General features: G+C 58.0%; 1 protein-coding gene across 1 annotated transcript; it reads left to right on the forward strand.

Moving 5' to 3' along the window:
• Nucleotides 1-4,364: 4,364 nt before the first annotated feature.
• On the forward strand, nucleotides 4,365-45,233 carry LOC100594835 (lipase maturation factor 1; the record flags this gene model as incomplete). The annotated part of the gene is made up of 7 exons (XM_030808974.1): nucleotides 4,365-4,448; nucleotides 16,581-16,748; nucleotides 25,761-25,941; nucleotides 26,216-26,369; nucleotides 27,025-27,208; nucleotides 28,031-28,143; nucleotides 45,010-45,233. Coding segments are annotated over 7 exons (1,059 nt in total), but the record flags the coding sequence as incomplete, so codon positions are not given.
• Between the last annotated feature and the right edge of the window lie 26,409 nt (nucleotides 45,234-71,642).

The following is a 71,642-nucleotide window of genomic DNA, read 5'->3' on the forward strand; positions in this document are numbered from 1 at the left end:
GCCCACCGCACTTTGATGCTCAGCCCACTGTTCTGAGGCATGAAGTGACCCAGAGGCGAGGCCCCTCCTCCAGAGGACACCTGCCACGCAGAGGACGCCTGCCATGCACACAGCTCCTGGTGCAGCTGTGCCACAAGGAAGTCTGCGTGCTGAGCTGAAGCACTCGGGGGCGGAGCCCACCTCCCATGCCAGTTTTCTCTTGCATGAGGGCAAGAAAGTGTGGACACCGTCCCAGGAAGACAGGAGAGCCATGGAGCCAGGTGGGACCCCAGGCGCCACCCCTGCTGCGACTGGGCCCCCCTCAGATATGGAGACGAGGGGGTCTTGATAGACCCCGCAGTGCCTCTGCCCACGGAGCCTGCCAGCGGTCCCCTCACCCTGAGACACGGTTTCCACCCACCCCCAGCTCTCAGAGCACTCGGGGAGAAGCAGTGGCTGCTGCAACAAGCCTGCAGCTGCTCACAGGGGCACCGGGCTGTGACCTGGCTCCAGGGCAAAGCTCTCCCCTTTGAGTCTCTCCTGCGGAGGCAGGACCTGTCGCAAGTAATTCCCTGTGTTTACAGGTGGGGAGGAAGGGCCACTGATACGGGTAAGGGGACCCTAATGCCAGAAGGGTGGAGGAGGTTGTGGCTCGGAGGGAGGCCTGGCGGCCCTCCTCAAACACCACTGTAGCCGGTGCTTTCAGGGACTAGGGGCTGGGGGTCTGTCCTGAGCCATTGTGCAAGGGTACACAGGGGGCTATCACTGCAGGGTGGACTGCAGGCCTCTGGGGGCCAAGTGAGAGAAACCGGGTCTCCACAGAGCGTCTCCTTCTCCGCATACGGCTATCAGATGCTTCGAGTTTCCAGATGGCAGATTTGGGGAAGTGTCCCAGGACACACGGGCATCAGGAGAGGAGCTGCTGCAGCCACACGCTGCGAGGTGGGAACATCGTCGATGGGCCTGGGAAGTTCCGGCATTCCGAGCAGAGCGGGAGGGTGGCACGGGCAGCGTGGGTCCCCGGCTCCCTTTGGGTCTGGTGCGTTTATTGGCCTGTCTGTGCCATTTTTTTTTTAGAATTAATTTTGGGCTGAAAAGCCTCAAAGAAGGCTTTGTTCCTGTGACACTTGCTCTGGAAGAAAAAAAAATCCGTGGAAAATCTGACATCTGCAATGTAGAGAGAAATCAATAGATGGGAGGAATATAATTATCTTCCACTCCTGAAAGAATTTTTCAGATTTTTAAGTGTCTCATATCAGCTTAGAATTTGAATGACATTTTAATTATTTTGTTTTTTTCTTCTTTTCCTGGTTTGAATCTCCATAGAGTTCCACTCTCGGATTCTGCAGGGAGCAGAGCTGGTGCTCATGCGGGGGGAGCGGTGGCGGTGGCTATGCCCCTCCCCGGTGGAGCCGTGCATTTCATCAGAAGCAGCAGCTCCCCTGGGTGTGGGCAGTGCCTCGAGGAGTGGGGCCTGCTCCACCCGGTCAGCTGGACACCCTCGGCTGTTTTCATGCATGTTTGCAGAACAGGAGCCCAAGCAGGAAACAGTCTCCAGTGCTTTTGTGATCTGAGCAAACCCAGCTTCCAGAAGACCTGACTCTCGGTTTTTAAAGCAGTTCACCCTTCAGGTCTTCAAACAGTAACACTCCTGGGTGTTCGGCGCCCTCCCTGCCATTGGGGGCACAGGGCGTGTGAGAGCAGGGGCGTGCAGCAAGACCCTAGAGACGGCGATGCTGGACCCAGACGTGGCCCCGCCAGACGCAGCCTTCACAGCGTGCTGGGTGGCTGAGCCTCTGAGGCCCGTCTGTGGACCACGCAGCCTACGTGTGGGTGGCGTCCCGTCTGGCTCACACGAGGAGCAGGTGCCTGTTGCTTGGTGTTCTTGTAGGGCCGGGCTGGGCTCTTGGTCCCACTCCCCTGCCGTTTCTCATTCGTGTCCCTCTCGGCGTCGGTCACTTCAGCCACGTGCCATCCTTCAGGGCGCGGCGCACCCTCTCCTGGCTCTCCCACTCCCCCGCCAGTCTCGCGGGCCCCATGTTCCAAACACGTCGGAATTGGACACGCCCCTCCTCTGCCCTGGTCGTCCTGCACAGACAGCAGCAGAGCCTTCTGCCTTCTCGGTCACATGTAGCCAGAGAACCCAGTGGCTCCCGTGCTGCCTGGCCCCGGCTAGGGGCCCGCAGCCGCCCCGAAGGCCCTGCCGTGTGTGGTTGGTTTTGTGTCGGCCTGGCTGGCCTGGGGTCCCTGGTCCATCACCAAACACTGGCCTCCGTGCTGCTGGGAGGTATTAATGTTGCAGATGTGGCTCCAGCCCGTGATGGGCTGACCTGGGGAGGAGGATTCTACTGGGAGCCTGAGGCTGACCCGACCAGGCAGGAGACCGAGGCTGGAGCTGGGGCTCCCTGGAGAGGAGGAAATTCCATCCCAACAGCAGCTCTGGCCCCTGCTCTGGAGGTCCTGATGGCCCCCACTGGCCTCAGGCTGCACCCCCCACCGTCTGGAGGCCAGTCTCCCACAATGGGACCGCAACTGGCGCCGTGGCGGATGGGACCCGGCATTCCAGGGGCTCCTGGGCCTCCCCCTGCGGCCTCCTCAGCCCTGCTGTACCCCCCGCTTCTGCCTGAGGAGGGCGCCCTTACCCTCCTCTTCATCCCTCATGGCCATCCCCACCCCGCCCCCGGGCTCCCTGCCCAGGCCAGCCCTGTCAGCTCTGTCCAAGCCCAGGCTGGCCTCCGCTGTGAACAGATCATGTTCCCCAAATTCCATTTCACGTGGAAACCCTGAGCCCAGTGTCATGGTGCCAGGAGCCAGGCCCGACACCCCAGCACGCCCACGGAGGGGAGCATTCGCTGATGGGAGGCAGCCGTTATGAAAGTATCCCCAGAGAGACCCTCACCCCCTTCCCACCGTGTGGGCAACAGCGAGACGGTGCCACCTGCAGCCCGATGCAGCTGCCCCAAAGCCCACCATGCTACACCCACCACAGCCGTCGGCTCCGAACCTGCGGCATGGATTCCTGTCCTTTATGTGACACTGCGTCTGCCACGCCTGGTGGCTGTCCTGCCTCTCTGCACCTTGCCGCACCTGCGCCTGCACCATGCGGCCTCTATGGGGTGGAGCGGGGCCCAGCACCTCAAGGGCACTCAGTGCTTATGTGCCAGGTGGAAGTCGGGTGGACAGGGGGACGGGTGGGCGGACGGCCAAGTGGACAGGGGGACGGGTGGGCGGACAGTCTGGTGGACAGGGGATGGGTGGATGGATGGCCGGGTGGACAGGGGACAGGTGGACGACGGTCCAGTGGACAGGGGATGGGTGGCGGATGGCCGGGTGGACGGGACGGGTGGGCGGACGGCCGGGTGGACAGGGGACAGGTGGACGGACGGTCCGGTGGACAGAGGATGGGTGGGCGGATGGCCGGGTGGACGGGATGGGTGGGCGGACGGTCCGGTGGACAGGGGACGGGTGGGCAGACGGTCAGGTAGACAGGTGGATGGAGCCCAGGGGATTTGGCAGGGAGTGGTTGTGCAGGAGAAACCCTGTCATGGAGGAGCTGGGACTCACTTCCATGTCTGTGCAGTTTCACCTCCCACGCGCCAGTGTGTGAGAGACACTGGATGTGAATGTGTGTCTCAGCGGTGATTTTAGGGTGAGCAGGAAGAGGGGACAATTTGTTTCTGACATGTGAAAGAATCATCTGAAGCTGTGAGTGCCCCAGGGAAAGCGGACGGGTGTGGGAGCCGACCCCTCTCTGGATGCTTCACTGTGGCCCTGGCACTGCAGAACCCCCAGCCTCCCTGCCCAAGTCCCACCTTCCCCAGTGCTGACGGCTCCCTCTGCAGGCGCCTGGAAGCCTCTCCCATGCCCCAGGTGTCCTCACAGCGGGCGAGCTGCAGTGTGTGGGAGACACACGGGACCTGCGCCTGGGCTCCCTTTGTGCCGCAGGGGGCGGGGCTGAGACGCGTGTGCACTGGGCGCTCGCTCTGACTTTGGGCTCATCCTGGAGGCACTGAGAAGCTTCCCTCTGACACTGTCCATGGGGTCTGTGCAGGGCATGGTGCATTTGTCCTCTTTAAAGACACGAAACTTCTGTAGCGTGATGATGCGTGGAGCTCTGAGAATGAGTGTTGGGGAAGGCGCGCCAGGTGCTGACTATAAAAAGGAACCCGCTGTTGTTGACGCCCGCGGTGTGCACTTAACTCCTGTTGATCAAAGCAGCGCTGAATCTGCCCTTCTCAAATTCTGCCTTCCTGTTTCATACATAAGGTCCCCTCCCTCACGGCGCCTGCAGCCCAGATCCACGGCTTTCGTGGACGGTTCGTCTTCCTGGGAAGCTGTTTCTGTCGGGGCTGCCGCGTCCCCAGCCCCCGTGACTGACTCTCCCTCTGCTCTCCTCCTTGCAGGGCCTGATCAAGATCCGGGGGGACCAGTGCTGGCGGGACCTCACCTGCATGGACTTCCACTATGAGGTGAGCGTGCCGCGCAGCGTGCAGGGTGAAGGCAGGGCACCCGGCCTCACGCCGCCCTGCTCCCACTCTTGATGGGGCTCGGTCCTGCACACCCTGGTGAGCTGTCGCATCACAGGGTCACCCCCATTGATTCAGGACATTCTCTCCCACCTTTCTCCGGGTGGGTGGTCACATGGGGGCTTGCAGGCGCCCCCCACTTGCTGGGGCTGCGGGGACGGGGTCTGTGGCCCTCCATGGTTTTGAGTGCAGCTGGTTTGCTCTGGTTCCTGCACCGGCACCCTCTGCTGCTGTCCTTGGTCCTGCCCAGGCCTCCGGGCCGGCCTCTCCTTCCTGGAGTCCACAGCTCCCCACCGTCCCCTTACAGATACCTGGCTGCATGCCCAGCCCCTGCCACATGGAGCTGTGGCTCCATCATTACCTGGACACGGGGAGGTATGTCCCACAGGGCAGGTGTGAACCACAGCACAGTTCCACTGTGCTTGGCCCCCAGGCCCAGGCTGAGTCCCTTCAGACACTCCGGTTCCTGCCAACTGCTCACGTGTTCATATGGGGGCTGGGAGTGGTCTGGGGCCTGGAGCTTGGATAGTCATTTGCTCTCAGTCCATGTAGGAGCCTCCTGGTAGCACCGTCCCCACCCTGGGCCTGTCTGGTCGTGGCCACGGTGCACCTAGAGCATCTCAGGCCTGGACACCCCTTCCTGCATTCGGCCTGTCGCTCACACCTGCACGTGGAAGCCATCATTGTCTGTGTGCCGCCAACAGCCAGTGACAGCTGTCTCATTGCCTTTGCGTTTTCTGCCAGGGTTGCTCTGGCACTCACCGCCTCCAAGCGTGGAGCTGGCGCCATCCTCACGTGGCGCCTCTGCTGCGATTCCGGGTCTTGGTCCACTTGCCGGCCTGGGACAGGCATTTGTGCCTGCATTTAGTGGCTGTGTCCTGACTTTATTCTTCAGGCTCTTGAGATGTTTCCATACCCCATCAAATGCCCCGCCTTGCTGAGGACCCGTGAGCTCCTCTCTTTGTCCGAGAGCAGGTTCAGCTGATGGTCTGTGAAATACCAGAAGGTGAATATTCTCAGCTCTGTGGCTGGATGGTCCCAACACAGCCGTGATGGGGAGCAGCGGCACAGCACGCGTACATGAGAGGCTTTTGCCAACACAGCTGTGCACACCGCAGCCCACGCCAGCCACCCTGCCCCCCCCAAGGTCCAGCGCCCTCAGCCCAGGTCAGGAAAGCTGAGGGGACCCGTGTCTCCAGACACCCTCAGGATAGGTCAGAAAAGTGGGCAGGGGGGCCTGTGTCTCCTCCATCACCCTCAGGACCAGTCAGGAAAGTGGTGGGGGGGTCCCGTGTCTCCAGATGCCTTCAGGACAGGTCAGGAAAGCTGGGTGGACCCCTTGTCTCCAGGCCAGAAGCTCCACAGCGCATCTCACTGAGCCCCCTGGCCCAGCACCGGTGGTGACGGCAGTGGTGCAGTGGGCTCAGGTCCACGAAGGCTGCGTGCTGGTGAGGACCATGCCACGCAGGTTTCCATTGGCAAGAGATGCTGAGGCGCCCACCGTGTCCCCACAGACAAACACTCTGATGTCTTCTCTACGGAGTGGCTGCATTTCAAAGCCGGCGTCAGGCATCCTGGGCTGCGTCTTTTCAGTGAATGTGGCTGCTCTGGGCCCAGGAGTGTCTCAGGATCCCTAGGACTCGCCTGGCCAGGACCACCAGGGTGCGGTGTTTCTGGGGGACAGGTCATGCCACAGCTGCGCTCTGGTGAGGACGCAGGTCGCAACTCTTGGGGAGGCGAGCTGGGGGTGCCCACAGCTACCTGTCAGCACTGCCTTCCCCTGTGTCCACGTGGCCAGCTGGGATGTAGTGGGTCCCGCCCCCATGAGCACCCAGTTCTTCCTGTGCCTCAAAGGCCCAGGAGGGCCCCTCACCAGAGCTCTCTGCTGTGCTGCGTGTGAGGAGTGCTCTGTGTCAGCCATCAACTCCACCAGTTCAGACATGGCCCGAGACGGTGGTCAGGGTGGGCCCGGCCTGGAGCACACAGGCAGGGGCAGCCTGGGCCTGAAGGATGGCCCTGGATGTCTCGAGTCACCCTCGGTGTCACTGCCACCCAGAGGGTTGGCCGCAGCAGTGTCAGGGCCACAGGCAGGGCCCAAACCTACTCTCCCTGGAGCTTGGAGCGTGGCTTTATCTGGGACCTCCTTGTGATTAGTTAAGATGAAGTCAAAGTGGACTGTGCTGAGCCCCAAATCCAGCGACTGTGTTCTTAGAAGAGGCCCAGACATATGGAGGGTCCTGTGCCCACGTGGCTGAGCTTCTGGAAGGTGGAGCCTCCTGGGAGGTTGGATTGTGGCTGGGGCCACTCCCATCTCCAGACACTGAGGCTGCAGTGCAGGGTGTGTGAGGTCAGGGCTGTTTTCATCCACATCTCAGGACAGGCTGAGCCTTAGCTCACAGAGAGCCATGAGCCTGATGTCCTGATGGTCACACAGGGTCCAGGGCCAAGCCGGGCAGCGTGAGGCTCTGGCAGCAGCTGCTATCCCGGCGGGCAGGGCCGGCTCCCTCCAGCTGTGGAGGCTGTCCTCGGGGAATCGCATTTCAAAACCCACTGTGACTCGAAGAGGCATGAGGGAGCCCCGCGGAGTTGGGAGAGGGCCCAGGAGCCCTTTTCTTACTTCCCGGGGGCCCCTTAGGGCTCCAGGAGCGAGTACCTGGAGTAGCCAGTGTTCAGAGCAGTGCGGCGCCATGCCTGCAGTGGGTGGACTGCCGTCACATGGTTCTGGGGTTCACTGTGTCTCCTGGGGCAGGAATGGCCCATGTACCGACCTCAGGGGCCTGGACTCCGCTCGACAGACGGAGCAGTGGCCATGCCCAGTCCAAGGCCAGAAACACTGGGGGGTCCTAGGTACAGGGGGCAGTGTGTGGGGAGAGTGAGGACACCACATCTGGGGTGGGGTTTTAGGGACAGCTACATGGGGACCCCGGGAGAGGGATGCACAGGTGGGCAGCAGGGCCAGCCAGTGTCAGGCAGCAGCCGTGAGGCAGGGGAGTCCTCAGCTGGGACGGGAGCTGCATCCCCCCCTCTCACCTGAGACTTGTCTCTCACACGAGGATGCTCCCTCCCATGTGTCTTGATGACGAGGCCCTGGTGAAGGTTTCAGGAAGTCGGTGTCATCTGCGAGCCCAGGGCCCTCCATGAATCCTCTCTCCGAGGAGGACCTATTCTGGAAGGTGGCAGGCCCCTGCCTGCAGCCCCGGAGCCGTGCCCTCTGCCCCACAGCATTGTGGGCCGGGGCCTCAGGCCCTTTTGCTGTCTTTCCACTTCTTGCTGGTCAGATAAGGAGTCAGAGAGGGGTGCCCCTTTCTCGGAGAGTTGCCCCTATGCTGTGGGGGACGCTGAGCCCCTTCAGGAGCCTGGAAACCTCCGGAAGTTTCAGCAGCACAGAGCAAGAGGCAGCCATGCACCGCGGGGACGCCTCCCTCGGGACTCCTCCCACCAGGCTCAGGAGTTCCGAGTGTGCAGACTTCTCTCCCCAGAAGGAACTGCTCCACCACGGCCATCCACAGCCTCACACCCACACACCCACACTCACCGCTTTTTCATCTGCTGGTAACGAAAGGCAGTTGCCGGCAAATTCAGTCGGTTAAGCCAGGAGCAGCGGGGAAGGTGTCCCCAAGTTCCAAGAGAAGAGGCCAGCCCCCTGGAGGGTGAAAGGCGACCGGGCGGCTCTGCCTCAAACTCCCGACAACAAGCCTGTGGCTTTCCTCGCGTTGTGTTCCCAGATCTCTGTGGACTCCACCGGGTGCCCTGCAGCTAATTCAGTTCTGACGACCTCTACCCAGAGTGAGTGCAGACCCCGCAGGCCAAGGGCTCAGTCCCATGAGACACCGGGGATGCACGGACGGCCGCTTGCTCTCAGCCAGCAGAGGGACCAGAGCCATGTCCTCAGCCCTGTCGTGAGGACCCCCAGGATCCCAGGGCCAGCACAGGACAAGGGTCGGTGACCAGGGACGGGCGCCGTCCGGAATGCAGCAGGCTGTGGGGAGGGTTGCTGCGGTCCCCACGTCGGAGCGGTCGCCTGACGATGCGGATGCAACAGCAGGTTGTGAATGTGGGGGTCATGCAGCTGCTTTTAGCAGCGGGGATGGCACTGGCTGCTGAAGTGGAAAATCTGGGCCTGTCCTCTGTCTCCACTTGGGTTTTAGGAAGTCAGCTGTCGTCAAGAAGGATGGAGTGAGGACTCCCACAGATGGCTTTGATGCAGAGAAAACTCACTGGATCTGGAGTACATGGACCCTGAACGTTGCAAACAATTCTCCGTTGCTTTTTAGGGGAGTTGAATGTAACTCTGTTGCCAGAGTGCTGCGGGAAATCCAACACTGTCATTCAGTCCCACGGCGCTCCTTCCACGCCCCTTCTGGAGCCACTTCCCAGACGCGGCACAGGGCAGCCCCTGCCAGGGCCTGGGCGGACAGGGACCCACGGCCACTTCCCTTGCTGCCTGCAGGAGTACCCCACTGAGCTCCACCCCATGCACCCCAAGGCTTGGCCTGAGGCGGGGTCTGTTTGCTGAAGGATGGTCTCAGGGCTACAGACAGGCCCCGTGACGGGCACAGAGCCCCCCAGCGTTGGCTCACCGCCAGGGACCAAGCCATGCACCACAAACCCTCAAGGAGCTGCCTGGCCAGGGCGGGGATCCCCTGGATCTGCCTGGGGCCACCTACACTCCTGGAGCAAGGGTGTTCCAGCCTGTGGCTGGCAGCCTGCGGCTTGGGGGTGCGTCTCTCGGCTCCCACACATGCAGGGGGAGTTTTAGGCCAGTGGTTAAGTAGAGTGATCCGGAAGCACTGCCCCTGCCTGAGGTCACGGTCTGCACCCTGACTCCGGGCTCAGGCCACGGCCATGCCTTCCAGGGTGCCTGCGACCACCCTGCTCACCCTGAGGTGCTCACGGAGACTAGGGGCCATTCATGCTAGGAGCACACACTCTGCGTGGGGCAGACCACACAGAGCAGCCCTCTCTGGACTGGGCTCACGGAGTTCTGCGGGGCCTCCAGGTGTGGGTGGGTGTGACTGAGGGGGTGCAGAGCTGCTGTGGACGCCCCCGGGGGACATGGCCCTGCTGCCCAGAGCAGCCTTGCTGATGGAAGCCTCGGCTCATGCCCCCCTGCCCGCCGAGCTCCCCCATGGGTACCGAGGCCGCGTGTGCCCCAGCACTCCCAGCAGGCTCTGCAAGAATCCGTGTTGAAGTGCTCAGCCTGGCCCGGTCAGCTTCCACGCAGTGTATCTTGTGGTTGGTGCATCCCCGTGTCAGGCAGGTGCCCCTTTCCAGCCTGCCCCCTCAAGGCTCACACAGAGCACAGCGGCTGGGGCTGCTTCTGGCGGACTCCCAACAGGGAAGCTGAACACAGCCTTTTATCCTCCCGTGTCCCAGGACCCACCCGGCAAGGATTTGGGCCAGGAGATCCTGTAATGCCTTTAACTGCGACCGGGGGCTGTGGGCTGCCAGCCCGCTCAGGCTGTGAGTCACCAAGCGCCCTCAGATATGGGGACCTGCTAATGTGGGAATAATACATACTCAGATTGGCGTCGCCGTGAAGATCGTAAATGTCACCATTAGGGGAACCACGCCTGAATCCCATCCGGCAGGCTGGGAGCCGAGGCTTCTCGCCTTGTCTGCTGGCTGTTTTATTGGTTTTTGTAAGAAGAGAATGTTTTCTCCGTGTGCTGGGGGCTGGGGAGGAGGGGCAGTGCCGGCCCTGGGGAACGTCGGGGTCTCGGGTGGGAGGGCCCTGGGGAACGTTGGGGTCTCGGGTGGGAGGGGCCTGGGGAACGTCGGGGTCTCGGGTGGGAGGGGCCTGGGGAACGTCGGGGTCTCGGGTGGGAGGGGCCTGGGGAACGGCGGGGTCTCGGGTGGGAGGGGCTTGGCCTGGCAGGTGGCCCGCTACAGGGTGGTTTTGGCCGGGCCCGGCTCACAGCCCCAGGCCCGTGCCCTGGCATCACTCAGCAGAGCAGCCCACTGGGCAAGTGCAGGCCTGAGGAGACACCGACCTTCCGTGGGTCTGGATTTTCCGCTTCTCCTGGGGTCCTCTTGCCAGGGACAAGCCGTGGCTGGGGGAGACAGGGGTGGCGCCTCAAGGTCAGCAGTGCTCGTGGCTGTTCTACCCACGCAGCCGAGGACAGCAGCGCCTGCATCTGAGCCCTGTTCTCACGCAGCCCTGTGCTGCCCACCCTCCATGCGCCCCTTACTGGCTTCTGTGAACCTGAGTAAGTTCTGTCTTTCCAGCTTTAAACTGATCACCCACTACCCTAGGGCGGTTGTGAGAATCAAATGTCGTAACGTGCCGTGGAATGAAAGTTCCTTAAAGGCTCCAAAGAGACGGGGATTTTCCAGATATCTGTTACTGGTTTCTAATTTAATTCCTTTATTGTCAGAATATACTTGATATGCCTTGAGTCTTTTAAAATTTAGTCAGATTTGTTCTGTAGTCCAGAATATGGTTTGTCTTAGTGAAAGTTCCGTTTGAGCTAAAAATGAACAGACAGTGTTCTGTCAGGATTCATTAGATCAAATTGGCCAGTAGTGTTTTTCTTTTCTTTTTTTTTTTTTTTTTTGAGACGGAGTCTCGCTCTGTCGCCCAGGCTGGAGTGCAGTGGCGCGATCTCGGCTCACTGCAAGCTCCGCCTCCCGGGTTCACGCCATTCTCCTGCCTCAGCCTCCCAAGTAGCTGGGACTACAGGCGCCCGCCACCACGCCTGGCTAATTTTTTTGTATTTTTAGTAGAGACGGAGTTTCACCGTGGTCTCGATCTCCTGACCTCGTGATCCGCCCGCCTCGGCCTCCCAAAGTGCTAGGATTACAAGCATGAGCCACCACGCCCGGCCGAGTAGTGTTTTTCAACTCTTCTGTACTTCCTCATTTTCTGCCTGTTTTATCAATTATGGAGTTAAGGGAGATTGAGATCTCCAACTATAATTATGTATTTGTCTGTGTCTGCTTACAGTTCTATCCATTTTTGCTTCATGTCTTTTGAAGCTCTATTATCAGGTGCATACGTGTTTGAGAGTCTTCTAACCTCTTGATGAACGTTGTGAAATGGCCTCCTAACTCTTGATCATATTCTCTGCTCTGAATCATGCTTTGTCTGGTGTGAAGGTGGCCAGTCCAGCCTTCTTGTCACTCGTGTTCATGTGGTATGTTTTTCCGTCCTTTACCTTTCGGCCTGTGTGTGTCTTTGTGTTTGAAGCAGATCTCTTAGAGCCGGCGTATGCTTGGGTTTTACGTTTAAATCCAGTCTGACAAGTCCTGCCCTTTATCCGGGTGTTTGGGCCGTTTGCATCCAATGCAGTCTTTCCTGGGGAAGGTTTCAGCCTGTTGTCTTGCGATTTGTTTTCCGTTTCTCCCATGCGTTCTCTGTTCCTTTTTGTTGCTGTTATTTTATACCTTCCTCTGGATTAATTGAATATTTTCGTGACTCCTTTTTATTTTCTATCTTGGCTGTAACTTTTTTGTCTTATTTGTGTGGTGGTTTTAGGGTTTATAGTATATGCCATTAATCCATCACAGCTCACCTTCAAGTTATACTATGCTTATCTCATAAATGCTGAAAGAATTTTACAACAATATTCTCCCAACAGTATTTTCCCCTCCTGGCCTTTTGCTGTTATTGCCAGTTTGATTAAATGGTCCAGTTATCTTTCAGAGACATTTCATTCAATTGGAAGAACAGCCTCATGATGTATCCATATACTTACCATTTCCAGAGCTCTTCACTCCTGCGTGGAGATCCAGGTTTCCATGCGTGATCGTTCTCCCTCCACCTATCAGACTTGACATTTCTTCCAGCATAGGTTTGCTGGTGACAAGTTCTTTGAGCTTGTCAATGTCTGACAAAGTCTTTATTTCACCTTCATTTTTGAAAGAGATTGTTGTTGGGTATAGAATTCTAGGTTGACAGGTTTGGTACTTTAAAGATTGTACTCTACTCTTGTCTCATTTGCATTATTTCCTATGACAACTTCTTATCTACATACTCTGTAACATCTTTATTTGCATGTAAGATTTTTATCACGAGTTTTAAGCAATATGCGATTATGATGTGTAGTTTGTAACACTACTCTAAGAGATCTGCTTCAAATATGAAGACACACACAGGCTGAAAGGTAAAGGATGGAAAAACATACCATACAAACGCGAGTGACAAGAAGGCTGGACTGGCCACCTTCACACCAGACAAAGCAGAATTCAGAGCAAAGAATATGTCAGGAGTAAAGAGGCCATTTCACAGTGTTCATCGGGAGGTCAGAAGACTCTCATACATCTGTGTGCCCAATAATCGAGCTTCAAAAGACATGAAGCAAAAATGGATTGAACTGCAAGCAGACATAGACAAATCCGTGAAGTTGGAGATTTCAATAATAGATAAAGCAGGTAGCTAGAAAATAAGGAAGGATATAGAAGAGTTGAAAAACACTACTAACCAACATGATCTGCTTAACATTTATAGGCAGTTTGTGACAATTTGATTCTTTGTCAATCAAACTACAATCAAAGTGATCAATAGTGTCATATTGTCATGCAGCAAAATGTGACCGTTTGGTTATTTGGTGTTGTTTTCCCCATATTTTTTGTGCTTGGAGTTTGCTGAGTTGCCTGAATCTATAGGTTTATCATTGTCATTACATTCGGAAAATACCTGGCCATTGTTTCTTCAAATATTGTTTCTGTACCTCTCCAGGATGTGAGGAGGCTTACACAGGTGCGAGTGCTGAGCCCTGTCTGGGGTGGAGGGTGTGTGAGTCAGTACTAAGTATCTGTTACCAAAGACTCAGAAAAACTTTTACTTTGGTTTCTCTAAAATGGGGTTTTCCCACTAACATCAGAGTTCAACACTGTTTGGCTTCTGGATTCAGGCTGTTTCAGAGATCTGCTATTGCCCAACACACCCCAAGCCTCAGTGGCTTAGAGAAGCAGCATCTTTCTCCTGGTCCTGTGATGGGATCTGCTGGGCAGCTCCTCTTTCTCCTGGTCCTGCAATGGGCTCCACTGCCGGCTCCTCTTTCTCCTGGTCCTGTGATGGGCTCTGCGGGGTGGCTCCTCTTTCTTTTGGTCCTGTGATGGGCTCTGCTGGGCAGCTCTTCTGCTGAGCAGTAACAGCTTTCTCCTGGTCCTGTGATGGGCTCTGCTGGGTGGCTTCTCTTTCTCCTGGTCCTGTGATGGGCTCTGCTGGGTGGCTTCTCTTTCTCCTGGTCCTGTGATGGGCTCTGCTGGGTGGCTCCTCTTTTTCCTGGTCCTTTTATGGGCTTTGCTGGGTTGCTCTTCTGCTGCACGTGGTGTCAGGTGGGGTCATTCATGAGCTGATAGCCAGGCTGGGAGGTCCAGGAAGGCTTCACTTGTACTGGAACTTAGTGCATCTCCCAGTGGCCTTGCCACTTGGCCACATGGGCTTCCTCACAGCTTGGTGGCCTCACAGTAGAGGGACCTTTAATGGGGCTGGATCTGCCTCTTCAAGGACTGAGCTTGAGAGTTCAGAACATCACTCACACTGCATTCTCTTGGCCAAAGCTGAGTCCCAAGGTCGGCTGGGATTCCAGGGGAGGCGAGCCACGCTCAGGAGGGGCAATGGCCACCACAGCTGAGCCTGATGCTCTTCTCTTTTTAACACAGCATTGGGTCATGTCAGCCCCGTGTCTGTTATATTCGTCACTGTCTTTATCACTCGGTGTCGTTTTTCTCTATCTGCAATTGCCTTGGTGGAAAGGGAGGGTTGCACGTCCACAAAGGCGTTGCACGTACAAAGGCTTTGCACTGTGCCCCTGCTGTGGCCCCTTCCCAGGTGAGGTTCTGAGAGCCGGTGGCAGTTACCACTTTGGGACACAAACATCCAAGGGCCGCTTCCCACAGGGACCCTTGTGATTGGCTTGTTCCTGGAACACATGGGACCTTCTTCTTCATCCCAAGACCCTCACGTAATAAGCATAAGCAGCCTCCCCTCCCCTCCCCGTCGAAGCTCAGCCAACACACGTCAGCAGCGTGCAAGAGGGAAGGAGAGGTTAAAGTCCCCTACCCCAAAAGCCAGACCAAGAGCTGGGACTTTGGGTGTGGGCCTAGCCCTGGAGATGCTTGTTCCCAACACCTGGCCAAGACTGCTGCCTCCTGCGCGGGTCTCGCCGCAACCCCAAACACCCAACGAGCAGCCTCAAAGGGAGGTGGCGGACCAGGTGTTGTGGTTCTTCTCTGGCTTCTCCCTGTGGGCACTGGGGGGTGGGTCCCACACGGGGCGCTCAAGCCCCAACAGACGACGCTCGTTCTCCCCCAAGATGTGCTGCTTTCCAAGTCCCTAAACAGGTGTCATCCCCTTCACTCTTTCCTCATGTTTTTCTTATTTAAAATTGTCTTTTTAGGAGAAGTTTGCAGGCTGTTTCCTGAGGTCTGGGCCAGCAGCCCCGCCATGCCCTGACCCACCATTCCCCTGGCCACGGGCTGAGTGTCCCGGCCACCCGGGAGCTGCTGGCCTTGCCTGCAGCATGCGACACTGCCACACCCACCTCATGGCTCACAGCCCAGTTTCAGGTCGTGATGTTTTCTCCCAGCCTCAGTGTAAACAAAAATAACTCTTTGCCCTCCAAGCAAATGAGCAAAGGCCTCAGGACCCTCCCCAGCCCACAGCTCTTGGGGTGCACTGGGGCCCTGTGCCCGGACGCCCCCTTGGGTGTGCACGTGGCCGCCTCTCCTGCGCTTCCCACACCCCCACCCCGGAGCGAGCGCGGCCCAGCACAGCCCCTACGTGTGCTTTCTGCCACCCGGGGGCCCCGACCTCCACGCAGCCTATCTGGACCCCGGGAGTCCCAGGACCTGGGTGTGGACTCTGAAGCGTCTGGGGGCCGCCTCCCTCCCTGCAGGGCATGTTCATCGTTGTCCCTAGTAGAGTTTCTGCGGCTGTGCCAGGCCCCATGGCTCCCACGGGCTGTGCTAGCAAGGCCTTCAGCCCTGAGTAGCACGCAGGCAGGCCCCTCTGCAAAGCCAGGCAGAGCGCGCAGCATCATCCATCTCGGGCACTCTTCCCACCACCACCCTGGGCTCACCGACTCACACGGCCCTGGCAGTGCCACTCCGGGTCCCATCGCTGGGGGCTTCCAGGAAACAGCGTGTGGGGGCCTGGACCCCGTTTGCCAGTGGGGCGTTCTCACTCCAGACAAGTCTGCACAACTGCTCTGACTTGATTGATGGATCGACTCACTGATACAAGGTCTTGTTCTGTCGCCAAGGCTGAGTGCCGTGCCACAGTCATGGCTCACTGCAGCCTCCACCTCCTGGGTTCAGGCGATCCTCCTGACTCAGCCTCCTGGGTAGCTGGGGCTACAGGCACACGCCACCATGCCCAGCTAAAATTTTTTATTTTTATAGAAATGGGGTCTTGATAAGTTGTCCAGGCTGGCTTCAAACTCCTGGGCTCAAGTGATTTGCCTGCCTTGGCCTCCCAAAGTGCTGGGATCACAGGCATGAGCCACCGTGCCTGACCTTGATAGTTTTGAATTATGGCGCAGGGCAAGTTCCCGCCCTTCCTCCTGGCAGGGCTGCTGAGTGGGACCCTAGGTGTAGGGACTCCTCTGTGCCTTGGCCTGGGAGGCTTCAAGGTCCCCGCAGCCAGGTCCTGCGGGGCCCGGGCCCCATTCCTGCTGGTCCCCAACCGGCACGTCCCCACCCACGTGCCCATCCCTAGGGAGAGGGCATCCTGAGCCTGAGGGGCCGCCTGTGGACCCCGGCTCTTGGGGGTTGCAGCTTGGCTGCCTGTGGGCAGCAGGCGGCACGTTCTCCGACTGCCTGTGTTCTCGAGTTGGGCACAGAGGGTTCACAGTTGTCGTCTCTCCTTCAGCTGGGGTGTCTATTCTTGCCCTTTAGATGGTAAAGATTTTAAGACAAAAATGAACACTTTGCCTTCGCTTCAAAAACTCCCTGAATGTCCCTTGGCCCCTCTCAGCCTGGCAGGTGGGCTCCACGTGTGCAGGCCAGGCGAGCCGGGGGATCCTGTGTGCAGTAGGGGCCGGGGTCAGGGCCAGGGACCCACACGCCTATCCGTAGCCCCACCCCCCGAGATCGGCCAGGCACCTCACGGCCCTCCTGTCCCTGCAGACCCAGCCGGTGCCCAATTCTGTGGCGTACTACCTGCACCACTCCCCCTGGTGGTTCCACCGCGTCGAGACGCTCAGCAACCACTTCATCGAGCTCCTGGTGCCCTTCTTCCTCTTCCTCGGCCGGCGGGCACGCATCCTTCATGGGGTGCTGCAGATCCTGTTCCAGGTGAGCCCACGCCGCCCGCCCTGCCCCGTGTCCACAGAGACGCTGGCCCGTCACCCTATTTCTGGCTGCCCCACTGTCTGGGAGGCCCCTGGGGCATTACAGGCCCCCTTTCTTGGGGACAGCCTGTTCTCCCCAGCCTTCGTTTGTGTCGGGGGCCCCACTGCGGCGCTGTCCGGGGCTGGAGGCTGAGGGTTTCCTTCCCAGGCTCCCTCCAAGGACTGGCTCCTCCCAAGAGTGTGTCCTGCAGCTGCAGGAGGCCCGGCCATGTCCTGGGCTCAGCAGTGGGACAGGGTCTGCACGCCAAGGCCATGTGTGGACACCCCCACATTTCTGGGATCTGCTCCTAAGATTCTTCCATTCTAGAGGTTTCCTTTCACGTGTTTGTCTCAGTCCACCGGGAACCAGAGTCTGAGAGAGGCCAGGGTCATTTGTCTCCATGAGGGTGAGGGGCTGCCTCCCCCAGCCCCCGGAACCCCGGGTACCCCCTAACCCCCATCCTGCCCACGGTCACTGCCATCCCTGCCCCACAAGCCCCCTGCATTGAGGGCGCCTCAAAGGGCAGGACACCCCCACACCGCCTCCAGGGGAGCTGGGCCAGTCTCGGGCCTTTGCTTTTCCCTGTAAACACTACTTTCCGACTGTCGATTCCCAAGGAAAACGTGGTGGGGATTTTAAAGGTGGTTCTCTCTCTCTCGATTGTTTCGATGGAGGTGTAACATACAGCCAGGGCAATGCACAGGTCTTGGGGTGGCGTTCATGTGCTCTGGAAAACAGATATACCTGGGTGCCCCATGCCCCTTCCCCTGCCCCCGCCATGCCCCTTCCCCCACCCCGCCCGCCCCCACCCCCACCTCGCCCACCCCCACCCTGCCCTGCCCACCCCTGCCAGAGCACCGCCACCTTAAGGGGCAAAGCTCCGTCAGCAGGCATGGGTGCCACGCCACGTTGGTGCACGTGGGGGCGCCCACGGTTGTTGGCCGGGTCCTGTTTCACGGTGCACGCCCGTGGTCAGTTCGTCCGCCTGTCTGTGCACTTGTGGTTTCTGGTTTTCACCACAGCCTGCCATGCACACACTCAATCTCGTCATCCTGTGGACGTGTTTTCAAGGGCGCTACTGTATCATGAGCAGGCCTGTGATTCACTTTACTGGAAGCTGCACGTGTCCCAGGGTGGCTGTGCTGTTCTTGACCCCACCCCCTGGCCGCCGGGGCCCTGAGCAGCTCCTGAATGCCTCGGGCTTTTCCGCATTAGCTGCTTGGAGGCTGGCGCCGGTGCCCATCGGGTGATTTCCCTGCGGGCATCGATGTCGCTGTGAATCTAAGTGGGAAGAATGGACTTGCTCACAGATTGTCCCCCATCCAGGACCGCATGTTTCTCTCTGCAGCTGCTCAGGGCTCCTGGAATAGCTTCAGTTGATTCTGTGTAGCCGGATCTTGCGTGTTTGGGGGCTCCTGGAATAGCTTCAGCTGATTCCGTGTCGCCGGACCCCACGCGTGTTTGCAGGGTCCTGGAATAGCTTCAGTTGATTCCATGTAGCCGGACTCCACGTGCGTTTGGAGGCTCCTGGAACAGCTTCAGTTGATTCTGTGTAGCCGGACTCCACGCGTGTTTGCAGGCTCCTGGAATAGCTTCAGTTGATTCTGTGTAGCCGGACCCCACGCGTGTTTGCAGGCTCCTGGAATAGCTTCAGTTGATTCTGTGTAGCTGGACCCCACGCATGTTTGGGGGCTCCTGGAATAGCTTCAGTTGATTCTGTGTAGCTGGACCCCATGCGTGTTTGGGGGCTCCTGGAATAGCTTCAGCTGATTCTGTGTAGCCAGACCCCACACGTGTTTGCAGGGCTCCTGGAATAACTTCAGCTGATTCTGTGTAGCCAGACCCCACGCATGTTTGCAGGGCTCCTGGAATAGCTTCAGCTGATTCTGTGTAGCCAGACCCCACGCGTGTTTGCAGGGCTCCTGGAATAGCTTCAGTTGATTCCGTGTAGCCGGACCCCACGCGTGTTTGCAGGGTCCTGGAATAGCTTCAGTTGATTCCGTGTAGCCGGAGCCCACACGTGTTTGCAGGGTCCTGGAATAGCTTCAGTTGATTCTGTGTAGCCGGACCCCACGCGTGTTTGCAGGGCTCCTGGAATAGCTTCAGTTGATTCTGTGTAGCCGGACCCCACGCGTGTTTGCAGGGCTCCTGGAATAGCTTCAGTTGATTCTGTGTAGCCGGACCGCACGCGTGTTTGCAGGGTCCTGGAATAGCTTCAGTTGATTCCGTGTAGCCGGAGCCCACGCGTGTTTGCAGGCCGCAGCTCCGAGGTGACTTCTTTTTGTTGATGCTGTAAATGGTGCCCTTTTAAGTCACACGTCCTCCTCTTGGTTGCTAAGTGTGGGACTCTGGTGACCTTGACCTTTCTCGGACAACCTCTGCACTGGTACTACCCCGTCTGTCCGCGGGTCCCTCGGAGACGCGTCCTGTGGGTGATCTGGGGATTCTGCCAGTTCTGCGTCCATCCCTTTCTCCCCTGCTGGGCGGGGTCGAGTGCTGTCCTGGGTCTGGGGTCTCACAGCAGGGAGGGCCCCCGCCCCGCGCACTGCCTCTCACGATGCCGGCTGTGGGTTGTTTTCGTGGCTGCTTTTATTCACTTCTCCTTTGTGGGCTTTTAGCCATGAATGGATGTTGAGTTGTGTTTCTCCATCAGTCACGAGATGACTTGTTCTTTCGTCTGTAACGTGGCGAGTTACGTTAATGCTGCGGATGCTGAAGCAAGTTCACATTCCCAGAACATCTGAGCCTCTTCCTCTGCGGGAGTTGGGAAAGCAGAGGCGACTGTCCCTCACACCTGGCAGTGCTCCTGCGTGAAGCCACCTGCACCGCCAGGGTCTCTGTGACTGATCACCCTTGTGGGCCACAGGACACGCAGGGTTTCCATTCTTTCTTGACTTGAGGCAGTTTTTGTGATGAACATTTTCCTGGGAATTTGTTCATCTGTTTTCAAATCTGTTGGCAAAAAAAAAGTCATTGTATTATCTTAGTTTTATAGCCTCTCAAGTAGCCGGGACTACAGGTGCCACCAAGCCCAGCTATTTTTAATTTTTTGTAGAGATGGGGGTCTCACTGTGTTGCCCAGTCTGGTTTTTAACTCCAGGGCTCGAGCACTCCTCCTGCCTGACCTCCTAAAGCGCCGTGACTGCAGGTGTGCGCCCGGCCTCAAGGCCTGTGTCCTCACCGACGCGCGTCTCCTGAGACAGCGGGGAGCAAGGTCACGCTTAGGGTCAGCCTGGCCATCTTTCTCTTTTAAGTAACAGGCTCGTATATCTCAGCTGACATATTTGGACGTATTTCCACATCTTCGTGTTTTTCTCTTTGTTCTTTGTATCTTCCTCTCGCTTTTTTTTTTTTTTTTTTTTTTTTTTTTTTGAGACGGAGTCTCGCTCTGTCGCCCAGGCTGGAGTGCAGTGGCACAATCTCGGCTCACTGCAAGCTCCACCTCCCGGGTTCACGCCATTCTCCTGCCTCAGCCTCTCCGAGTAGCTGGGACTACAGGTGCCTGCCACCACGCCCGGCTAATTTTTTGTATTTTTAGTAGAGACGGGGTTTCACCGTGGTGCATTTTTTTCTGTTATTTATTCTCCCTCCCCTCGTTGATAAGGAAGACCCTCCGTTTCCTCAGTGGTTATCAGCCAGGTTAACTTACCGAAGGCCTCAGTTTGGGCAGCATCTTTGCCACCCTGACTCCCCGAGGTCCTCAGCCCACCCAGCCCGCCTCTGTCCACCAAGCCATCTGCGTCCGTTGCTCCAGCGTTTCAGCTCTGTTTCATTTTATTAATTATTTTAGAACAGTTTTAGGTTTTCAGAAAAACTGCAGAGACTACAGAGGCTCCCTTATCCCCCCTCCCAAACAGTTTTCCTGCGCTCAGCACCTTGCATTGGCCGGGACCTTGTATAGTTGATAGGCAGGACTGATAAATTGTTGCCAACTAGAGTCCTGGGCTGACAGGAGAGCCATTTGCAGTGTTGCTCATTCTGTGAGCTCCAACAAATGCCTGTCCCCATCACAGCTTCATGCAGAGTCGCTTGTGGCTCTGGAAGTCCTCTGTGCCCCGCCAACCCTCTGTCTCAACGGTGCTGCCTCTTCCGGACGTCCTAGAGTGGGAAGCATCATGCGGCCTTTGCGGACTGGCTTCCTTCCCTCCGCAGCAGCACGTGGGCTCCCCGTGCCTCCTGCAGTCTCCACTGCTCGTTTCTTTCGGTGCCGAGACACCCGTGGTCCGCACATGCCCCGGTTTATCTCTCCACTCAGCCTCGGAAGTGCCATAGACGGAGCCCCGGGCACAGGTGTTGCCCACACGGGGCACAAAGAGGGTTGTGCTGAGCACAGGCGTGGGGCCAGGGCCAGCTGTGCCAGCCCCGGGTCCCACTGCCACCCAGGGAGGAGTGTCCAGCCTGAATGGAGGAGTGTGTGCCAGGATTCCTAACCTGGGTGGGGCCACGCACACGGGTGACCCCTGAGCCGTCTTCAGCCATGGGGTCCTGGGGTCCCAGCTGCTGGAGGAGGGCAGGGCTGGAGACTCCGGGAGTCCCCCCGACCCCCCGCACCTCCTGCGTGGGCTGTGCTGCCCCAGGGTCCTGCCTGCCCCTGCCGGTGGAGAACAGAGAGGTGCCCACGCCAGGCTCAGGTCTGGTTCCGAGGCTGGTCCAAGGGCACCCCTGGACGCACGGCCCAAGCAGGGGTGTTGGTCCACTTAGCTCTGTGGTTGCCTGGCAGTCGGGGGTGCTCAGCATCCCACCTCCCACTTCCATGGCCCGTGTACCCTATAGCGTCCCTCCCTCAGGCCGTGGTGGCTGGTTCCACCACTGCCTCTCTCCAAATAAGGTGATGCTGGCTGGGAGAAGCTCTCATGAAAAGCAAGGTGCTGAGTTACTTAAGTAAATGGAGCAAGTGGGAGTCACTTGAGGGCTGAGCTACCGTGACATGGAATGGGGAGGTGACCCTTGAACCAGAGGCTCAAAAACATCCTTGTTTATTCAGAACGCAGGAACCTGGCCAGGGGGTTAGATAAGAATTGGACCAATGGGCCCCAGTGCGGGGAGACAGGGACCCTCCCAGGCATGACGGCCGGGCTGCGGGTTCCCTTAGTGCTGGTGCTGGCCCAGTTTTGGAGTCCGCTGCCTGGTGGGGTGAGTGGCAGTGGACAGTGGGGATTCTGGAAGGGGAGGGGACAGAGCTGGGCCTCACTGCACCTGGGACTCTGAGCACCACCCCCAAAGACCTGGCACAGGCAGCGCCTCCCTTCCAGGCCTCGGAGGTCCGGCCGTGTCATCCTCTCCAGCCCCACCCCGTGTCCAGGGGGAGGTGGAAGCGCCAGGGTTGTGGCTGTGCTCTGCGGCCTGGCCTGGCATCCCCCTTGGAAGAGAGGATGGTCGGCCGGCTGTCCCGGCTGCGATGTATCCTGTCCCCTCACAGGCAGTGTGGGGGCTTGAACTAGGGTTTTGCCCCCACAGGCATACAGGGCAGAGGGTGTTTGGGGGATGATGCGGTGTGGGGCTGAGAGTGACCCGCGTCCTCTAACAAACATTGTAGTGTCCTGGCCAGGGCCACACCCTCACCTGTGCCGCGCTGTGCCAGCCCTGAGACCTCCGAGCGCTGTCCCCCTGGAGCCTGTCCTGGTTCCGTGTGTTCCCATCTGAGCGCCGCCCCCCTGGAGCCCGTCCTGGTTCCCGTGATCCTTCCGTTGGGGAATTGAGGCATGAGCAGCCTCCCTCTTCCCACGCAGTTTCCACAGCTGTTCCAGAGGGTTCCGCAGGGCCCTGGGGCCACTGCCTGCCTGGAGAGGTGCACGTGAGCAGTGACCGCAGAGCCCGGCCTCCCAGCCAGCACCCCATGGGAGCCATCATCCACCACTAGGGCACTGGGGACAGGGAGACGAAGCCCGGGGCCGCCAGGGCAGGAGGAGCAGGGGCGAGCTCAGGTCTGGAGCCTCTGAGGTGCCTGCTCACAGGGGGCTGTCCAGCCCCACCCCACCCCGCGCTGCCCATAGGGCTCCTTGTGCTGTGGTGGCTGCACCCCACGCCCCCTCAAGACAGAGGCCGGGAGGCCCTGCCAGCCCTGCACACTCAGGCCGGCTGTCCTGAGGCTCTGTCCCAGAGCTGGGCTCACGGGCCCTTAGCTATGTTTTGGTTGTGATGAAACAACACAGATAACGCCAAGTTCATGCTTTTGAAGTGAACTCGGGGGTGTCCAGTACATTCACAGCGTGACGCAACCACCACCTCCACCTGGTTCCAGAAGTTCCCATACCCCCCCAACACCCCCCGCCGGGCCTCCACCAGCCACTGGGAGCTTCATCTCTGGATTCCCCTGACCCGGACGTTCCCTGCAACCGGCATCCTACGATGTGCGGCCTCCGTCCAGCCTCCCTCCCTGAGCACCATGACCCTGGGCCCGTCCCTTTCGGGGCACGTGCTGAACTCCGATTCCTTTGCAAGGCTGGATGTGTTTCTGTGGGTCAGGCACAGGGCTCTGGGTCACTGCTGTCGTGGACGCTGATGGACTTATGTTAGACCTCAGCAGATTCTCTACCTCCCACCATGTTCTCCATGTTCTTCCGCCCTCATCTCCTCTCCGTGACACCGGAGAGAGACCTGGGTTCACGCCCACCAGAGTGCCCACCTGGGAACACAACGCATGTCCTTGGTGGAGGGTCCCTGTGAGCAGGCATGCCCTCTGCAGAGGGTCCCCGTGAGCAGGCATGTCCTCGGCGGAGGGTCCCCGTGAGTGCAGGCATGTCCTCGGCAGAGGGTCCCCACAAGCCACCTGTTCTCTGTGGCAGCTGACAGGCAGAAGGCTGCATGCAGAGACCCCGCTCTTCCTTCTTGGGGCCATGCGCCGTTGGCCTCGGAACACCTGTTGCTCCGTCTCTTGGGCCCAGGATTCCATCACCTCCAGCTCCTCTTCCTGTGCCGGCCTTGGGGACCCCCTCTGGCCTCGCCTCCGCTCCCAGCCACAGGCGGGGTCATCTATGGGCTGCACAACGTTGTGAGGACTCCGCCGGTGGGGGCGAGCACAGATGGGCTGTGAGAAGATTGATTTCCCTCTGAGGAGATGGCTCAGTGACGCTAGAAGAAAAACAAGGAAGACGAGGTCCCCCAGGAGCGCTCAAGCTGTGCACTCTACACGGAACTGCGTTTTCGTAACAAAACAGCCGACCAGATGGAGGGCGAGAGATGCACCAGAGCAGCTGAACGGGGCGCAGCTGGGGATGCCTCCACACGGAGCAGGGCCCCGAGCCCTGAAGCTTTCTTAGAAACAGGATCTGACGCCCAGATCTGTGCTCTGTGGAGCCTTAGTTCCCTGAGGCTAGAGTTCCCCACTGAGCCCCACATCAGGATGACCCAAGGGGGCTTTGGAAGTACGCTCAGGCGGGGCCCACCCTCACCAACGCAGGCAGACGCTTAGGGCTGGCTGCTGCTCAGAGCTCCTGATGGTTCTGGCGTGGCCGAGCATCAGAACAGGCGCTGGCTCAGGCTGTGCCCCCAGCTCGCTTTGGTCCCATCTGCCAGTCAGGCTGACCACAGGGAAGGGCCAGAAAGGCCCGAGCTTTTCCCACCAGGAACAGATGGCAGGACATTCCAGTGTTACCTGGGGCATCCCCTCCAGAGCATCCCCAAGAGTGGGCCCAAAGGTCCAACCTCAGTGCCCAGCCCTGCGCCCTCCCTGTCACGGGAGCTCAGGGGCTCCCAGCCACCCCGCCCCAGACCAGCCCTGGTCACACTCAGGACAGAGGGCATGGGGGTCTGGACGGGCTGAGGGGAGCTGGTGGCAGAGGTGTCTAACCCCAGCCAGGGCAAGGCGGGGCTGTTTTTGGCATTGGGGTTTAGTAACCTTGTAGACAATGGAGACTAAGATACAACTATTTTGGGGCTCAGAACCAGGAAAGCTATTTTTCCAAATTCACCCAGGGAGAGCCATGAATGCACAGTTCATAAAATACCATCATTGCCCATAAAACTGATGTGGCTGCTCCCGTGAGACCCTTCATTAGACATCGGTGTCCCTGCCCTCAACCTTCCTCCTGAGTTACGCAGATAAAGGCTGGACTTTGATGCATCAAATCTGGCTGACGGAGCCATCTGAGGAAGCCACGCCTGGGTCATGCCGGCCCAGGGTCCACCGGCTCAGCCACAGACCATCACCCATGCAGGGCGACCGGCCATGTAAGCCGCCCATCTCCCTGACGCCTCCGCGGCAACAGCAGGGGTGAAGTTTGGCAGCGCACCTGTGACCTTGCCCGACAGAGCTGCAGGGACAGCGGCTCAATCTCGTTTCGTCACTTAACGATCACTGGCCTGCGGGGGTGTCCAGAAGCGGGTCCCTCTGAGTCCCTCCTGCCGCAGGGTTGCCTTTCCTGCCACGGGTTTACTCGCTGCTGCTAAGTCTTTCCCTGGAGCTCTCCTGGCCGTGCTGCTCAGCCAGCCCTGCATGCAGCCCCTCCCCTCTCTTGCTGTTCATCTCTGTGGCACGGGGTCCTGTGCCCGTGTCTCGCTTCCTTGCATTTCATATTTTGGAGTGGGGGCATTACTGGTGGCCCCCCCATGGCCCCTGTTGTCCGTGTCACCCATTGGCTGAGGGGCGTCCCCGGTACCCAGTCTCCAAGCACAGCCTCCTCTGTTTGGACGCACCAGCCCTCCCCGGGCATGACCCCGGCAGGCGCCCTCTGCAGGTGAGGAGTTCCAGGAGGGCACAGGGTCTGGTGGTCTAAGCAAGGGACAGAACCTGCACAGAAACGTGCAGTCATGGGAGGAACGTTCTGGAGGCACCTGCCAGAAGGCACCTCTGAGGTGTCTGCTGTCCCCTCCATGAAGGCACAGCTGGGTTTCAGTTGTGATGCTGGGGCTGGGGGACAGCAAGGGCAGAGCTCAGAGCTGGGTGCAGGGCCCCCCCTCCTCCGGGAAGACAGGCGCCAGCCGCCCGGGGGCCCCACCTGAGGCCCTGCACAAGGCTCAGCTGCGGCGTCTCCACAGGCCGTCCTCATCGTCAGCGGGAACCTCAGCTTCCTGAACTGGCTGACCATGGTGCCCAGCCTGGCCTGCTTCGATGACGCCACCCTGGGATTCTTGTTCCCCTCCGGGCCAGGCAGCCTGAAGGACCAAGTTCTGCAGATGCAGACGGAAATCCGAGGTGCCTGGCCCAAGCCCAAATTCGGTAGGTGGCTCAGCCGGGGGGGCCCTGCCCCAGTGCCCACGGGCATGAGAAAGTCGAGTGGTGCCAGCCCCACAGCCTGCCCGTGTGGGTTGGGGATGCCAGGGTAGGCGGAGAGTCAGCACTGTCCACTGTGTAGCATGCCAGGAACAAGGTGTGTGACGTCGGGTGCTGTTCCGTCCCTGGGACCCAGGACAGCTGGCCCTTAGGGAGCAGCAGCGGGACAGGCCAAGGGGCAGCTGGGAGCCCCACCTGGAAGATCTCACTCCCCTGCCAGGCTCCGTGGTGCGGCGTGCAGCCAACGTCTCGCTGGGCATCCTGCTGGCCTGGCTCAGCGTGCCCGTGGTCTTCAACTTGCTGAGCTCCAGGCAGGTCATGAACACCCACTTCAACTCTCTTCACATCGTCAACACTTACGGGGCCTTCGGGAGGTATGGGCCTGGGGCACCCGTCCCCGGAGCTGGGTATGTGGGGAGACTCAGCCCTGACCAGCCACATTCAGACGGGGTTAGAGTGCAGGCCCCATGACCCCAAGTGTCCCCTGCCCACCCCAGCCTGACCCAAGCACAGGCCGTGCTATCCCCATTACCGGGCCTAGACATGCAGGCCTCCTCCATTCTGGTCCCATGAAGCAAAGGGGCAGGGCTCGAGGTCACCAGGCAGGTGGGCTGCGGCCCTGGAATGCCCACTGGGGGCGTAAGGGAGAGGTGACCAGGCGCCGACCCCCTGGGTGGGAATGCCGGGTAGTGCCAGCTGAACGCAGGCGCCCTCCCTGCCCTGGGGCCAGCCCCTTGGCCTCTGCCCCGTTCCTGTCCACCCCGAGCTGCCGAGGGTCATGGGGCACGTGCCGGCTGCGGCTGGGACTTCAGGGGCAGGGAAGGTGCTCTCAAATGAACCCCTAGGGCCACAGTTCCCAAAAGTTCTCCTCAGCCCCACCCAGCCTCGCAGTAGCCCCTGACTGGGAGGCAGGTGCAGGCTGTAGACCCTCCACCTGGGCCAGGATGGACAGTCGGGGAACCCCCCATGCACCCCACTCAGCCCAGCCGGTGTGTGACGTGGGCCTGGCCTGCCTCGGTCTCCCGGCAGCATCACCAAGGAGCGGACGGAGGTGATCCTGCAGGGCACAGCCAGCGCCACCGCCAGCACCCCCGACACCGTGTGGGAGGACTACGAGTTCAAGTGCAAACCGGGCGACCCCAGCAGACGGCCCTGCCTCATCTCCCCGTACCACTACCGCCTGGACTGGCTCATGTGGTTTGCGGCCTTCCAGGTGGGGGACAGTCCCTGGCGGGCACATGGACCTGCCTATACCCCACCCTCTTCTGCCCGCAGATGGCAGGTTTCTAGAACGCCCACCGAAGGGGCTGGTGGGGAGGGAGGCTGGGGGAGATGGGACCCTGCCTGAGCTGAGACCTGAGCCCACACGACATCCAGGCCCAGCCTTAGGAGGGATCCCAGCCCTGCCGTCCCCCAGGGTCTGCCAGGTAGTGTCTCATGCCAGGAATCCCAGCCTGGGTGCCATAGCGAGACCCTGTATCTATGAAAAATACAAAAGTTAGCCAGCAGGTGAGGGTGGCGCCTGTGGTTTCAGCTATGCGGGAGGAGGAAGGATCGATTGAGCCCTACCGCTGCAGCCTCAAATGATGGCGGCGTTGCACTCCAGCCTGGGGGACAGAGCCAGAGCCTGTCTCAGAGAACAGGAAGGAAGGAATCCCCAGGGCTGGGGGTAGCAGAGGCACCCACGGACAGAGCTGCTGTTTCTGACCTCCCGGTCCCGTCTCAGTCACCAGAAAACTGAGCCTCAGGGAGGCAGGGCCCAGACAGAGGGTGCTGGGGCAGACAGGCTCTGAGGCACCCAGGCAGGGGAGCGAGGCCAGCGGCCGGCATGGGAATGAGTGGTCAGGGCGACAAGGAGCACGCGAAGCAGGCAGCCCCTTAAGGGGACCCCAGCCAAAAACTGGGGTGCGGCCACCCAGGGAACCCACCTCCAGGAGAGCCTCAGGAGGGAGTGGAGGGCACAGCCGAGCGTCTGGAGGGGCTTTGCCTGGACAGCGAGTGGCACAGCCGTCTCCAGCCCGACCTCTCCTCCCAGACCTACGAGCACAACGACTGGATCATCCACCTGGCTGGCAAGCTCCTGGCTGGCGACGCCGAGGCCTTGTCCCTGCTGGCACACAACCCCTTCAGGGGCAGGCCCCTGCCCAGGTAGGACGCCCTCCCAGCCGCTGCTCAGGGGTCTCCCCCAAATCCAGGTGTCTGCTGGGATCCCACCACCTGTACCCGCACCCCCACCTGCTCACAGGAAGCGCCCCTTCCCTCCCGCAGAGGCAGGAGGTGGGGCCTGCTGGGAGCAAAAAGGGTCCCCCCACATCAGCCTTGGCATCAAGGCTGGTCCCACCCCTGCCTCATAGCCCACCTCAAACCAAACCTGCCGTGGTGAGAGGAGCCCAGGACAGTTGCTCTGGGCAGGGCGACCGCGGCCCATAGCTTTGTTGAGGCGTTCTCCGGGTGCCAGCTCTGCCCCTGGCCTGGAGAGGCAAGAAGGACAGGCAGGGGCCCTCACTCCAGGAGCCCTAGGAGTCCATGGTGAACTGGGCAGGGGACTGCAGTGAGAGCCCTGTGGGCCCTGCAGCCTGGCCCACCCGGGGCAGTGACATGGTGACATTCTAAGGAGCCCTCCGGGGTCAGAGTCTCAGGAGGCAGAGGTGGCAGCTCTGGGGGAATCGCCCTCCTCCCCATACCAGGGATGACTTTCCGGACTCCACGCAGGGGAGCCGGGGTGCAGAGGGAGACACTAAGGACCCTGACATTGTGACCAGAGGACAAGGTTTTGGGGAGAGCTGGGGCCTCCAGAAGAGGAGCAGGAGGCAGGGATGGGGCCCCACTGGGGTATGGGAGGGGATCTGAGGACAGTGTGGGGTGGGGTCCGGGGGGACGCAGAGCGTGGAGGACTGGAGACGCCTACATGACCAGACCTGGGGTGGCCGCTCTGCCAAGCGTTTGCATCCCCTGCCCCACATGGTTGGGATTGAGCCGCCCCCTGGAAGTAGTAGGAACAGAGCAGAGTGTGGCCTGCCCGCCCCTCCCCTGCGCCATCAGCCGCCAATTCTGACGGAAAACACAGCTCTGGATTTTCCCTCCAAGAACACTCGGGAGCCGGGACAGCTGCACCGTCTGGAGTTACTCCCAGCTGTCTAGAGGCCCCAGCCAAGGAGCTGGAGGGCGGGGATGGGAGGGGGCGCCGAGGTCCACAGAGGCAGTGAAGCAGCTGGGCCCCGAGTCTGGCAGCCCAGGCAGGGTGCTCCTGGCCAAGCGATGCTTCCAGGGCTGCCTCCCCAGCACTGGTATTACAGGGAGCTGGGGCAGAGGGGCGATGCGGTTCCTCCTCATGGGCCCGGCCTCAGGCAGTCCAGGAGAGTCTCCATCCCAGAGCCTCTGGTGGGGTGGCCGCCCTCCTAGCTGGCGCCCTCAGACAGGGCCACCTTCCTGTGAATTCGCATCACGCCCCCGGTGACTTGCCTGCCGTGTGGCTACCAGCAGCCCTGGGAGCCTGAGACCTTGGAGCTGGGACAGGCAGCCGTTCACCTGGCTCACTGGGGACCAGGCCCCAGAGCTCGTCCTTCCAGGCTCAATCCGGGTCTTCTCTGTTACTGCTCCATCTCAGCAGCCTTCAGAGCCCCCCAGCCCCCACCCCAGATCGCAGCCTCCTCGGTGCCTGGGGACCCTGGAGCTGGCTCGGAGGAAGGTTTACCATCGTCAGGTCATGACGGAAGCCTCTTCTGGCGAAGCGCACAGTCAGATCATCTGTTTCTCAGCCACGAGGTGTTGGAAAAAGTAATCACGTCAGAGCAGTTTCAGGTCCATCCATGGGTCCCAAAGTCCACCTGAAAGGATGGATACTGTGCAAACCACGTGTGAAAAGCAGTAACTATTTTATGTGAACCAGTAATGAGTTAACATTTAGGGAAGACATATTGAACATCGTCACACAGCACATCTCTCCCGTCTCCATGATACACGTGTTTGGCAGCTGGAGCAGGCGGTACCATGACAGGACGTGGCCTAACCTTGGGCCTGCATTTAGTTCATCATCGACTTTAAAACTGGAAGATGGAGAAGACACTTATCCCTGTTCCTCCCACTAAGTGCCACCAAGATCCCTGGATGTTACACATAAAACAGGAAGACTGAAGGTGAGACTGAAGGTGAGCCACCAGCAGGGCCCTCGCGACGCGGCCACAGCCCCAAGATGGCGGTGATTGCCTAGGCTTGCTTTCGGCCTCATTTTCAAGACTTGGAGGTGAGGAAACTGGAAACCCAGTAATACCAGCAGATACAGACAAGAAACACCTCAACAAAAATCTGCTCTCTCTGGCTAAAGGGCCAGAAAAGAGCAGCCTAGCAAGACAGGAAATGTACAGAAAATAATCACCACTCCAGCCAACACCACAGAAAGATCCATGGCCCCACCCACACCGGCAAGGTATGGAGTAGGGAGCCTGGACTCTCCTCCAAACAGCTCGCTGGGGTGCGACCAGAGGAGGCCAAATAGGAAGCTGAGATTTTCATCCAAGTGGGCAGGAAGGACCCCCCGCTTCTGTGGTATCAGTGGACAGGAGGAGCCTGGACTCCCCTAACCCCTGGCAGTACTGAAGGGCTCTTCCCCTCCAGAGTGGTATTACGTAATAACTAGCAGAAAGTCAGGACCTTCACCACCGCCGCCATAGTGTCATGGAGGCCTAGTGCGGAGCCACGACTCCCACCCTACCCAGAAACAACAAGGAATAGCCCCAGTGCGTCCACTGGAGTTCTACCCCAACCTGGCAGGAGCTTGGCAATACCCCCGTCTCTACCAGCATGATGTCAGAAGAAGTCGTCTAAAGCAGAAGGTTTAAATAAGATCCAAAATCTCCTAATACACAAAGTGTTCAGTTTTCAGTGGAAAAATTACTTGTCACAGCAGGAAACAGGAAGACATTGAACTGGTGAAAAAGGGCAGTCGACGGGTGTTAGCACCAAGGTGAGAGAGGTGTTAGAGTGAGATGTGAATGCAGCCGTCGAAAATGCATTCAGTAAGCAATTATGAACACAACTGATAAAAAATACAGCCTCAGCAAAGAAAGATTTTTTAAAGAACCAAATGAAAAGTTTAGAAGTGAAAAATATAACTGATATAAAACACTCAACATCTGAATGTCGGGGACAGAGGAAAGAATCAATAAACTTAAACATAGAAAGTACCCAGTGGGAACAAGTGAGAGGACATAGATGGGGAAAAACAGCAAGAGCCTCAGGGGTCTGTGGGACTGAGACTGTAACAAAAGATCCAGAATTAATGTCATCAAAGTCCTAGGAGGAAGAGAGAGTGAGCTTTCGGGCTGAAAATGTACTTGGAGAAGTAAGAACTGAAAACTTCCCAAATTTGGCAAAAGGGACAAGCCTACCGGGTCAATAAACTGAGTAAACCCTAAATAGGAAAAACCCAAAGAAATTCAAACCTAAACACATCAAAGTCAAATTTCTAAAAACCAGAGATAATAAAACATTGCCAGCCTGGCCAACATGGTGAAGCCTCATCTCTACAAAAACAAAAAATTAGCGAGTATGGTGCCACACGCCTGTAATCCCAGCTACTCAAGAAGCTGAGGCAGGAGAATTGCTTGAACTTGGGAGGCGGAGGTGGCAGTGAGCCGAGATGACACCATGGCACTCCAGCCTGAGCAACAGAGTGAGACTCAGTCTCAAAAAAAAAAGAAGAAAGAAAAAACATGGGTAAATACAATAGACGTTCCTTCTCTTGAGTTCCCAGTCATGTTTGATGGTTAAGCAAAGGCTATAAAACTGTCTGAAGTAGTTCAAAGTTTATGTAGAGGAAGTATTTCAGATAATTATAAATGGATAAGGGCAAGTGGACATAGAGGTGAGGTTTCTATACTTAACTTGAAGTGGTAAAATGGCATCAGTAGACTGTAAGTTATGTGCTAAGAACAGCCAGTAAAAAACAACCTATACTAAGAGATACATTGGAACACACCTACTGACAAATCAAAATGGAATTCTAAAACATTTAACATAACCCATAGGAAAGCAGGCTGGGAAAAACAAATCAGAAACAGAACAAATGACAAGAAGTAAAATGATGGCCTTTATATTCAATGTAAATGGTCTAAATAAGCCAATTAAAAGATAAAGATTGGCCAGGTGCAGTGGCTCACTCCTGTAATGTCAGCACTTTGGGGGCTGAGGCAGGTGTATCACTTGAAGTCAGGAGTTCAAAATCAGCCTGGCCATCAAGGCAAAACCCTCTCTTTACTAAAAATACAAAAATTAGCCAGATGTGGTGATGCATGCCTGTAATCCCAGCCACTCGGGAAGCTGAGGTTACAGTGAGCCAAGACATGCCACTGCACTCCAGCCTGGGCGACACAACAAGACCCCTATCTATCTCAAAAAAAAAAAAAAAGATAGTAACTTAAATATATGCATAATGAGCTTATGGCCTGATAAATCCAGCATAAGTTGAAAACGTAACTAAAAAATGCGTTTAGTACACCTACCAAACATCAATTGTAGCTTAGCCTAACCTACTACCTTAAATGTGCTCAGAACACTTACATTAGACTACACTGGGCAAAATCATCTAGCACAGACCTGTTTTATAATACAGTGTTGAATATCTTATGTAATTTATTGAATGCTGTATGAAAGTGAAAACAGGATAGTTGTCTGGGCCCTCAAAGTGCGGTTTCTACCGAGTGCATATCACACCACCGTAAAGCTGAAAACTGTCAGTTGAACTCTCATAAGTTAGGGACCATCTGTATAGGCAGGTTGAAAGTAAAAGGATAGAAAAAAATATGTGAATATTAATGAAAATAAAGGATTCATTGTATTAATGTCAAAGTAGACCTCAGTGCAGAAATTATCACAGACAAAGACGGACAGTGAGAAAAGAATCAACCTGCCAAACAGACGTAGCAATCCTAAGTGTGTGTGCACTAAGCACGGATCTGCAAAACGTGAAGCAAAAAAAGAAGTGAAAGGAGAGCTCGACAAATCAACAATTACGGTTGGATGTTTCAACACCCTTCTCTCAACAGTTGATAGGAATTCAGCAAGAACATAAAGGAGCACCGTCATCGACAGACAGGGCCTAATGATGTTTATAGAATATGCCACCCATTGCACTGAATGACATGTCACATTTTCTGGGATGTAGTTAAACTAGTGATGAGAGAGAAAGCACCAAATGCATACGTTAGAAAAGAGACGCGAGAGGTTAGAAAAGAGGAAGGATCTCAAATCAACAATCTGACCTCAGCTGGGTGCCGTGGACGCACCTGTAGTCCCAGCTACCCAGGAGGCTGAGGTGGGAGGACTGTTTGAACCCGGGATGTTGACGCCAGCCTCTTGCCATCAGGCAAGACAGGAAGACCCCATCTCTTCAAAAAAAGAAGAAGAATCAAAGCTCAAGATTACATGTATAACTAGGAAAAATTTAAAGCAAGGAGCAGTAAGAAAATAATAAAAAGCAGAAAATGAAATTGAAAACAAACAATAGAGAAACTTATTGAAACAAAGAGATGGTTCTTTTAGAAGACCAATAAAATCAGCAACCCTCTAGTAAGAATAACAAAAGGAGAAGATAAGATTGCCAATATCAAAGATGAAAAAAGAGGTTGGGTGTGGTGGCTCATGCCTGAAATCACCACACTTTGGGAGGCCAAGGCGGGTGGATCACCTGAGCTCAGGAGCTCAGGAGTTCAAGACCAGCGTGGCCAACATGGTGAAACCCTGTCTCTACTAAAAATACAAAAACTTAGCTGGGCGTGGTGGCGGGCACCTGTAGTCCCAGCTACTCGGGAGGCTGAAACACGAGAATCGTTCAAGCCGAGACTGCACCACTGCACTCCAGCCTGGGTGACACCACGAGACTCTGTCTCGAAATGAAAAAGAGGTAGCACTACAGACCCTGCAATCTGAAAAGGATAATAAGGGAATATGACAAACATCTACATACATACATTTTATAAATTGGATGAAATACACCAGTTTCTCAACACAAACTACCACAACTCACCTGGTATGAAATAATAATTTAAATAGCCCTCTAACTAGAAAATGAATTTGTAATTTTAAACTCCAAAAGGAAATATCCAGGCTCAGATGGTTTCACTGGAGAATTCTAAGATTAATTTCCCAGAAAGTAGCAGAGAAGGAAAAACGTCTATTTATTTATTTATGTATTTATTTACTGAGACAGGCTCTCATTCTGTCACCCAGGCTGGAGTGCAGTGGCACAAACATGGCTCACTGCAGCCTCCACCTCCTGAGCTCAGATTATCCTCCCGCCTCAGCCTCCCAGGTAGCTGGGACCACAGGCCCACACCACCACACCTCACTAGTTTTTTCAGTTTTTGTAGAGACAGGGTCTTGCCATGGTGCCCTGGCTGGTCCCAAACTCCTGGGCTCAGGCAGTCCTCCCACCTCAGCCTCCCAAAGTGCTGGGATTACAAGCATGAGCCACTGTGCCCAGCCTCAGTTTATTTTATGAAGCTAGTGGTTCTCTGATACCAAAACCACACAAAGATAATACGAGATAATAATATTACAAGCCAATATCCCTCAGTGATATAGGCACAAAATTTTTTAACAAAATATTACTAAACAGATTGGGCACAGTGGCTCACACTTGTAATCCCAACACTTTGGGAGGCCGAGGCGAGCAGATCACCTGAGGTCAGGAGGTCAAGACCAGCCTGGCCAATATGGTGAAACCCCATCTCTACTAAAAATACAAAAATTATCCGGGCATGGTGGTGGGTGCCTGTAATCCCAGCTACTCGGCAGGTGGAGGTTGCAGTGAGCAGAGATCGTGCCACTGCACTCCAGCCTGGGCGACAGAGTGAGACTCTGCCTCAAAAAAAAAAAAATTACTAAATAGAATTTGGCAATATATAACAAAGAATTCTACACCATGCCCAAGTAGGGATTATTCCAGGGATAAAGGTTGGTTCCGTATTTGAGAATCAGTTGATGTGATTCACATGTTACCAGCTAACGAAGATAACTCACAGGATCACATCTGTCACTGTGGGAAAGCACTTGACAGGTTTAACATCTATTCATGATTTAAACTTGGAAAAACAGAGAAGGAGAGGAACTTCCTCAGCTGGATAAAGAGCATCTGCACAAGCCCTGCAGCCAGCATTCTCCTCGAGGGGAAGCAATCACCCTTCACCATTCAGATCCGGAACAAGAAAGGACGTCTGCTTTAACCATCGGATCCAGCACGGTGCTAGAAGCACTGGCCACTGCAGTACAGCAGGACAAGGAAAGAAAAGGCATGTAGATCACAAAGGAAGAAACGAAACTGTGCCTGCTTACAGATGACATCGTTGTCTTTGTAGGAAATCCCAAGGCATCCACCAAAAACACTCCTAGAATTATTAAGTGAGGCCGGGCGCAGTGGCTCACACCTGTAATCCCAGCACTTTGGGAGGCCGAGGCAGGCCAATCACCTATGGTCGGGAGTTCAAGACTAGCTTGACAAACATGGAGAAACTCTGTCTACTAAAAAAGAAATACAAATTAGCCAGGGGTGGTGACGCATGCCTGTAATCCCAGCTACTCGGGAGGCTGAGGTAGGAGAATTGCTTGAACCTGGGAGGCAGAGGTTACAGTGAGCTGAGATTGTGCCACTGCACTCCAGCCTGGGCGACAGAGCGAAACTCCATCTCAAAAAAAAAGAAAATAAGTGACTTCAGCAAAGTCAGAAGACACAAGATCAACATAAATGATTGAATAGTATTCCTGTATACTAGCAATGAACACACAGACACCTAAATTAAATACGTAGAACCACTTAAAACCACTCCAAAAAGTGAAATACTTAGGTATAAACCTGACAAAACATGCACAGAACTTATATGCTGAAAACTCAGCAATGCTGCTGAAAGACGTCAGCACACACCTAGAGAGACGGCCGCGTTCGTGGGTTGGAAGGCACAACAAAGTGGAAGTGACAGCTCCTGCCAGATGGATGGACAGGTTTCATGCAATTCCTAAAAAACCCTAGCAAGATGTGTTAATGGGTCAGGACAAGTCATCCCAAGTTGTCTATGGAAATGTAAAGGAACGAAAAGAGCTAAAACCATTTTGAAAGAGAACAAAGTGGAAGGAATCAGTCTACCCAGTTTCGAGACATAGAACTACAGTGGTCAACACAGTGTGGTATTGACAGAGGGACAGACATGCAAATCCATGGAACACAACAGAGAACCCACAAACAGACCCAAACAAACATGCCCGGTTGAGTTTTTTTACAAAAGCGCAAAAGCAATTCCACGGACAAAAACAAAACCTTCAACCCAAGTCTCACCCCACACAAAAATAACTCAAAACGGATCCTGGACTTCAACATAAAGCATAAGACAATCAACTTTCAGGGCCAGGAATGGTGGCCCACGCCTGTAATCCCAGCACTTTGGGAGACCAAGGTGGGCAGATTGAGCTCAGGAGTTTGAGACCAGCCTGAGCAACGTGGCAAAACCCCGTCTCTACTTAAAAATACAAAAAATTAGCAGGGCGTGGTGGCGCATGCCTGTAGTCCCAGGTACTCGGGAGGCTGAGGTGGGAGGATCACTTGAGCCTGGGAGGCAGAGGTTGCAGTGAGCCGAGATCACACCACCACACTCCAGCCTGGGCAACAGAGCAAAAGCCCATCTCAAAAAAAAAAAAAAAAAAAAAAAAACTTTCAGGAAAAAAATAGAAGAAAATCTTTGGGATCTAGGGCCAGGCAGAGTCATTATACTTGATACTAAAAAGATGACCTGTAAAAGGAAAAATTGATAAATTGAAATTCATTAAAAGTAAAAGCATTTGCTCCATAAAAGACCCTGTTAAGAGGACAAACATAATTTTTAAGCTGCAGACAAAATATTTGCAAGCCACGTATCTGACAATAGTCTAAACTCTGGAATATATAAAGAAGTTTCATAACTTAACACTAAAATAATCTCATTAGAAAATGAGCACGGACAGAAAGAGACGTTTCACCAAAGAATGCACAGATGGCAGATAAGTCCAGGAGAAATGCCTATCATTATAGAAGCAAGAACCACTGTGACACCACTGCACACCCATCCTGTGACGCATCACACACCCATCCCATGACACATCACACACCCATCCCGTGACACCACTGCACACCCATCCCGTGACACATCACACACCCATCCCGTGACACCACTGCACACCCATCCCGTGACACATCACACACCCATCCCGTGACCACTGCACACCCATCCAGTGACACATCACACACCCATCCCGTGACACCACTGCACACCCATCCCGTGACGCATCACGCACCCATCCCGTGACGCATCACGCACCCATCCCGTGACGCATCACGCACCCATCCCGTGACGCATCACGCACCCATCCCGTGACGCATCACGCACCCATCCCGTGACGCATCACGCACCCATCCCGTGACGCATCACGCACCCATCCCGTGACGCATCACGCACCCATCCCGTGACGCATCACGCACCCATCCCGTGACGCATCACCCATCCCGTGACACATCACACACCCATCCCGTGACACCACTGCACACCCATCCCGTGACACATCACACACCCATCCCGTGACGCATCACGCACCCATCCCGTGACACATCACGCACCCATCCCGTGACACCACTGCACACTCATCCCGTGACGCATCACCCATCCCGTGACACATCGCACACCCATCCCGTGACGCATCACGCACCCATCCCGTGACGCATCACGCACCCATCCCGTGACGCATCACGCACCCATCCCGTGACGCATCACGCACCCATCTCGTGACGCATCACGCACCCATCCCGTGACGCATCACGCACCCATCCCGTGACGCATCACACACCCATCTCGTGACACATCACGCACCCATCCCGTGACACCACTGCGCACCCATCCCATGACGCATCACACACCCATCCCGTGACACATCACACACCCATCCCGTGACACACACCCATCCCGTGACACATCACACACCCATCCCGTGACACATCACACACCTATCCCGTGACACATCACGCACCCATCCCATGACACATCACGCACCCATCCCGTGACACATCACACACCCATCCCGTGACACATCACACACCTATCCCGTGACACACACCCATCCCGTGACACATCACACACCCATCCCGTGACACACACCCATCCCGTGACACATCACACACCCATCCCGTGACACACACCCATCCCGTGACACATCACACACCCATCCCATGACACATCACGCACCCATCCCGTGACACCACTGCACACTCATCCCGTGACGCATCACCCATCCCGTGACACATCGCACACCCATCCCGTGACGCATCACGCACCCATCCCGTGACGCATCACGCACCCATCCCGTGGACACATCACACACCCATCCCGTGACACATCACGCACCCATCCCGTGACACCACTGCACACTCATCCCGTGACGCATCACCCATCCCGTGACACATCGCACACCCATCCCGTGACACATCACGCACCCATCCCGTGACGCATCACGCACCCATCCCGTGACGCATCACGCACCCATCCCGTGACACATCACGCACCCATCCCGTGACACATCACGCACCCATCCCGTGACGCATCACACACCCATCCCGTGACGCATCACACACCCATCCCGTGACACACACCCATCCCGTGACGCATCACGCACCCATCCCGTGACACACACCCATCCAGTGACACATCACACACCCATCCCGTGACACCACTGCACACCCATCCCGTGACACCACTGCACACCCATCCCGTGACGCATCACACACCCATCCCGTGACGCATCACACACCCATCCCGTGACACCACTGCACACCCATCCCGTGACACCACTGCACACCCATCCCGTGACGCATCACACACCCATCCCGTGACGCATCACACACCCATCCCGTGACGCATCACACACCCATCCCGTGACACACACCCATCCCGTGACACATCACACACCATCCCGTGACGCATCACACACCCATCCCGTGACGCATCACACACCCATCCCGTGACGCATCACACACCCATCCCGTGACGCATCACACACCCATCCCGTGACGCATCACACACCCATCCCGTGACACATCACACACCCATCCCGTGACACATCACACACCTATCCCGTGACACACACCCATCCCGTGACACATCACACACCCATCCCGTGACACACACCCATCCCGTGACACATCACACACCCATCCCGTGACACACACCCATCCCGTGACACATCACACACCCATCCCATGACACATCACGCACCCATCCCGTGACACCACTGCACACTCATCCCGTGACGCATCACCCATCCCGTGACACATCGCACACCCATCCCGTGACGCATCACGCACCCATCCCGTGACGCATCACGCACCCATCCCGTGACGCATCACACACCCATCCCGTGACACATCACGCACCCATCCCGTGACCACCACTGCACACTCATCCCGTGACGCATCACCCATCCCGTGACACATCGCACACCCATCCCGTGACACATCACGCACCCATCCCGTGACGCATCACGCACCCATCCCGTGACGCATCACGCACCCATCCCGTGACGCATCACGCACCCATCCCGTGACACATCCACACCCATCCCTGACGCATCACCACCCATCCCGTGACGCATCACACACCCATCCCGTGACGCATCACACACCCATCCCGTGACACACACCCATCCCGTGACGCTCACGCACCCATCCCGACACACACCCACCAGTGACACATCACCACCCATCCGTGACACCACTGCACCCCATCCCGTGACGCATCACACACCCATCCCGTGACGCATCACACACCCATCCCGTGAACCATGCACACCATCCCCACCCATCCCGTGACACCACGCACCCATCCCGTGACGCATCACACACCCATCCCGTGACGCATCACACACCCATCCCGTGACGCATCACACACCCATCCCGTGACGCATCACACACCCATCCCGTGACCACCACACCCATCCCGTGACGCATCACACACCCATCCCGTGACGCATCACACACCCATCCCGTGACGCATCACACACCCATCCCGTGACGCATCACACACCCATCCCGTGACGCATCACACACCCATCCCGTGACGCATCACACACCCATCCCGTGACACACACACCCATCCCGTGACGCATCACACACCATCCCGTGACCACCGCACCCATCCCGTGACACACACCCATCCCGTGACGCATCACACACCCATCCCGTGACGCATCACACACCCCCATCCCGTGACGCAATCGACGCATCACCACCCATCCCGTGACGCATCACGCACCCCATCCCGTGACGCATCACGCACCCATCCCGTGACGCATCACGCACCCATCCGTGACGCATCACGCACCCATCCCGTGACGCATCACGCACCCATCCCGTGACGGCATCACGCACCCATCCCGTGACGCATCACGCACCCATCCCGTGACGCATCACGCACCCATCCCGTGACACACCACCCATCCCGTGACACCATCACACACCCATCCCGTGACGCATCACACACCTATCCCGTGACGCACACCCATCCCGTGACGCATCACACACCCATCCCGTGACGCATCACGCACCCATCCCGTGACGCATCACGCACCCATCCCGTGACGCATCACGCCACCCATCCCGTGACGCATCACGCACCCATCCCGTGACGCATCACGCACCCATCCGTGACGCATCACGCACCCATCCCGTGACGCATCACAACCCATCCCGTGACACACACCCATCCCGTGACGCATCACGCACCCATCCCGTGACACACACCCATCCAGTGACACATCACACACCCATCCCGTGACACCACTGCACACCCATCCCGTGACGCATCACACACCCATCCCGTGACGCATCACACACCCATCCCGTGACACACACCCATCCCGTGACGCATCACGCACCCATCCCGTGACACACACCCATCCAGTGACACATCACACACCCATCCCGTGACACCACTGCACACCCATCCCGTGACACCACTGCACACCCATCCCGTGACGCATCACACACCCATCCCGTGACACACACCCATCCCGTGACGCATCACACACCCATCCCGTGACGCATCAACAACACCTATCCCGTGACGCATCACACACCCATCCCGTGACGCATCACACACCCATCCCGTGACACACACCCATCCCGTGACAACCATCCCGTGACACACACACCATCCCGTGACGCATCACACACCCATCCCGTGACGCATCACACCCGGCCAACCCATCCCGTGACGCATCACACACCTATCCCGTGACACATCACACACCCATCCCGTGACGCATCACCACCTACCCGGACCCACCCCCGTGACGCATCACACACCTATCCCGTGACACACACCCATCCCGTGACGCATCACACACCCATCCCGTGACACATCACACACCCATCCCGTGACGCATCACACACCTATCCCGTGACACACACCCATCCCGTGACGCATCACACACCCATCCCGTGACACACACCCATCCCGTGACGCATCACACACCCATCCCGTGACACATCACACACCCATCCCGTGACGCATCACACACCTATCCCGTGACACACACCCATCCCGTGACACATCACACACCCATCCCGTGACGCATCACACACCCATCCCGTGACGCATCACGCACCCATCCCGTGACACCACTGCACACCCATCCCGTGACACATCACACACCCATCCCGTGACACCACTGCACACCCATCCCGTGACACATCACACACCCATCCCGTGACACCACTGCACACCCATCCCGTGACACATCACGCACCCATCCCGTGACACCACTGCACACCCATCCCGTGACACATCACGCACCCATCCCGTGACACATCACGCACCCATCCCGTGACACCACTGCACACCCATCCCGTGACACATCACACACCCATCCCGTGACACACACCCATCCCATGACACATCACACACCCATCCCGTGACACACACCCATCCCATGACACATCACACACCCATCCCATGACACATCACACACCCATCCCGTGACACATCACACACCCATCCCGTGACGCATCACACACCCATCCCGTGACGCATCACGCACCCATCCCGTGACACACACCCATCCCGTGACACATCACACACCCATCCCGTGACACATCACACACCCATCCCGTGACGCATCACACACCCATCAAAACGGCTGGAATAAAAGTAGCAACAACCCCACATGCCGGCAAAGATACCGAGAAATCAGGTCACTCAGCCGTTGCTGGGAGGGTAAAATGGCTCCTCAAAAACGACACCCGAAGTTGCTGTGGACTCAGCAGCTGCTTCCATGGACGTTTAAGCCAGAGAGTTGAAACCCAGGTTCATGCAGAAACCCTTGCAGAGGTTTACGGCAGCTGTAATAGACAAAAACTGCAAAGAGCTCAGCTGTCCTTCCACAGGAGAGCGACTGCACAAACTAGGGTGCGCTCACGCCACGGACTCTGGTCAGCGACAGGAGGAAGGAAGCCTCCATTTCATGACCTGGCGGAACCTGAGAATTGGCCTGAGAATTGCCTGCCCTGCGGGTACGTGCCCTGAGAATTGGCATGAATGAGAATCGCTTGCCCTGCGGGTACGTGCCCTGAGAATTGGCATGAGTGAGAATCGCCTGCCCCGCGGGTACGTGCTCTGAGAATTGACATGAGTGAGAATTGCCTGCCCCGCGGGCACGTGCCACAGGGTTCCACTCATTCTTGAAATCATATGTTCTTGAAATCACACAAGGACCCCGAAGGGCGGGGGTGGGTGTGAAAGGACACGCGGGTCCGGGTGTGGATGGGGCCCGTGTCAGTGGCCTCAGTGTCAGGCCCTGGCTGGGATCCTGACTGTAGCTGTGCAGATGCCAAGCTGTTGCCAGTAGGGTCTATTTCAAGAGGGCTGAGAGACCCCCTATTTTCAACACTCTCAAGCCCTCTGGGGCGGTGCCATGGCCTCCTTGGGTACTTTGTCTGCAGGAATGAAATGCAACCCTTCAGGCCGCTGGGGCCTGGGGCCCCTTCCCACCAAGAGGGTTCTGACCCTTTCCAAAACCCTTTCCAAACTGCAGTTCCAGCTCTTGATGTCAGACACCAGGCCCCAGTCCCCCCAGGCCTTGACCCTGTCCTGGGAAGGAGCAGAAAGCAAGAGCAGGAATTTGGGAAAGACGGGCGATCCCCCTGCAGGAGGCCTTCCCAGGACCCCCACCCTCCCGGCCTCACTAAACGCAGGGTTTGGGAGAGGGTGGGCCTGCGTGGGGACTGCATTGCCCTAGCAAGGCCCAGGAGAGTGTGCAAGGACCATGCTACCAGCGCAGCCCAACGCCCTCACGGCTGCACCCCAGCGCGTCCCTTCAGCCTGCTGCTGAGCTGCTCAGAGGTCGACCTTGGGGTCCAGTGTGACTTCTCTGCCTGGCACCACCTGGCCTCAGTCCCCATGCTGGCCGCTGCAGTCCATATAGCCAAGAAAACCATGGTGGCCTCAGGCCCAGGGGGTCCAGGAAAGACCCCTGGGGCCCAGGGCAGTGCCCTCCTGGAGTGGACGGGGACCACCAGCTGCCAGCATTGCCCTCAGTCTTGGCTGCCCGGGAGGTTTTCCGAAGGCCCGACCCCACTCCTCTCGGAGCTGCTGATCCCTCTCTCCCATCAGGCGCCTCAGGGACCCTCCTCCACCCAGAGGGTCTCTGTCTTCCCGGTTTTCCTGGCGTAATTCGGACTTGGAGAGAGAAGAATCATCATCCATCACACACACAGACCAAAGAGACCCAAAGCCCCTCACCCTGCCAGCCTAAGGGGCATGGCCCAAGGGCTCCACCCACAGCCCCCAGGGCACAGCTGTGTGCAGGTCACCAGAAGCCCCAAATAATGACAGCACCCCAGACAGTCGGCACCGGCCCCTGGTGCAGCGTGAAGCCGCTGGCACTTGCCTGGGCTCATTCCAGGGGCCATGAGAGGGTCCTGTTACGGCTGCATCCTCACACCCACCGGGCAGCTGGGGCCCAGCTCTGCCGTGGATCCCAGCCAGGCAGCAGCCGCCCTGTGGGCTGAGAAGCTTCCAGTCCTGCTGCACAACTGCGAAGGGGCCCGGAGGGCCGGGAGCTGGTGATGGTGACAACTCTGCCTGGCACCTCCTCCTCCTCCGGGGCAGCCGAGCAACCCTGGACACGAGGGGGCTTCATCCCACCCCCAGGAGAAAATGCCCAGTCCTCCGAGAGTCCAGTGCGGGCTTGCCAGCCGGGGACCAAGACCCAGTGTGGCCTAAACCAGGCCTGGTCACCAGGAGTCAGGTGGGACCTTGTACAGGGCTCAGTGGAGAGACCTGCCCGCTGCCCCGGTCCAGGGCAGATGGGGGTGGGAGCCTTCATCCCACTCGGGCATGACGGAGGAGAGCAGGCAGCCAGCGTCTGCATGTCTCAGGCAGGGAAGGGCCTGAAGCTCTGGGAAGCAGAGGCTGCGCCCTCAGGAAATAGGACCCGGCCTGGCTCCCTCACAGCCTCGGGCTGCCCTGTGGACCGAAACCCCCAGGCACCTTGCGCCAGGGCTGGCCCGATGGTGGAGACGCCACACCGTGAGCAGCAGGTTCCTCTCCGTGTCTTCCCAGGCGGGGGGGACTTGGGGCTCAAACTGGGGCCTTGTGAACGGTCTAGGGCCTGCTTAGTGCTACCCTTGAAGCCCCCGGCCTTCCCCGGGCCGGTCCCTCTGCCGTGTGGGCTCTGCCGAGTGGGCCCTGCTGGGTCTCCTCTCCCGGAGCTGCCCTGCGTCCGCCCTTGCCCCTTGCTGCACTGTTCACTGCCGAGGGTGTGGACTGGAACAGTCACCCTGCCCGGGGCTGCTGGAGGTCTGCCTGTGCTCAGGGTGGGGGTTCCTCACGCAGCTCCTCTGTCCGTGGGGGACCCCTGTGAGCAGCTGCAGCTCAGCAGCAGGCTGAGGAGCCGGGCTGGGGGCTGGGAGTCCCAGCAGGCCCTGGGCTGACACGTGCCCTCTTGCAGGTGGGTCCGAGGAGAGCACTACAGGTACAAGTTCAGCCGTCCTGGGGGCAGGCACGCCGCCGAGGGCAAGTGGTGGGTGCGGAAGAGGATCGGCGCCTACTTCCCTCCGCTCAGCCTGGAGGAGCTGAGGCCCTACTTCAGGGACCGTGGGTGGCCTCTGCCCCAGCCCCTCTAGATGTGCACAGAAATAAAGGCAAAGACCCAGCCCCTCGGCGGTTCAGCAACGTCTGCCCGGCCCAAGCTCGGCATCTCCAAGAGAGACGTGGAGAGGAGAGCGGTGGGACCCAGCCCCCAGCACAGGGGTCTTGGGTGGGGTCTGCTGTCACAAACTGTGGCGGCTCCCAGGCCCTGCCCGCCTGGGGCCCCACATCCAGGCCAACCCTTGTCCCAGGTGCCAGCCTTCTCAGGGGGCTCTGATCTCCGGTCCCTCCCACCCTCCTCCCAGAGGCCCAGCCTGGGGCTGTGCCGCCCACAGGAGTTGAGACAATGGCCATCATGACACCTTCCTCCACTACAGCCCTGACCACAGACCCAGCCAGGGAGCTCTCGGGGTCCCTAGCGCCCCAGGGGCTAGTTTCTGTTCCCCCCTCAATGGTGTGTTCCCAGCCAGGTCCTGACCCTCAGAGCCGAGTCCCCATCATGTCTGGGGCAGCCGAGCCCTCACCCCACAGGGACCTGGACGTGCCCGGCTAGGATGTGGGGTTGGACAGGCCATTTTCTGTCCTTTCCCTCATCTCCACCCCTACCACAGCCTACACGCATCCCACACGTACAGGCACACACAAGGGCACACAGCCCATGCACACGTGTGTTCTGGGCCCGGTTTCATCCCCCAGTGACTGGTGTCTGTGAGGTGCAGATGGACACACCGCACACCCAGCCCCCCCACCAGGCTGTGACCATGCTGCCTCTGCGGCCTTGACAAGACCCCTCAGTCGGAGGACAGCTAGCCGTGCACACTTTCATCGTTGTCGGACAAACAGCGTCTACTGCACGTTTTTCTATTATTCCTATTCTTGTGCCATATCTATTGCATATTTTTCTACTATTCCTATTATACTGTTTACCAGCTTACTCGAAAACAAACTGCTTAAATGAAGAAGTTATTGCACCTCCCTCCCCTTGGCGGTGGCCGTGCCCCAGCCCACACTCTGGTGCTGGGGCAGCGGGTGACCGAGCGGGACTCAGGCTTGGTGGAGAGGTTAATGGGTGCTGCTTTGCCTGGCGACCCTTCCAGTGTCTGCTGCGGGGATACTTGGAGTAAAATGGGAATGAGCAGGGGTGCCGGCTCTGCTGGAAGGAGGCAAAGCTCTGGGGCAACGTCCCCCACCGAGGATGCTGTGAGGCTGGGTCCCGGGAGAAGTCAGAAGTGGGCCCCACCATAGGACAGAGGCCCTCCCCTCTCCCCCAGCCCGGGGGGCGGTTCCCCCACCCACCCCTTCCCCCTGCCTCCATCCACGGCACCTGGAGCCGTGATGCCCACGGCTGAGCCACTGTGGGGGGCCCCAGTGGGGACAACACGGTGGTTCAGGCCGAGGAGGCCGGCTGCGGTGGGCACAGTGTGGGTCTGTGTGGAGCCCCCCCTCGGCCTGCCCGGGGGCAGCCAGCCCAGGTGCGAACAGAGGGCCCGTGTTCCAGCTCCCGGGGAAACAGGGCGCCCTGTGTCTGTGGAGGGACAGACGGGGCCTCGGAGGGACGCGCCAGGAGCCAGCAAGTCTGCCGGAGTGACCACGCGGAGCTGTCGGCCACGGGGGCCTGGGCGGCCCTTCCTGGGGGGCTGTCCCGGGGACTCTGCTGTTGGTGGGGCCCAGCCCTGTGGCACAGCTCAGGGGCGGACATCTCGGGCAGCGGCAGGAGTTGTGGGAACCCATGGGACCATCGCCCGGGAAAGGCTGGTGCCACGGGGTGCCCCTGCCCAGCCTCTGCAAGGGGGAGGCCTGAGGAGCCAACAGCCCTCCATGCCCCCTGCCCAGAACCCTCCCGTGTGGCCGCCCTCCCCGTGGTGGGTCCCGAATCCCACAGCCCCTCCTCCCGGGCTCTTTCACCCTGCTCCAGGCTCCTCTTGTCCCGGGGCAGCTGTGCACCACTGGTCTCCTGGGGGCCCCATGGTGGGGCTGCAGGTCCTGGTCAAGGGGGGCAGGGCAGGAGCGCAGGGCAGGAGCCCACAGCAGGAGTGACTGCACAGCCTGTTCATGGGACCCACAGCCCAGAGGCGCTGCAGCGCTGTCCTGGGACCACAGGAAGGGCCTGCAAGAGCCTGGAGTGGGCACCCTCATCCTCTGTTGGGGATGGGAGCTGTGACTTCCCAGGGGACCTGGGGGCGGGGACACAGGGCGTGTGGGGTCAAGTCACACAGCATGAAACAGACCAGGGGCCGTCACTAAGCAAACAGTTTGTGGTGTGGAGTGTACTCCCGAGGCCGTGCGCCCACTACCCCTCCGTCCAGCCCGTTTCCATCTTCTGGACAGAGCCCCTAGCCCCAGGGAATCCATCTCACGCCTCTGTGGGTCTCCCTGTTCGGGACACTTCATATAAACGAAATCACGACCCTCAGCCCTCCCATCGGGCATGTCAGCTTCTTCCTTCGCATCTGAACTCTCTCCACAGGGCCTGTGCGAGACGCCCCGCCCCCGGCTGCCTGTGTTCTGTATGACGGAGGGTCCCACCTGCCGGTGTGGGGCAGTGGGGCCAGTGGCCCCCACACGTGTCAGGCCGATGCCTGTGGTCAGGAAGTCCCCTGGGGGCGGACGTCTGGGCATCTGGGGTTGGAGTCATGGTGTGATCTGCCTCCCCATCTCGGCCAGCCTCGGGGGCTTGTCACTGTGGAAGGTAGGTCTGCTACCACTCCTGGGTACCCCACCAAGGTCACAAAATAGGGGGGCCCCTGGACCCAGCTGGGGGCCTTGGGGACCCACTCCATGGAGCCCTTGGCTCTGACCTGTGAGTGTCCAGCCCTGCTCAGGGAGACCCCCTCACCCGGCAGGCAGAGGGGCCCTAATGGTGGCGTCCAGTCTCTAGATCCAGGTTCCCAGAGACATCCACTCACCTGGGGCCGACAGGTGACCTGAGGTCAGGTTGTGACAGCCTCAGCTGGAGTGGAGCCTGCACCCTCTGCAGACCCAGAGCCCATCACACCTGACCCTTCCAAGGCTGGGTTCCCCTCACCTCATCAGTCTTTGGCAGATGGTCCCAAGGCCTCACCACACTGAGCCCATCTCCCCCAAATGTCTGGGGTCCCTGTGTGGTCAGGGCCATGGGGCCTTTGCAGTAGCAACCACTGACGGCACCCACACAGCAACCCCCTGGCTCCCCAGGGCCCGCTCTACGCCCTGACACTAAGCTGCCCCTGGTCCCGCGCCAGGCCCTCAATGTGGGGCTGCTGGGTCAACTGTGGGCCTGGAGGAAGGGAGAGGCCCCCTGGAGTCCCCGGAGCAGCCTCCCTGGCTGGGTCAGGCCCTCAGCCATTCTCACTGCAGCTTGGAGGTCTCAGGCTGCCCAGGTCCTCATCCGGGCAGCAAGGTTTGGGAGAATGGCGGCTTTGGAGCTTTAGACCAGCAACACACAAGAATAGCACAGACAGCGGCAGCTGGCCCACAGTGGCAGAAAAGAAAGCTCCCTCGTCAAAACAGTGTGGCAGCAGCATGGAGACCTAGAGATGGATGGGGCACAGTAACCACCCAAGAAATCATCCCACATGCGTGGCCAGGTACTGTCCGACGAGAACAACCCGAGAAATCGTCCCCCACACGGCCAGGTACCTTCCGACAAGAACAACCCGAGAAATCGTCCCACATGCGGCCAGGCACCGTCCGACGAGAACGACCAGGTACCGTCCGACGAGAACGACCAGGTACCTTCCAACGAGAACGACCTGAAAAATCATCCCTTACGCGGCCAGGTACCATCCGACGAGAACGACCAGGTACCTTCCGACGAGAACAACCCAAGAAATCATCCCACACGCAGCCAGGTACCTTCCGACGAGAACAACCTGAGAAATCGTCCCACACTCAGCCAGTACCTTCCGATGAGAACCAGGTACCTTCCGACGAGAACAACCCGAGAAATCGTCCCATACGCGGCCAGGTACCTTCCGACGAGAACGACCCGAGAAATCGTCCCACACGCGGCCAGGTACCTTCCGACAACGGCTCCGAGACCGTTCAATGGGAAGAGGACAGTCTTTTCAGCAAGTGGTACTGGGAAAGCTTTATCTCCACATGCAAAATAATGAATGAAGCTGGCCCCTTACCTAACAGCATACACAAAAATTAACCGAAAAAAAAACAGGATGAAACACCTAAACATAAGAGCTAAAACTGTAAGACTCAGAATAAAACCTGGGAAAATCTTTAGGACACTGGATTTGGCAGTGATTTCTTGGATATGATACCAACAGCACCGGCAACAAAACAGAAAATAAATTGGACTTCAATAAAATTTGACATTTCTGGCTGTGTACAGTGGCTCACACCTGTAATCCCAGCACTTTGGGAGGCCAAGGTGGGCGGATCACCTGAGGTCAGGAGTTTGAGACCAGCCTGGCCAACATGGTGAAACCCCATCTGTGCCAAAAATACAAAAATTAGCCTGGCGTGGCAGGCACCTGTAGTCCCAGCTACTCGGGAGGCTGAGGCAGGAGAATCGCTTGAACCCGGGAGGCAGATGTCGCAGTGAGCTGAGACCATACCACTGCATTCCAGCCTGGGCAAGAGAGTAATATTCTGTCTTAAAAAAAAAAAAAAAGTACCCATAAATGAGACTGCAGAGCTGCCCTGAGCTGCTGTCTGTCTGTCTGTCTGTGGAAGCCCTGCCCTGCAGGGCAGCCGCAGCTGTAACCCCACCTCTTCAGTAAGGCTGTTTCCTTCCACCTCTGGCTCGCCCTTGAATTCTTTCCTGGGCAAAGCCAAGAACCCTCTCGGACTAAGCTCCTCTTTCGGGCTCGCCTGCCATGCATCGGAATGATATGGCCATGTGGAGACTGTCTGGGGGTTGCTCAAAATGTTCAGCGCAGACGGATGACCACGTGGCCCCGCAACTCCACGTCTGCACATAGACCCAGGAGAGCCGGAAACGGGGACCTCGGTGTGCGTGCACCGGAACATTTGCAGCAGCCCAGAGGTCGGGACAGCCCAGATGAACAGACCAGGTGTGGTCACCCATGAGCATTACGCAGCCACAAAGAGGAGCGAGGCCCTGACGCTCAGACGAGCCTTGAGAACCTGACGCCCGGTGAAACCGCCAGACAGAGAGGACACCGGTCCTGCGATGCTCCCTCTGGAACATCCAGAACAGGGAACACACAGACACTGGGCGGGGAGAAGGCGGACGGCAGACTCGGGGCTGCTGGCAGGAACAGGGAGAGCGGGCGTGACGGCTCACAGGTCCAGAAGGTTCTCTGGCGGGTGATGAAAATATCTGGAATTAGGTAGAGATGCCGGTTGTACGTGTGGCAAATGTGTTACATGCACCACATTGCTGGCTTTTAAGTGGTTAATTTTATGTAAATGTCAACTTCACCTCAGTGTTTTAAAATATAGCAAATCAAGGCAGAGTGTCTTAAGTATCCTGAGACCCTGGGCCCCCCTGCCTCAGGGCCCAGACCCTCACCCTGCCAGAAGGTCCAGTGGGGCTCAGGATGCCGGGCAGGGAACGCGCTTCCCTCCTTCTCTGTGGCGTGCACGGGGCCGGAGCCGCTTAAGACCAAGGCTCAGTGCACCTGGATGCTGGTTAAGCCGGAAGTGCCGCACAGAGCCACCAGTGGTCCCGCGAGCTCTGATGATGGCCTCGGTTGCAAACATGCAAACGTCGATTCACCAAGGACCACGCGAGCAAATGGCAGGCGATGCCGGCGATCCTCAGCCCACTGCTGCCTGCACAGCTTGTCCCTGATGCTGCGAGCCAGGCTGCCCACCCAGCCCTCACCAGGGCCCACCTGGCGCTTAGCAAATGGCCTTCCCACATCAGGCTCGTGGCTTTCCACACCACCCAGTGTTCACCTGGGCTCCCACACACCAGCAAGAGGCAGCAAGCAGGCACCTCTCTCCCATCTTGCTCCAAGCGCTGTGTGTGGAAACCTCCGGGCGCTGGGAAGAAGCACCCCAGGCACTAGGCAGGGGAAGGCACGGGGGCCTCCGTGCCCACCCCCAGGTCTGAGCGCATTGGGGAACCCGGGGCACCGGGAGGGTCTGCAGACAGTGCCACCCTCCCTGCAGGGCTGCGGCCACCTTACTCTGCCTGGGCGGCCTGGCCAGGGGCCGCAGCTGACGCGCTGCGTCTGGGCTGGTGGCTCACTGTTCTAGGGTCTACACCTGACCCAGTGTGGTCTACACCTGCCCAGGTCGTACCACACTGTCCAAACTGTTACAGCTTTCAAACCAGCCCTGGACTGGCCGTCATAGCCACCTTGACTGTCGTTGGCCCATTGCTGGAAGCAAGCTGGCAGAAGCTTCCGTTAGCTCTGACGCTTGGTGTGCAGACAGATGGCGGGCCACAGCACCGTTTCCTCCCCGCCCCAAGCCTCTTTTTCTTCTTGGGCGGCGCGTGGGGCCATCTCCTCTGCCTCATCTTTTTCCTAACCTGGAAGTTGTCCCTTAAACACCTGCCCACGGTGAGCTACTGCAAAGCCCTTCACCCGCAGCCATGTGGACATGCTGGAAAAACATCAACAAACTCTCATCTGAACCACAAAAAAGAAGAAAGAACACTCAGAAAATGAAGGAAGAGGCACTGAGCCAGGTCAGCGCCCCAGGCCGCTGGGAGGAGGTACCTTGTCCAGATGACATGGGACATACACGGATTTGCAGGAATCCAGGACCCATTACAGACACGGGACACACAGGGGTTTGCAGGACACACAGGGGTTTGCAGGAAACCCAGACACATTACAGACACAGAACACAAACAGGTTACAGGAAACCAGGACGCATTACAGACACGGGACACACAAGGGTTACAGGAAACCAGGACCCATTACAGACACAGGACACACATGGGTTTGCAGGAAACCGGGACCCATTGTAGATACGGGACACGCGAGGGTTTACAGGAAACCAGGACCCATCACAGAAACGGGACACACAGGGGTTTGCAGGAAACCGGGACACATTACAGACACAGGACCCACACAGGTTTACAGGAAATCAGGATGCATTAGAGACACGGGACACACAGGGGTTTGCAGGAAACCAGGACACATTACAGACACAGGACACACACACGTTTGTAGGAAACCAGACCCATTACAGACACGGGACACACACGGGTTACAGGAAACCGGGACACATTACAGAACAACGTTGGTGAACCCCAAGCTGCAATGATCTAGCAAAAAGGCAAGAAAATACAAATAGCCAATATCGAGAAGAAAAGAAGAGATATCGCCACAAATCCACAGAGATGCTACAGGAATAATAAGGTAATATTATGAACAACTTTATTCTAATCAACTCAGCATCCTAGATTAAACGAGAAACACTCCATGAAAGGCGCAGATTACTAAAACGAACGCTAGCCCAAACCCTAATCGTCTCCCTACAACCGACGAAGAAAGAAAACCCAAGCGTCCCGTAACAATTGAAGAAATTGAATTTGGGCCGCGCGTGGTGGCTCATGCCTGTAATCCCAGCACTTTGGGAGGCCGACGCAGGTGGATCACCTGAGGACAGGAGTTCGAGACCAGCCTGGCCAACATGGTGAAATCCCATCTCTACCAAAAATACAAAAACTAGCCGCCGTGATGGCGCAGGCCTGTAATCCCAGGTACTCGGGAGGCTGTGGCAGGAGAATCGCTTGAACCCAGGAAGCGGAGGTTGCAGTGAGCAGAGATCGCACCATTGCACTCTAGCCTCGGTGACAGAGCGAGACTCCGTCTCAAAAAAGGAAAAAAACAAAGACATATCTTGAATTTGTAATTTAAAATTTTCCACAAAGAAAACTTGAGGCCAAGATGTGTTCACTGGCCAGTTCCATCCAACACTCGGTAGAGAAATGACACTGCCCTATCCAAGCTCTTCCAGAGAATGGAGGAGGAGGCAGCCCTCATACGCCCACCAGGACGGGAGGAGGCAGCCACTCTGGAGAAGTGTCAGTTCTGGAAACAGGAAGCGCGAAATTCCTCAGGAAGCAGCCACTCCACTCCTAGGTGTCTGCCCAAGAGAAATGCAAGCACAAGGATGTGTAAGCAGCGTTTATAGCAGACCGATTTACTGCAGCCGGGACCAGGGGTGGCTCCAGCATGCATCAGCAGGAGGACGGGTGAACCGGGTCATCTGGGAGCCATTGTCCTCAGAAACAGCCACATCTGGCTGTTGATACGCACGGCATCAGACCCTCCAAAGCACCGCGCACAGCTAAAGAACACCGACGAAAAAGCTCACAGGTCACAGCTCCACTCGGGGAACTCCAGGGAGGACAGCGGCCCAACTCCAGCGACAGACACAGGCCCATGTCACCGGGGCAGGAACGCGGGGAGATCTGGAAGAGGAATGTTCTGAGTCTCAGCTGTGGTGCCGGGTACCCTTGTCAGAAACCTTCGGTTACATTTAAATGGGTGCATTTTATGTTTGGAAATCATGCCCGGCTCTCTGGATAAAGTCCTGATTAATGCGGTTTCGAATTTCTGTGATCTAAACACCACGCCTGCCCCCATCTCGGATTCAAGCCCCCAACACGTCCTCACTCAGCAAGGAGCTGGGCAGACATGCACGACCAGCTCCCACCTACTGGCGCGAGCCCGCCTCACCTCGGGGAGCTGATTTGGAAAGTGAAATGAGCACGGAAACGTGTCAGCGCCAGGCTGGACCCAGCGAGCCGCCGACGCCAGCGAGACGCAGAGCAGAGAACGCTGGTCAAAGAGCAGCTGGGCAGTGTCTGCTCGGCAGAAGCCCAGTCCCGGAGAGGCAGGCTCTGCACCAGGACGTGGAGGCTGCAGGGTCACAAAACCCCGGGGGCCAGAGACAAAGGTAGTGAGTGACCACGGGGCGTCCAGGGCGGAGGGGAAGGAGGCAGCAAGCACACGACGGAGCCTCCGCACAGAGTGTCACGGCCACGACTGGAAAGCCCAGATGTGTCACAAGCCCACGGCCCAGGTCAGAGGCGGCAGGACGGCGGGCGGCCCCATGCACCAGAACTGCGGCCACATGTGGAGGAGGACGGACACTGGCGGCACGGGGACTACTCTGCTCGGGACCTGGTGGTGGCCACGCTGATGTTCACCCCACGGACATTTTGGAACTCACCGTCCACTCTGTGCTGCTTTGCAAGAGTTCCAGTCCACACGGAAACTGTTATCATCAGAAAATCTCTCTCACTGTGGCGTGTGAGCCTCCGGCTCCCGGTGTCCTGCTGTTGTTTTGAGACGGAGTCTCACTCTGTCACCCAGGCTGGAGTGCAGTGGTGCCATCTGGGCTCACCACAGCCTCCGTCTCCCAGGTTCAAGTGATTCTCCTGCCTCAGCCTCCCGAGTAGCTGGGAATACAGGGGCGCGCCACCACGTCCAGCTAATTTTTGTATTTTTAGTAGAGATGGGGTTTCACCTTGTTAGCCAGGCTGGTCTCAAACTCATGACCTCAGGTGACCCACCTGCCTCAGCCTCCCAAAGTGCTGGGATTACAGGCATGAGCCACCGCACCCAGCCTGGGCTGCACTTCCGAGTCCCTGAAGCTTCCACTGTGTTTATTATGAAGAGCTGAGCTGGGGTTTGTCCTCTAACAAGTGTGCTAAGGAAGCGGAAGGAGAACCCGCTCCATGCGGGGCCATCATGGCTCCCGGTGTCTCTGCCTCTTCCATCCTATTTTGTTTCTGCTGATGGTTGACCCCAGGCAGCCTGAGCACAGCCACCCCCCTGCATCCAAGTCACCGTGTCCTGAGGACAGCCGCCCCCCTGCATCCAGGTCACCGTGTCCTGAGGACAGCCGCCCCCCCTGCATCCAGGTGATTGTGTCCTGAGGACAGCTGCCCCCCTGCATCCAGGTGATCGTGTCCTGAGGACAGCCGCCCCCCTGCATCCAGGTCACCGTGTCCTGAGGACAGCCGCCCCCCCTGCATCCAGGTGATCGTGTCCTGAGGACAGCCGCCCCCCCTGCATCCAGGTCACCGTGTCCTGAGGACAGCCGCCCCCCTGCATCCAGGTCACCGTGTCCTGAGGACAGCCGCCCCCCCTGCATCCAGGTGATTGTGTCCTGAGGACAGCTGCCCCCCTGCATCCAGGTGATCGTGTCCTGAGGACAGCTGCCCCCCTGCATCCAGGTCACCATGTCCATCCAGCGATGTGCTCCCCAGGCCGGACTTTTCTAAACTCAGCCTCTGAACCCACCACAGGCCAGACACACAGGGCCTTCCCCCAGCCTCACAGCTTCGAGAGGACCTGGGGGGCCCCAGTGACTGCCTTTCCAGGGCACCTCGTTTTAAGGGCAGTGAAAGCCAGGAAAGCCACGGCCAACAGGACCCAGCGAGGCCCACACTGCCCTTGCCCCTGTCGAGGGGCCGGCGCCCGTCTGTCCTCAGGGAAGGTGGTCTTCGCCGCTGGCTCTGGTCAGGGCTGCATCTGGGCCACCAGGATGTTCGGTGCCAGCCCTGCAGCTGCAGGGCCTTCTGTGGTGAGCACGCATTTGCATCTCAATGACCCTGATTAATATTTAAGGAGCCAGCTGTCTCAGCCACATGGAAAAAAAGGGTGGAAAAAAAACGCCTTGTTCCTTTAAAGGGTGGGCTCCAGGCTCTCCATCAGGTGGCCTCATCTCCCCACACGATGTCCACACTCACAGTTCTTCTCCATGCAAGATACGCGGCACCATCAGCCAGATCAGGGCCTGTATCCCCGCCAGGGCCGGCCCCATTGTGTGCCGAACAGCTGCAGGCTACACCCCCGGCCCGTCTGCCTGCCCTGCGCTTTCACAGCCCTGTCTGGTGGAGGTGGACAGCACAGCCCACGAGTCAGGGGCCATCCTCAGGGGGTGCCCCAGCCAACCCACCCCGGGCCCAGAGGCATCCCCCACTCGGTCACTCTCACCCCCGCCAGGGGCCTCCCCAGCCACCCACCCATCTGTCCACAGTGCCTCTGGGGCAGGCGTGGCCATGCTTGCTGTTCCTGTTGTCTGTCCCCTCACTGGGTGTCAGCTCCCCCGAGGAGGGTCTGAGGGTTGGCCTTGACCCCAGGACAATGGGGACACCGGGCGGAATGCGGTCTCCCTAAATTCACAGCCACCCAGAATCTCGGAATGGGACCTATTTGGAACTAGGGTCTCTGCAGATGTGATTAAGGGGAGGGCCTTGAGATCAGGACATCCTGGATTGAGGGCGGCCCAGACCCAGTGACGGCTTCGTAAAGCCAGGGATGACGATACACAGCAAGGGAACGAGGCCGTGTGAACACGGAGACTGGAGTGATCCACCCACCCCGGGGCGTCTGGCCGCCGGGAAGTGGAAGGGGCAGGAAGCATCATCCCCCAGAGCCTCCACAGAACACGTCTCCAAGACACCGAGACTCACTTCTGCAGAGCTGGGAGGGGACACCTCACAGTTGCCTGGAGACACAACACAGCCCTGGGCTGCCGCAGGCCCAGAAGATGGGGCCCCAGCAGGAGTGGGAGGCGGTATCAGCAGCCCCACAGACCCGGATCTGACCGAGAGGAGCACGTGGAGGCCCCCTCCTCAGCCAACCACCCCACCACCCCCTCAGCCTCCTGCATCCAGGCAGCGGCCCCACCACCCCCTCAGCCTCCTGCATCCAGGCAGCGGCCCCACCACCCCCTCAGCCTCCTGCGTCCAGGCAGCGGCCCCACCACCCCCTCAGCCTCCTGCTGCAGCCCCACCACCCCCTCAGCCTCCTGCGTCCAGGCAGCGGCCCCACCACCCCCTCAGCCTCCTGCTGCAGCCCCACCCGAGGCCCAGAGTCAGGTCCTGAAGCCCAGGTCGAGTTCCCCAGTCCAGGGTGAGGTCCTGTGGCCCAGAGTCAAAACCCACGGCCCAGGTGAGAACCTGCAGTCCAAGGTCAGGACCTAAAGCTGAAGGTCGGGCTGGGCCTCTGCAAGCCCCACATCCCAAGAGGAGCCAGTGGGCGCCCCCTTCACACACTCATGGGGACCCTGGGGAGGCCGAGACGCAGCAGGCACCGAGAAAAGCACAGGCTCCCCGAGAGGAAGGCTCTGCCCAGGCTCGAGGCTGCGGCTGCAGGTCGGGGCACCCGAGGCCACCACCTCATGGCCACGCCCCTGAGGGCACCAGTCTCCCGAAACGCAATAGCAGGAGTGGTTCTTTTTTTTTTTTTGAGACAGAGTCTCACTCTGTCACCCAGGCTGGAGTGCAGTGGCGCGATCTCGGCTCACTGCAAGCTCCGCCTCCCAGGTTCACACCATTCTCCTGCTTCAGCCTCCCAAGTAGCTGGGACTACAGGTGCCCGCCACCACGCCCGGCTAATTTTTTGTATTTTTTAGTAGAGACGGGGTTTCACCGTGTTAGCCAGGATGGTCTCCATCTCCTGACCTCGTGATCAGCCCGCCTCGGCCTCCCAAAGTGCTGGGATTACAGGCGTGAGCAACCACGCCCGGCCAGAGTGGTTCTTTTTTCTTTCACCTGCCTGAGGTGCTGAGTGGACAGGTCCCTGGTCCCTTCCTGCCATCCCTGGTCCAAGCGAGTCTGAGAGTTCGGGGGATAATGGCGGCTAGTCGGCGGGGCCTGGACAGCCACGTGCAGGAACCTCAGAGAAGATCCCCAAGGGACGGGAGTTGACATCGTGGTTTGTGGCTATTTCCCAGGGAGAGAAACCCCACGTTCCCTGGGAGGGAAGAGGAGGGAGCGTGGCTCGGGGCACCAGGACACAGAGGCACCGGTGACGCCCCTCTCAGGCCAGGGGGACACACACAGCACCTGCGTGGCAACACGTGCACACACCAGCTGACAGCACACATAAGTACACAGCCGTGGGTGCCACACTTCCTGCCAACATCAGTGTTGTTAATTGTGTGAATGGAAAGGTATTTTGGAAATAGGAGTGAGGCGTGTGGAGTTGAGCCTCTGCCCGGCGGTTGCTCTTGACCCCGCAGGTGACCACACCCCAGCTACATCCCTGAAGCAGCCACTGCACAGAGCAGCCCCTGCAAGGAGCAGCCTGGCCGAGCCTTTTCCAGTTTCCAGCCCCTGCTGCTGGGCCTGGCTTCTGCAGGAGGAGCCACCAGGCCCAAGACCTCAAGTGCCCACCTGAGAAAGGGGTTCAGAGCTTTTCTTTCTCAAGGGGAAACGTGAGCTTCCAGCAGCCACAGGGCACCTGGGGAGCAACCCTCTTTCTGGAACTCAAAGCCTCTTTCAGAGGAAGATCCGGCCTCCGGGGGTGTGGGGTCACCTCATCCAGGGCAGGGGTGTGGCACCTCCTGAGGGCTCCTCGGTCCCGCGTCACTCTGACCATCCTTAGGCTGCCCTGCCCCGCCGTGACCCTCCACGCCCAGTGTCCACTACCCCCTTGGGGGACATTGTCCATGGCAGCCCCCAGCCCCCTATCCGGAGCTGCAGCAAGGCCCCCCAGAAGCCCCCACAGTGGGAGGCCCGCGTGTTCGTTCCACAAACACCTACAGAGCCCCCGCCTTCCGGGGGCCGTGGAGCCAGGTGTGGGGACCCGGCCCCAGGCTTCTGGCTGGCAGGACACACTCGAGGCCTCTGTTGTCCCGAGGGCTCTGGGGTAGCGGCAAAGCCTGGGGGCCTCCAGGTGGTGGCAGCTGATTGGACCCATCCACACATCCTTGAGTCCTTACCCTTCTCCTATCCCAGGGCTGGCAGTGGCCACCTCACAGGGGCTCCACACCTCCTTGGGGTGGACCCTCCCCAGCCCAGCCCAGTGATCTCAGCCAGAAGCAGAGCTGCAGCAAGGAAGGGGCCACACAGCCAGGACTCCTCAGCCCGACCACACCAGGACGCCACGTCCCCGGGCTTGAGGCATCTGCCTTTCGGGGCCGGGCCTCTGGCTCTCCAGGGAGCAGGATGTCAATGAGACTCCTCTTCCCTGGGGGCAGGTTGGCAGGGGGAGGGGGGAACAATGAGCGGGCAAAGAGACCGCACCCCACCTGGGGACACGGGAGAGGCCAGGCTGCCCCTCCACAGGGAGCAGGGGTGCAGGCAGGTGAGGGTTAAACCCACAGCTGGGGGGTGCCTCCCCACACCCTTCTCTGGGGCCCTGGAGGGACAGCTGGCCCATCACTGTCCCTGTCGGGGCTCAGGCAGCACAGCTGTGCAGACAGTGTGAGCCCAGGCCTCTGACCCAGAACAAAGTGCTCACACGTCGACCCAGCCTCCCCGCTCTGGGCAACAGCAGAGGCCAGGCTGCAGGGCGGCACAACTGGCAGTGTTCCCCGGGCGTCCCCCGAACCTGAGTGCCCAGGGCCTCCCAGGCCTCCCCCCTAACCCATGTCCCCCAGACCCAAGTGCCCAGCGTCCCCCAGGGCGTCCCCTCGACCCCGGGTGCCCAGCTCACAGTGGAGACCGTGCTGAATCCTCGCCCTGCAGGCAGCGCCAAAAACCAGCTGGTCCATGTGCCCTGGCCACATCCACTCAGCACAGGCAGCGTGTGACCAGCACCCTCGGCCCTCTCTCCATACCGTGATGGGGACCCCACCGAGAAGCAGCCCCGGCCCCTCGGTGGCAGTAAGGGAGTGACCTGATGGTGACTGAACACGCCCAGCTTCGTCCTCAGCTCCACAGGGTGGGAACCAGACACCAAGCAGCTTGTGAATAACTCGCCAGCTCCGCTGGCCTCCTCGTCCCATGACCCCTGAGCTGAGAATGCACAAAGCCCCCGCGGGCTGCAGAGCCGCCTTCTCCCAGCTCTACAGGGTCTGTGCGTCCACACTGGGGGCGGGGGGCACCCTTCTCTGGTCGGGCCGTGCACACCCATACCTGGGCAAAGACAGAACGGGGCCAGAGCCACCCACAGACCCGGGCAGCAGAGGGGCCGGCCCAGAGGCCTAGAGACCGTAACAGTGGGAGAATGCGGAACCCCAAAGCCACGTCCTCGCCCCAGAACCTGTGGACGTTACAGTATTTGGAAACGGGTCTCTGCAGACGTCAGTAGGTTGAGGGCTTTGAGAAGAGATCGTCCTGCAGTAGGGTGGTCCCTAAATCCAGTGGGAAGGGTCCTTCTAAGAAACAGGCGAGGAGAAAACACAGACAGAGGATGTGGTCCAGTGAAGTCAGAGGCAGAGAGGAGCGACGCAGCCACGAGCCGAGGAACACCTGAAGCCCCTGGGAGCTGGAAAGGGCAGGAGGACCCTCCCCTGGGGCCTCCGGTGGGAACACGGCTGTGCCCAAGCCTTGATCTCAGACTTCTGGCCTCCAGGACAGTGGGGGTGGGTTTCTGTCGCTTTAAGCCCCTGAGTTTGCTACAGTAGGCCCAGTCCCCTCGCCCTCCTGACGGCCGCGCAGCCGCACTGGGACGGATCCATCTTCTCAGGCCTCGTCTGGCTCCTCCCGTCAGCCTCGGGGCCCAGCTGCCCCTCAGAGGCTCAGTCAAGAGTCATCTTTGGTCTCAGGGCTGCTCAAAACACAAAGTCAAAAGCACAAACAACTCCCCTCTAGGCACATAAATTTTATAATTTAGAAGAAATGGGCCAATTCCTTAAAAACCACAACCAAAACTCACCCAAAATGTAACCGATACCGAAGAGCCCTTCAGCTATTAAAGAAATTAAATCTGTAAAGATATGAAAAGGAAACATCCAGCTGGGCGCAGTGGCTCACGCCTGTAATCCCAGCACTGTGGGAGGCCAAGGCAGGTGGATCACCTGAGGTTGGGAGTTCAAGACCAGCCTGACCAACATGGAGAAACCCCATCTCTACTAAAAATACAAAAATTAGCCACTCATGGTGGCCAATGCCTGTAATCCCAGCTACTTGGGAGGCTGAGGCAGGAGAATCACTTGAACCCGGGAGGCGGGGGTTGTGGTGAGCCGAGATCATGCCATTGCACTCCAGCCTGGGCAGCAAGAGCGAAACTCTGTCTCAAAAAAAAGAAAAGAAAAATAAATAAAAGGAAATGTCCAAGCAAAGATGGTTTGACTGAATCCACCAAACCTTAATAAAAGAAAGAACACCAATTCTACACAACCTCTTCCAAAAAACAGAAGAGGACGAAACACTTCCCAGTGTATTTCATCAGGCCAGCATTACCGTAATACTAAAACCAGAAAAAGACAGTACAAGAAAAGAAAACCAGAGGGGCACAGTGGCTCACGTCTATAATCCCAGCACTTTGGGAGGCCAAGGCAGGCGGATCATGAGGTCAGGAGATAGACACCATCCCTAGCTAACATGGCGAAACCTTGTCTCTACCAAAAATACAAAAAATTAGCTAGGCGTGGTGGCAGACACCTGTAGTCCCACCTACCTGTGAGGCTGAGGCAGGAGAATCACTCAAACTGGGAGGCGGAGGTTGCAGTGAGCCGAGATCACACCACTGCACTCCAGCCTGCGTGACAGAGCGACACTCCAGCTCAAAAAAAAAAAAAAAAAGAAAGAAAAAACCACAGGCCGGGCATGGTGGCTCACACCTGTAATCCCAGCACTTTGGGAGGCCAACGTGGGTGGATCACTTGAGGCCAGAAGTTCGAGACCAGCCTGGCCAACATGGCAAAACCTTGTCTCTGTTAAAAAAGAAAAATGAGCCAGGTGTGGTGGCATGCACCTGTAATCCCAGCTACTCAGGTGGCTGAGGCACAAGAATCATTTGAATCCAGGAGGGAGAGATTGCAGTGAGCCAAGATCACACCACTACAGTCTAGTGTGGGTAACAGAGTGAAACTCTGTCTCAAAAAAAAAAAAAAAAAAAAAGAGGCCAGGCGCAGTGGCTCACACCTGTAATCCCAGCACTTTGGGAGGCTGAGGCAGGTGGACCATGAGGTCAGGAGATCAAGACCATCCTGGCTAACATGGTGAAACCCCATCTCTACTAAAAATACAAAAAATTAGCCGGGCATGTTGGCAGACGCCTATAGTCCCAGCTACCTGGGAGGCTGAAGCAGGAGAATGGCTTGAACCCAGGAGATGGATGTGGCAGTGAGCCGAGATCTCACCATTGCACTCTAGCCTGGGTGACAGAGGAATGCAAGGTTGGTTCAATTTGAAAACCAATCAGCCGGGCACGGTGGCTCACATCTGTAATCCCAGCACTTTGGGAGGCCAAGGCAGGTGGATCACCTGAGGTGAGGAGCTTGTGACCAGCCTGGCCAACATGGTGAAACTCTGTCTCTACTAAAAATACAAAAAATGAGCCGGGCATGGTGGCAAGCGCCTGTAATCCCAGCTACTCGGGAGGCTGAGGCAGGAGAATCACTTGAACCCGTGAGGTGGAGGTTGCAGTAAGCCAAGATCATGCCACTGCAATTCAGCCTGGGAAACAACTGTGAAACTCCATCAAAAAAAAAAGCAAATCAACCAATTAAAAGACTAAGAAAAACCATATGATTTTATCTCTGATAGATACAGGAAGAAACATTAGACAAAATTCAACTCTATTCATAATAGAAACTCAGCAAATTAGGAAGAGAAGGGAAGTTCTTCAGCCTAATAAAAGGCATCTACAGAATCCATAGCCCTCATACTATTTAATGGGGAAAGACTGAAAGCTTCACTGTAAGATCAAGCACAGGACAAGGACATCCAGTCCCACTGTTTCTATTCCATATCACACTAGACTTGCTAGCAAGAGTAATAAGGCAAGAAAAAAGAAAGCAACATGGATGCCGCTAAAGGCACTGACAGAATAAAAGTTTACACAAAGTTTCAGAATTGGTGAAACTAACCTATCGTGAAACACATGTGAGGACAACGGTTCCCTCTGTGGGGGGCGTTGCCTGGGGAGAGGTATGAGGAACGTTCAGGGTGTTCAGTCTTGAGTGTTCTGTCTTGACTGAGCTGTGGGTGACTGGTGTCACATTTGTCAAAACTCATCCAGTTATAACCTAAAATATGTGCATTTTATGTTAGCGGGTTGAGGACTCACCATTGCAAACCCTGCAGGCTCCATCTGGGGAGGCCCCCCTACATGTGGCTGCTGTGCTCATAGCTGCTCATGCAAAGGCCCCACCAGGACCTGGGCCTGTTGGTGCAGAGCCCTGGCAAGCGGAGGCTGCACCCCCCATAGGGCAATACCCAGCACCATCCCCATTACAGACCTTCCAGACCACCCTAGCATGTTCTCACACATGCTCAAAGGGAAAAGGCATCTCTGACCTTCGAATGTTCCCTGTTCACCCTCTTTCCTTAATTTGCATTACAAGGTCACCCCCGAAAAGCCCCTTCTGAGCTATCCTTCCCTCCAGGTCCCAGAGATGCACAGCTAGGCACCCACAGGCTGCAGGCAGCTCCCGCCCAGATGACCCTCGGTGCTCCATCACAGGGACTCAGGCCACGGTGTGGGGAGAACTGTCCAGCCATCTAGCTCACCCGCTATTCCCAGGGGCTCAGAAGGGGGCAGACAGTCCCAAGAGACAGGTCGGCCATCGCTGCTGAGTGGGTGAGGCCACAGCTCTGTGTCCCAGACAAAGGCCCAACAACGAAGGTCACACGGCCACCTCACTTGGGTGGGGGGGGTGGGGAGTCATGCCCAGGAACAGCCCCTGTCCTGGCCTGGGGTCTGCAGGGTAGGCAGATGCCCTCCCCTCCCCTTCAGGTCCATCACTTTGTGGGGTCCTCTGAAGCTGGGCCTGAGGTAGCTGCAGCCCCCAGACTGGTTTCCCCCAGTCCAGGCCCTCCTGGAGGCTCATGGCTTGGCACAGGCAGAGACCAGGGAGTTTGTGTGTGGACGGCAGGGCAGGGCGGGCCACACATGGAAGCGCATCCTCTCTTCCACTCCCCGCCTCCCTCCACAACATGAGTCACGCCCATTCCCCAGGCCAGTCTGGTCCCACAGGCCCAGGGTCACAGCCCACATGGAGTCTGGACAGCCATTTAATTTGGTGAGGGACTTGAGGATGGGATTTTGCCCCTACTAAAGACAAGTCTGTAATAATACGGCCACAAAATTCTAGAAGAAACCATTTTGCTACCCACGGTGACTCAGGCAAGGACCACCAAGGGGGCCGAACTGTTTGGTGACAGGCAATGGGAATGGGAAAGCACAGGGTGAGAGGAGCCCAGCCTGGGCCCATCACAGGGACAAGTGCAGCTGCAGTGTCAGCGGTGGAACAATGTAGAGAGGCAGCACCCAACAGAGAAGCCAGCTGAGGGTGCCGGGTGGAGACTGTGGGCTCAACCCCCTCAACCCCAGCCCACGGGAAACTCAAGGACTGAGGATTGAGGCAGACGGCACAGATGAGCCAGCTGAGGGTGCTGGGTGGAGACTGTGGGCTCAACTCCCTCAACTCCCAGCCCACGAGAAACTCAAGGAGTGAGGAACAAGGCAGATGACACAGGCAGCCGTCAAAACGCCAAACTTCTGCCAAGACAACCAGGCTGGTACACAGGCTCTGCGAGCCACTATCCCTCAGTGGGAATTTGAATTCTCCAACTTTGTTCCTTCTGAAGATGATTTTGGCTCTCTGCCGTCTCTTGCAATTTGATATGAACGTTACAGTCACCTTGTCCATTTCTGCACATGCAAAAATCAGCTGGGATTCTGATAGGGATTGTGTTGAATCTGTAGATCAATTTGGGAAGTATTCTCATCTTAGCTATATTAAGACTTCCTATCCATGAACATGGATGTCTTCTCATTTATTTAGACCTTTCTTTCTTTCCAGTGTAGTTTCAGTGTACAAGTCTTGCACTTCTCTTGTTAATTTTTTTTTGAGACAAAGTTTCACTCTTGTTGCCCAGGCTGGAGCGCAATAGCACGACCTCGGCTCACTGCAACCTCCACCTCGAAGGTTCAAGCAATTCTCCTGCCTCAGCTTCCTGAGTAGGTGGGATTACAGACCTGCACCACCACATCCGACTAATTTTTGTATTTTTAGTAAGACGAGGTTTTGCCATGTTGGCCAGGCTGGTCTCCAACTCCTGACCTCTAGTGACCCACCCACCTCAGACTCCCAAAGTGCCGGGATTACAGGCGTGAGCCACCGTGCCCAGCACAGATTCATGTTTGAATGCATGCACCTGTTCACTAATTCACTGGATTTGTTCTCTAATGGGAGTGTCCCCACGTCGGGAGACGCTGAAGTATTTACAGTCACAGTGTCTCCTGCTTTGAAACGGTCGGCAGAAAACACAGAGGCACGTGTGTAACGTGTAAAACACATACGGGCAAGTTGCCGAAACGGCCAACCCTGGGCGCTGGGTGTGTGGATGTTCTCTGGGCTATTCAGCCTTTGCTTGAAAACCTTCACATCACGCAGCTGCTGGGAGGTCATCACCTTGGCGTGACCCTCCCCTGGACCCAGGCACGGCTCTGGCTGAGATGACCTGGACGGTGCCCTCAGCTTAGGCACAGCTTGGGGAGGCTGCTTCTCAGGGAGAGGCGCCAGGGCTGCTGTCCCCAATCCAGCCTCCCCATGTGGCTGGGCCCTGGGCTGTCCGGCTCGACGGCCCCCTCGCTGGGGCAGAACCTTCTCTACCATGGAGCAGGTGCCTTTGTCCATGGGCTGCCGGGCCTGAGCCCCCTGCTCTCCCCCATCCCAGACACAGACCCCAACCGAAGCCGTTGTTCCAGGACTAAAGCGGCAGCCACTGCGGACTACAGGGATTTGTGAGCGAGACTGGCAGGACGGGTGATGGCGACTGGCACACCCCTTCTCCCTACTTCCAGCCTCATGCCTCGCACCCCCTCTCCCCATGCCCCTCCCAGCCTTGCTGCCCCACTCAGCCTCACGCAGCCTGGCCACATTGTCCCAATGCTGTCCTTTCAGAGTAGGGAGTGATGTTCATCCCGACCCTGGTTCCCCGTGCCCTGAGTCCCCCACAGTTCCTCACACTCCCCGTTAACAAGCACACTTGCAGGGGGCGGCCGTCCACACGCAGAGCCCTCGCTGCCATGACGGGGCCAGCCCAAGAGGCGGGGGCTGCAGCCACTGCTCTCATGAGGGTGGCAGGAGATGCCAGCCCGGAGCCAAAGTGTCCGAAGCGGCTCACAAAAGGTAGCTCACAGGGCGCCGTCCCGACACTATGATCCACCCACCTGAGCTCCCTTGTGATGGCCGTAAATTTTCACAAGCACTAAAACAGCTGGGGCCTCACCTCACCAGGGAACAGACTCAGAACAAATGCTGGAGGTGACTGTCCTCCTGTTCTAGGAGCTGCTGTGAAAAGCCTCTGCTGCAGCGGGGACGGGGTGGGATGGGGGGGCCGGGGGGATGGGGGGCCGGGGGGGATGGGGGACGGGGGGGACGGGGCAGCGGATGGGCTGAGGACCTACGGGGTGGTCAGGGCCCATCTTCCAGCACAGAAGATTGCTGCTGCTCTGACCACCTGGACAGAGACGGCAAGGACAGGGCACCGGCTGGGGGCAGAGGCTGCTGTGACAGCCGTCCTGTCCCCTCCACACCAGTGCCCTGGCCGCTCCGTCCTGCAGCCAGCCCTCCTGGCTCCGTCCGCTCAGCTCCTTTCAAAGCCCAAACATCCCACAGCTAAACCTGTAGGTGGGCGCAGTGGCTCACAGCTGTTCTCCCAGCACTTTGGGAGGCTGGCCCAGGAGGATCACTTGAGCACAGTGACCATGATCTTACCGCTGCACTTCAGCCTGGACAGCAGAGCAAGACCCAGCTCTAAAAACAGAAAGAGACCAGGCACTGCGGCTCACGCCTACACCCACACCCTGACCACCCCACCCCCTCCCCACCCCCCACCCCACCCCACCCCCCACCCCTCCCCACCGCCTCCCCACCCCACCCCCTCCCCACCCTACCCCCTCCCCACCCTCATGCTCCTCCCCTGCCTCATACCCCCTCCCCCTCACACTCCACCCCCCCCACGCCCCTCCCCTCCCCCCTCCCCTGAGCCCCTCCTCCAAGCCCCTCCCTCTCATGCCCCCTCCCCCCTCACACTCCACCCCATGCCCCTCCCCACACCCCTCCCCCTGAGCCCCTCCCCCTCATGCCCCTCCCCTGCCCCGCCCCACCCCATACCCCTACCTCCTCATGCTCCACCCGCCCTGTACCCCTCTCTCCTAAGCCCCTACCTTCTCACGCCCCCTCCCCCTCACGCCCCTCCCCCTCACACCCCTCCCCCGTCACACCCCTCCCCTGCCTCACAGCCCTCTCCCGCCTCACGCCCCCTCCAGTCCCTTTGCCTCCTTATTGTTCACTCTGAGCAGGGTCTGGGAGACACCCCTGCCTGGCCCCTTCCTCTTCCATTCTGGAACATTTCCTTCTGAAGCCTCTGGGGGCTTGGGGCAGGGTGGGGCAGGGAAGGAGCTGGGGCCACAGAGCCCTGAGCAGGGCCGGGGCAGAGTCCACAGGCCCCACCCATTGCCGGGTTCATCCATTTGTTTCTGTGTTGATTTTGCCTTTTTTTTCCTAAGAATTTAATAAATGCCCCCTGCCCCAGCCCTGCCCTTGCCTTAGAGATGGGTCTCAGAATCCCGGGGCCCAGCCGGGAGGAGAGACCCTGGTCCTTGCTTCTGCTCAGGGCACGCACCCTGTTCTCAGGGCGGTGTGGCCTCAGGAAAGGGGCTGAGGGGCTGCCCTAGCCTTTTCTGTGAGTGCCACGCTGGCCAACTGCCAGGAAAGGAAACGTCTCCCAGAGAGAAAACACTCACAGGGCGGAGGGTGCCGGGGTGGCACGAGGGGTTCTGGACCGAGGGGCTGGAGGCAGCTCTTGTCCAAGGAGGACCTTCTTCCCAGGCACCTGCTGGTCAGAGCTGGGGCCCCCACACCGGTTCCCAGCGGGCGAGTCCCCGTCCCCACGTGCCCAGCAGCCTCTGTGACATTCAGCAGGGCCGCGGAGTGCTCCAGGTGCCTCGCTGGGCCAGAAGTCGAAGGACAGAGGGCTCGGCAGGGCTTTCCTGACCCGTGATGACGGTGGGCAGAGCCCTCGCTTGAAACCAGCCCAGCAACGCAGGCCAACTTCACCCACCTGGTGGGACTAAACCCCTCTAAGGAGAGGGGCCCTTCGGGGACACAGGCTGGGGTTTTGGGGAGTGAGGCTCTGTGAACCCTGCCCCAGGACCACCACACAGCAGGCCCACAGGCCCAGGCAGGGGCTGCAGCTACAGGGCCATGCGGGGCCGGGGGTGCCTCCTCCTAGGACCCCTGCAGCCCCCACCCGACACTCCCAGGCTCAGGGGCCCCCTCCCCGCCCCACGGTGCCAGGCTCAGGGGCCTCCTCCCCGCCCCACGGTCCCAGGCCCAGGGACCTCCTCCCCGCCCCACGGTCCCAGGCCCAGGGGCCACCTCCCGGATGTTTCTTCTGGAGCCTGACCCATGGGCTTTCCTGCATCTTCTTTGAGATAAAATCAAAAACAAATCTTTAAAGGCCATCTCCAAAAACCACAGAGGCCGGAACAAAGTAAAAATAAAGCTTCCTCTCAGGAGCTTCCTGCTTATCTAAAAACGCTTGTGTCAGCAGCACCTTCCAGCCCAGCGGGGTCCCTGGGGCCTCAGCCTCTGTCAGGGGCCGGACCCAAGGCCACGTGAGCCACGGCAAAAGGTGCTGGGCCCTGGCGTCCGGTGCCACGGGAGGGGGACGGTGACCAGCCCTGCGGCTTAACGTCAGTGTCCGTGTGTGTGGAGTCTCCTGCTCAAGGGAAAAATGCCCTTCAGTCCTACGAGGAGGCAGCAAGGTGGCTAAACAGTGCCCCCGACCACTCAAATATCAAAAAGCTGCCTTGCCTGGAAGCAGGGCCCTTGCCGATGTCATTGAGATGCGGTTATACCAGATCAGGACGGACCCTAAATCCAAAGTCAGAAGACACAGCACATAACGACCAAGGCAGAGGCTGGAGCGATGAGGCCACAGCTAAGGCACAGCAGAGCGCCAGGGGCTGGAAGAGGTGGGAAGGCTGTCCCGTCCCCCCCAGGGACCCTCCGTGGCGCAGGCCCTGCAGCCCCTGATCTCAGGCTCCTGCAGCCCTCATTCCACAAGCCGGGCTGGACTCCGGGGCATCCAGGGGCAGGTTCCCCTCTTCCCTGTGGTCAAGGCTCCAAGCCGGCCTCCTTCCCTCCTTCCCTCCTTCCCTGCCCAGAGTCTCAGCTACCTCAGAAAAGAGGAGGTGGCATGAGACGGGCTCTGCTGACAAGCCCGGCCCGGGTGTTTTGAAAGCAGAGGTCCGTGAACGTTTTTAATCTGTAGGTAAACGGTACCAAACCCCAGTATGGACCGTGCATGGGCGCTCAGCACTTGATGACAGAACATGCCGGCCGGGAAACGCAGAGAACCAAATGCCCTCCCACCCGAGGCCACAACACCCACAACACCCACAACACACACAACGACACCCAAAACACACATAACACCCACAACACCCATAACACCTCCCACAACACCCACAACACAACACCCACAACACAACACCCAACACACACAACACCCACAACACACACAACACCCACAACACACACAACACTCACAACACTCACAACACCCACAACACCCACAACACCCACAACACCCATAACACACACAACACTCACAACACCACAACACACACAACACCCACAACACCCATAACACCTCCCACAACACCCACAACACCCACAACACACACAACACCCACAACACACACAACACTCACAACACCCACAACACACACAACACACACAACACCCACAACACACACAACACACACAACACTCACAACACCCACAACACACACAACACCCACAACACACACAACACCCACAACACACACAACACTCACAACACCCACAACACACACAACACACACAACACTCACAACACCCACAACACACACAACACTCACAACACCCACAACACACACAACACACACAACACCCACAACACCCATAACACACACAACACTCACAACACCCACAACACACACAACACCCACAACACCCAAACACCCCACAACACCCACAACACCCACAACACACACAACACCCACAACACACACAACACTCACAACACCCACAACACACACAACACCCACAACACCCACAACACACACAACACACACAACACTCACAACACCCACAACACACACAACACCCACAACACCCACAACACCTCCCACAACGCCACTCCTGGGTACACCCCCAGGCACCACGAAAACCTCTGTCCAACAAGAGCTGGTGCATGGACAACCACAGCATCTCACGCACCATAGCCAACAGCCCAACAGCCCAGCATCCACTCACAGACGAGCCACGAACCACACACAGGCTGGCCACGCACGGAGCGCCACTCAGCCACGAGAAGGAAGGAGGCTGCAGCACACACCACGCCGGGATGAAACCTGAGGCAGGACCTCGAGTGACGGAGGCTCAGAGGGACACAGTGTCTGATCCCATTTCTACGAAACATCCAGAACAGGCAAAGCCAGAGTCGTGGAGGCTCCCAGGCTTGGGAAAGGGTGGGAAGCCAGTGCTGATGGAGACAGGGTTTCCTCTGGGGTGACGAGGACATTCAGGACTAGACAGAGGTGAGGGCCGCCTGACACTGCGATGTGCTGAACGCCGCCCAAGCGTGCACTTTAAAATCAGTTAACACCGGCCGGGCGCGGTGGCTGTCATCCCAGTGCTGTGGGAGGCCGAGGCAGATGGATCACCTGAGGTCAGGAGTTCAAGACCAACCTGGTCAACATGGCAAAACCCCATGTCTACTAAAAATACAAAAAAAGTTAGCTGGGCGTGGTGCCGGACGCCTCTAATCCCAGCTGCTCGGGAGGCTCAGGCATGAGAATTGCATGAACCCTGGAGGCGGAGCTTGCAGTGAGCTGAGATCAGACCACCGCACTCCAGCCTGGGCAACAGAGCGAGACTCTGCCTCAAAAAAATAAATAAAATAAAATAAACTTGGCCCCATGGAAACCATTTTTCTTTCCTAATGGTGGCGGGATGGAGAAGGCTTTTCCATTCCCCATCCCCCCACGTCACCCCACAAAGAAGTCAGAGGCCCAGGGCCCCTCGAATCTCTCTGAGAGCACCTCGTAGAGACTCCGGGGAGGCCCGTCCACCTCACACAGCAGCAGGAGGCACCTCCGATCAGCAGCAATGCAAACAGCACTGCCCACTCCACAGCCCACCTGCCCACTTCTTCCCAGCCAACAGGACCCAGGCCTTCCCAGGTGCGGGCCGAGTGTGTGCCCGGCTGTGGGGCAGCCCCATCTCGGGGCAGTGCCCGAGTGGGAATGGGTGAAGGACGTACCGGGCTGGTGGTGGTGAAGGGACACAGGACACAGGAAGGACATCTGTCCCTGGCCACCGTGGGTGGGATGTGGGCCCCAGTGGGCAGTGGCCGTGCTGGTATAGGCAAGGCCGCGCCTCTTCACCCTGTCCTCACCCCAGCGGCCCTGGAGCAGCAGATGGACTCAGAGAGCTCCTGGGAAGGGGCTGTCGACTGATGCAGGAGGAAGACGGAACTGTCACCCCAGGCTGGGTGGGAACGGAGGGACAGGACCCCACCCGCCATCAGGGGCCTACTCATAACACGGTCCCACGGACCCCATCCGGAGAGCGGAGGACCTTCCCAGAGGGCATGGAGCTGCCTCAGTGGTGGCCCCCAGCCTCCCAGGTCAGGGGCCTTCCCATTGTTGGCCG

This window comes from Nomascus leucogenys, unplaced genomic scaffold, assembly GCF_006542625.1.
Source record: "Nomascus leucogenys isolate Asia unplaced genomic scaffold, Asia_NLE_v1 000737F_110007_qpd_obj, whole genome shotgun sequence".
Lineage (NCBI taxonomy): Eukaryota > Metazoa > Chordata > Mammalia > Primates > Hylobatidae > Nomascus > Nomascus leucogenys.